The sequence below is a fragment of the Gossypium arboreum genome, chromosome 1 (assembly GCF_025698485.1).
Source record: "Gossypium arboreum isolate Shixiya-1 chromosome 1, ASM2569848v2, whole genome shotgun sequence".
In the NCBI taxonomy this organism is placed as follows: Eukaryota; Viridiplantae; Streptophyta; class Magnoliopsida; order Malvales; family Malvaceae; genus Gossypium; species Gossypium arboreum.
In genome coordinates, this window is record NC_069070.1 from 53181869 (window position 1) to 53253957 (window position 72089).

At 34.6% G+C, this 72089-nt stretch overlaps 4 protein-coding genes across 6 annotated transcripts in view; 2 read left to right on the forward strand and 2 right to left on the reverse strand.

Moving 5' to 3' along the window:
• LOC108463842 (protein NAP1) overlaps window positions 1-4107 on the forward strand; it is a 13355-nt gene extending 9248 nt beyond the window's left edge. For all 3 annotated transcript variants that reach the window (XM_017763789.2, XM_053028752.1, XM_017763788.2), the window contains 8 exons: window positions 309-390; window positions 473-583; window positions 840-965; window positions 1048-1187; window positions 1270-1366; window positions 1600-2591; window positions 2982-3194; window positions 3409-4107. In XM_017763789.2, the coding sequence (XP_017619278.1) occupies window positions 309-390; window positions 473-583; window positions 840-965; window positions 1048-1187; window positions 1270-1366; window positions 1600-2591; window positions 2982-3194; window positions 3409-3901 (2254 nt within the window). In that variant the 3' untranslated portion in view covers window positions 3902-4107. The remainder of the gene's footprint in view (window positions 1-308; window positions 391-472; window positions 584-839; window positions 966-1047; window positions 1188-1269; window positions 1367-1599; window positions 2592-2981; window positions 3195-3408) is intronic.
• A 12704-nt stretch (window positions 4108-16811) lies between these two features.
• On the reverse strand, window positions 16812-21371 carry LOC108464441 (coatomer subunit delta-like). The gene is made up of 12 exons (XM_017764743.2): window positions 21188-21371; window positions 20711-20773; window positions 20414-20453; window positions 20088-20311; window positions 19506-19748; window positions 19255-19420; window positions 18772-19076; window positions 18037-18235; window positions 17793-17946; window positions 17479-17541; window positions 17283-17379; window positions 16812-17071 (listed from the first exon to the last, which is right to left on the reverse strand). Exons 2-12 carry the CDS (start codon window positions 20711-20713, stop codon window positions 16976-16978), a joined length of 1590 nt encoding a protein of 529 aa, XP_017620232.2. The 5' UTR covers window positions 20714-20773; window positions 21188-21371; the 3' UTR covers window positions 16812-16975.
• Window positions 21372-22114: 743 nt separating this feature from the next.
• On the forward strand, window positions 22115-27472 carry LOC108461371 (protein FAR-RED IMPAIRED RESPONSE 1-like). The gene is made up of 9 exons (XM_017761204.2): window positions 22115-23291; window positions 23550-25709; window positions 25802-25858; window positions 25957-26025; window positions 26130-26192; window positions 26389-26457; window positions 26654-26722; window positions 26803-26908; window positions 27132-27472. Exons 1-8 carry the CDS (start codon window positions 23106-23108, stop codon window positions 26878-26880), a joined length of 2751 nt encoding a protein of 916 aa, XP_017616693.2. The 5' UTR covers window positions 22115-23105; the 3' UTR covers window positions 26881-26908; window positions 27132-27472.
• Window positions 27473-39007: 11535 nt separating this feature from the next.
• Window positions 39008-41281, reverse strand: LOC108461915 (organelle RRM domain-containing protein 1, chloroplastic). Its single transcript, XM_017761899.2, has 4 exons — window positions 41061-41281; window positions 39833-39901; window positions 39619-39725; window positions 39008-39353 (listed from the first exon to the last, which is right to left on the reverse strand). Exons 1-4 carry the CDS (start codon window positions 41206-41208, stop codon window positions 39213-39215), a joined length of 465 nt encoding a protein of 154 aa, XP_017617388.1. The 5' UTR covers window positions 41209-41281; the 3' UTR covers window positions 39008-39212.
• Window positions 41282-72089: the final 30808 nt, after the last annotated feature.

The window sequence follows — 72089 nt, forward strand, 5'->3', positions numbered from 1 at the left end:
GTGGGCTGACTTTGATTCACTTGATTTTTGAGGCTTAGCTTATATTTGATTGCTCAACCAAGTACATTAACTGCAATCAATATGTTTTGTGATATAAGCAAGTAAACATTCATTTCATTTCTTGAGAACAATTTGACTTTGAAAAGTGGAATTATGTATGTCCTGTTTATAAGCTATTATTCATATTTTTCTTTCAGAATTGAATACCTATCAATCTATTATATAACACCTGATAAACAAACTCATAGAGTTGTATTTTATTGTGTAAAAAACTTAGTGATCGTATATATGAATCTGTTTCAATGCAGATGCGTTGATGAACTAGAGTCCCAATTATCAAAGCATGGTAGTCTCAGAAAGCTATACTTCTATCACCAACACCTTACAGCAGTATGCTTTGATACTCTTATCATGTTCTTTATTTTGAAATACCCTGCATGCAGTACTGACTTCTGTATACCTGTCGTAATAGGTCTTTAGAAACACTATGTTTGGACCAGAAGGGCGTCCACAGCATTGCTGTGCATGGCTTGGTGTTGCTAGTAGTTTTCCAGAGTGTGCATCTCCAATTGTTCCAGAGGAGGTAATGACATGCCTTATGGTTAAACCCGCAGCATGGAATACCCCCACATTGCATAATCTTTATCCGCTATTGTTCTAGTGGTTAAATAAACTCTACATGTTGGTGTACTTATCATTCTGATAAGTTATGACTACCCCCATCTTGTTTGGAGTAGTAATGCTTAATCTCTATCATCGGCCTTTTTTTCCCCCTCATTAGAAGGAAATGTTAAAAGTTGGGAAGTTGATGGCTGCTTTATATTTACCATAATTGTCAGGTGACAAAAATTGGGCGAGATGCAGTCCTATATGTTGAGTCTCTCATTGAATCAATTATGGGAGGATTGGAAGGTCTAATTAACATCCTTGATTCTGAAGGTGGATTTGGGGCTTTGGAGATGCAGGTTGCCGTTTAATTCTTGTTCCAATGTAAATTAATTGAAGATGATAAACAGTTTAGAAACCTAACTTTTCAAGTAATCTCAGCTTCTTCCAGAGCAAGCAGCATTTTATTTGAATAATGCATCTAGAGTCTCAATTCCTTCAGCAAAATCACCAAAAGGAGCAGTTGCTTATCCTTTGCCAGGCCATGAGAGTTATCCAGAGAATAACAATTCAATCAAAATGTAAGGCACTTGCCTTTTCTTTCCTTTGCCGTGATCATCTAAATCAATAAGCTGAAAGTCTCATAACTTCTGTTTGTACTAGGTTGGAGGCTGCAATGCAGAGGCTCACAAATTTGTGTTCAGTTTTGAATGATATGGAGCCGATATGCGTTCTGAACCATGTCTTTGTTTTGAGGGAGGTGAGTCATGCTGAATCTGCCAAAGGCCCTTTACTTAGATGTGAGCCTGTTTTGTTGATTTCCTGGATTAGGTTTCTATTGATATGTTCCAAGTTGGCTATTTGTATCCTGCTAACTTGCTTGGTAAATTCGTGTTTAACATACTAGATGATGTTTCCACTGAGGTCAAATATTCCCAGCAGGCCATTAGGTATTCATGTATTTTAATTATAATATTCTCATTATACGTGCAGTACATGAGAGAATGCATCCTTGGCAACTTCAGAAGGAGATTACTTTCAGTGCTGAAAACTGATAATGATCTTCAAAGGCCTTCTATCCTAGAATCACTAATCCGCAGACACATGAATATAATCCATCTAGCTGAACAGCATATTAGCATGGATCTAACACAAGGAATCCGAGAAGTCTTACTCTTGGAGACCTTCTCTGGACCAGTGTCTTCCCTGCATTTATTTGACAGACCAGCTGAGCAACATACTGGATCAGCCACTGAAGTTGTCTGCAACTGGTACATAGAAAACATTGTGAAGGATATGTCCGGTGCTGGAATTCTCTTTACACCCATGCACAAATGCTTCAAAAGCACAAGGCCAGTTGGTGGATATTTTGCGGAGTCAGTTACTGATCTTGGAGAACTGCAGGCATTTGTTCGGATTTTTGGCGGTTATGGGGTTGACAGGCTAGATACAATGATGAAAGAACACACTGCTGCCCTATTGAATTGTATAGACACATCATTACGGTCAAATCGTGAGTTGTTAGAAGCAGTTGCTGGCAGCATGCATTCTGGTGACAGAATAGAAAGAGAAGCTTGTTTGAAGCAAATTGTGGATTTGGAGACAATAATTGGTTTTTGTATCGAGGCGGGACAGGCTTTGGCTTTTGATAAACTTTTGGCTGAAGCTGCTGGAGCAGTGCTTGAAGAAGGTGCACCCTTAATCTATTCATTGCTTGCTGGGGTAGTTAAGCACATACCTGAAGAAATACCTGAAAAGAGGGAAGTACGAAGAATGAGGGGGGTTGCAAACGCTGTTGCTCTTGCTGGTGATCATGACTCAGAGTGGGTTAGATCTATATTGGAAGAAGTTGGAGGTGCTAATGACGGGTCCTGGAGCTTGTTGCCTTATCTATTTGCCACTTTCATGACATCAAATATCTGGAACACGACTGGCTTCAATGTTGACACAGGGGGTTTCAACAACAATATTCATTGTTTGGCAAGGTGGGTGCCCTGTCTGGTTTTCTTTTCTTAGGAAAAAAGAAGTGTTGACTATGAGTTCTAGAGACCGAGGGGACATTACAAACTGAATGCCTTGTAGCTTGCATGTCTAACCATACAAATATGACTGGTTAGTTTGTCATTTAATATTTCGAAGCCTCTCTTAGAATTTTAAAGTGAGAGAGTTGAGGAGCCTTATTTATATTGCATGCAATTCATCCTGACCTGCATACAAGCTTTGAAGTTGTTTTTGTCAAAATTGTGGCCTCTTGATGAAGTAATTGAGGAGACAACTTTTCAACTTTCTAGTTCACATTATCCTTACTGCTCAAGCTTTGCTTGTGTGTTGTAAAAGTAGGGGATTGTGCTAATTATCTTGCCTTAACCTGGCAGGTGTATTAATGCTGTTATAGCTGGAAGTGAATATGTTAGATTGGCACGGGAACATCACCAGAGACAGTTGCTTTCAAACGGCCATGTTGGTAATGCTGACAGTTTGGACCCTGATATGCGTGTTTCAGCAGAAGCTAGTATAAAATCTGCAATGCAGCTGTTTATTAAATTTTCGGCAGGAATTGTACTAGATTCATTCCATGAATCTAACAGGTAAAGATATTGACGTTCTGTTTATTTTATAAAATTTTACAAGCTATATTACGCGTGGGGCTCATAATAAAACTCACGAGAAGTCAAATTTGACCTCTCATCAGTACGTGTATCTTGTTATTATAATACTAATTCAAAGTGCTGATGGTTATTTGTACCCCCCAAAAAAAATGTGTTGATGGTTATCCTTTTTACTTTTCTGAAATATTTGCAGATCTCATCTCGTTGCCAAGCTTGTATTTCTGGACCAACTCTGTGACATTTCACCATACCTTCCAAGAAGCTCTCTTGAGGCCCATGTTCCTTACACTATTCTCCGTTCAATATATAGCCAGTACTACGCGAACTCTCCTTTGATGCCAATGGCATTATTAAGTGCTTCACCACGCCATTCACCTGCTGTATCATTGGCCCATGCGTCCCCTATAATGAGGCAACCCCGTGGAGATTCGACTCCACAGTACAGTGCTAATGATTCAGGTTATTTTAAGGGTTCATCATCACACAGCCAAGAGCAGCTTTATGATGCTGAAAGTGCAAATCTACGAGGCGTTGAAAACAAACATAGAAATGTTCGCCGCTCCGGGCCTCTGGATTACAGTTCAAGCCGTAAAGTCAAGTATGAAGGATCGTCATCAGGAGGTACAGGTCCCAGTCCGCTGCCGAGGTTTGCAGTATCGAGGTCTGGTCCCATATCATACAAGTAGGATGAATTGATGGTACACTTCAACAAGGAATATTACTACTAATTATCTCATATTCTTCTGCTCAATGATAATGTTTCAATTATTAGGTTATATATAATATAAGGTTTAGGATTTAGCTGACACAAATTTTGCCAAAAAATGTATATGTGAATTTACTTTACTGCTTTTTTTTAAAAAAAAAAAAAGATTTACTGCTTTTATTTAAACTGCATTCTTTTCTTTTACTGTAAATTAAACAAATTTTACTTCCAAAATTTAAGTAGTCCTGATTCTCTTATTTACGTTTATGTTATTTGGGTTTTTTTTCTTTTCTTTTTTTGAATATAATATGGCGGGGCTATTATTCAGTGCAAAAGCAAACACCTCTTTCCCCGTACACAAGCTCATAGGGAAATGAGATCAACAAATAGAGTAATAACACTCTGAGAATAATAAATGAACCCAATAACCAAAAGCCAAAGATCCCAGAAAACAAAACCCACTTTCCTTTCTTTCTTTTCATCTGGGAGACGATTCATTTTTACCTCAATGATATTTGAGGTTTTTATTTGTTAATTTTAATTCCTTTTTTTGAAGTTATGTCTAATACGTACTTAAGCATCGATAAAAAGGCATATTGTTTCAAATATAAGAAAAATTGTTTTGTTTTTGTTTTTCATATTTGACTATCAAAATATTCAGTAATAACCCATATTTCATTGCTCGTTAACAGATTTTACAAAAAAAAAAAATGTATGTGAATATAGTTTTATGTTTTTCATATTTGAAGGAAACTAGTGGTAAGGCGGAAGGACTTGAGAAGGGATTGAGATACGAGGGCTGGTAGGATGAACTTGAAGATTCAAGTGGTGGATTGTCTGTGTTAGAGATCAACTCGTATAAACAACAAAATAGAAAAGGTAGAGAGACCAAAATAAATTTTACGTGAAAAACGTTCAACTAAGAGGATAAAAAATCTCGAGCAACGGAGACTTCACTAATGAGAAAGAAATCTGAAAAGTACAAGATGGAGATAATAAGAATAAACCCTAAACCCCGAATACAAAACCCTATAACTAAAACATAAAATTCTCTTAAAGCTCTGTTAAAGCTATTTCTTAATTGTGTTATGTTGTATTTTTCATCAACCTTTCTAGAGTTATTGAGACCCTTTTATATGCTAAATTTGGAGGTCAGATATGAGAAAAACGTCCTAAATAAATCAGAGTTCGATAGGGGAAAAGATAATCAGAGTTTAACTAGGAGAAAAAACCCAGTTAAGTAGGGAACATGTCGCCACATCGTGACGTCATCGATCGCGTGGTCAGGATGTCGTGTGTCGTATCGCATCATCGGGATGTCGACTCTTCCTTGTGGGGACATTGACCTTGTTTTGTCCAAAATACAAGACACATTCCGCAAATCTCCACCTTGACTCGCATTTCTGTAACGCCTTCTTTGCCGAGCCCTGTCAGGGGCCTAACTCGAATTTTACAAGATACTGACCAAATCTAAACAATGTTTGAACTTCAAAACTGGAAGGCTTTTGGTCACCATATTGGCTGAATTACTTTCTATGTCGATTTTATGAATCTAAACCTCTCCTTGAGCGACCACCTCTCGAACAAAGTGATACCGTATGTCTATGTGCTTTTTTCTTTCGTGACGCATCTGATCCTTAGTAAAATGTATATGTAACACCCCTAACCCTATTCATCGTTGGAACAGGATTTCAGAGCGTTACTAGAACTTTCAGCACATTTTACAGATAAATTAAGTCAATCACTGTTCATTTTCTGAGATTATTCAAAACGTCCCTTAAATGGACCCTCGAGGCCCAATATCAGCATTAAAATCGAATCGGGACTTAATCAGAAACTCTAAGAATTTTTCACGACATTTCAAAATTTTTCCAAGGTGCAAGGCTCACACGCCTATGTGGTCCAAGGGACACGCCTGTAACATCCTAAATTAGGGCCTAGTTGGAAGAGTAGTTTCGGGACCACAAATTCGATGCTAAAATAATTATTTTATGATCATTATGAGGTCTAGGATATGAGAATAAGCATGTGTTAAAGTTTCATGAAGAAATTCTATGTGCAAGGTGTCCAATTGGAAATCAGGGACCAATTTGAATAAATTGCAAAACTTGGGTTCTAGAAGAAATTCTAAGGGTCTCCATAGCTAGGGTTTTTCAACATTTCAAGCTTGATAGTAAGTCAATCCTAGCCCCGTTTTTAATGTTCTTCGTATTTTTGAGATCCTTGTAACATGCTCTCTCTATTTCTACCCATATTTCAAGCTAGGGTTCATGTTTAGAAAATTACCCGTGCATGAGATGTTTGTATTTTGATGATTTATGAAGGAATATGTGAGTTTAAAGGATGGTAAACAATTTTTACTAAGTGGTTTTTTTATGGAAATGACTTAAAGGACTAAATTGTAAAAGTTGTGAAAATGGGTAGAAAAATATAGAAAGAAGGAAAAACATGGGCTGCTATAAGTGTGAATAACATTCGGCTAGGCTTGGGTAGCCAATGAATTGCATGCATTTCATTATACGAGCCTTAGGACTAAATTGTAAATATTGTGAAAGGTTAGGGGCAAAATGGTCATTTTGCTCGGGGGTGAGTTTTAATCCTAAAATGAAAAATGTAATGTATTAATAGTCTAATTTTATTGATATAGACCCCAAGGAACCAATTCTGAAGGTCGACCGTGGAAAACAAAAGGTTTCGAAATAACCGAGACACGAATTCGAAACGACTACCAGGTAAGTTCGTATAACCGAAGTAAACTCTTAATATACTTAAAAATGCATGTTCTTGAATGTATGATAATTAGATATTCATTGCATGATAATCCATAAGACATGCTAGTGTAAATGAAAAGATGATAAATGTCCCGGTTGAAATAAAAAGGGAAATCCGATGGTTAAATTATGGCTTACATGACTTGAGATCCTACATGTGTTGTAGAGAAGGATTTAGCCCGGACGGGTAATCCACTGATCTCAATATAGAAAGGATCTAGCCCAGATGGGTGTTCCTTGAGTGATCGAGCCTTCCGAAGAATCTGGGAGCAATAAGGATTTAGCCCAGACGGGTAATCTGTTCGAGGACTGAATTTAGCCTGGACTTGCAATTCAGATCCAAGTATATGAGAGTAATTTTCGTTGAAAGAGATTTAGCCTGGACTGGTAATCCTGGCAATGTTCTATGAGTTGATACTACGGGGGATTTAGCTTGGACTGGTAATCCCATCGTAAGATGTAAGGTTCGCAGGAGTGCGTACTTGAAATGATCACTTGTATAACTTGACGGTAATTGGGCTATCCATCGAAATTTTTGAGAAATTTAATGGGCTTAGCATGAGAAATAAAGAATGGAAATATTAAGTTGATGAGCTCGTCTAAGACTAATGACATGATGTTTTGATATGAGACTTACTTGATGAATGAGTTCATGTGACAGGGAAACTATTTCATACTTGTTGGAATTATTGCCTAATATGGTTGTAATATCCTGATTTTGGGCCTAGTCGGAATAGTGGTTTCGTGACCACAAAATCCGAGATATAAATAATTATTTTATGATTATTTTGAGGTCTATGATATGATTGCATGATTATGTGAAAATTTCTTGAAGGAATTTTATGCATAAAGTGCTTAAATTGAAATTAGGGACTAAATCGAATAATTTGCAAAACTTGCATTCTAGAAGTTTCTAGTATGAAATTGTTTTGCAATATTAATTAGGAGGTCTTAAATAGAAATTTTACCAATTTCTAAGTCTATGGACAAAAATTGGACATGGATGGAATTTTTGGAAAGTTTAGTAGTAAGGGCATTTTGGTCATTTAGGGGCAAAATGAATTAAAATACAAAATTAAAAGCCAATTTTGCTCATCTTCAACCCCATGGCCGAATATAGCAAGGAGAAACCATGGCTAGGGTTTTTCAAGCTTCCAAGCTCAATTGTAAGTTTGTTTTAGCCTCGTTTTTAATGATTTTTACGTTTTTGGAGTCCTAGTAGCTCGATTAAGCTTATGCTAGCAATAATTTAACCTAGGGTTTATATTTGGAAAAATACCCATAGGTGAAATTTGTGTATTTTGGTGTTTTATGATAGAATATGAGGTTTTAAATTATGTTAGACAACTTGTGCTACTCGGTTTTAAGCGAAAACGAGCAAAAGGGCTTAATCGGTAAAAATACCTAATAGTCATAAGTACATGTTAGAGTGAGAATTTGATGTTGCCATAGAAGGGAAAAATGATCAGCATGTCATAAAACATAATAAAATAGGCTAAAGTTTAATTTACGAGCTTTGGGGAAAAAGTGTAAATATGCAAAAGTTTAGGGGCAAAATTGTAATTTTGCCAAAATATGATTTTGGGTCAATTTGAATAATGTGAGTCCTAATTAGACTATATTTTATATGATAGAGCAAGGAAAACTGAAATTCAGACTAAAATGGGGAAAATACTAAGTTGTGGACGAAATGGTAAAAGTAGCCATTTTTGCATACGAGGTAAGTTCATATGTAAATGTTGGTAACATAGTTATTATTTTAAATGTTTTTATGTTATTTAAATGATATGATAATTATTATGAAATATTATACTTGTGATAATTGTTTGATAATATGTCAAATTATGTGATATACTTGGAAAATGTGAAATACTACCGAGTATCGGTATCGGCATTCCGTAGAAGATGGTTGAGACACATGATTGGGAAAAAGGTCCCGTTGAACCTTAGGAATGGATTAGGATACAAGTGACATGTCACTAGGATGGTTGAGCATCCGAACTCGTTGAGTTGAGTCCGAGTTCACTTATGGATGCAAATGTCCGAACTCGTTGAGTTGAGTCCGAGTTCGTGAATGTAACTAGGCATCCGAACTCGTTGAGTTGAGTCCGAGTTCACTCATGGATGCGAACGCCCGAGCTCGTTGAGTTGAGTCCGAGTTCGCTTATGGGCGGGTTACATAGTAGCTTGGCTACATATGTGGCACTTATGTGCAAACTTTCCATGTATCCGAATTATATTCCGATGTGTTTAACGGGTAAAGTTCTACTCAAATGGAGGAATACTCAAGATGAAAGGGACGTATTGGTAAGTGTTGTGAAATGGATACTTTGAACAGGTATGTACTTAACCCTCGGGTTGAAAACTCGATATAACAACAATATGGTAAGATGATAAATGAAAATGTGATATGAATGTCTTGGTGATGATTATGCAAATGATGTTTTATGTTTGCTTATATGGTTATGTTACTTGCTATTTGCATGTGAACTTATTAAGCATTTATGCTTACTCCCTCCTTTTCATTCCTTGTAGTTTTGACAAGCCAGCTCGGAAATCGGGAACGGTCGGAGGCTCGCTCACACTATCCGTATACCATCTTGGCATAATGGCTTGTATATTTTGAATATGGCATGTATAGCATTATAATCATTTTGTATATATGGTCTTATGATATGGTTATTGAGTGGTATGGAAATGCTTGGTAATGATTAGCCATTGGAATGGCTAATCATGATCATATTTGGTGTTATGTATGTCAAATTGCTAGCTAATCCATGGAAACCATGAAATAGGTAAAATTTACCATAAAATAGATTCAGACAGCAGTAGTGACGTGAATTTGAAAAATCACTAAAAATATTAGAAATGGAATTAAACAATTAATAAGTTATGTAATCGAATCTTGATGAGTCTATTTTCATATGGAAGAAGCAAAACAGGTATATGAGCTATATTTTATGAGATGTTTAAATTTTTGTGAAACAGGGCCAGAGCAATTTCTGGATCCCCTGTTCTGACTTTGGAAATTCACCATAAATTTTAAAAAGATAATTAGAAGTCATGCTTTATATGTACAGATTCCTTATTGAGTCTAGTTTTATTATAGACAAACGGTATAGTCATTGAAGCTCTGTACAGGGAGATATCTGATTCGTAATACACAGAGGTCAGAGTAGTCGAACCCTGAAACAGGGGAGACTTTAACTAATAAACTGTACTAATTGGCCATACCAAAAATTCTAGAAAAAAATTAGTAAATAGATATATGAGTCTAGTTTTAGGGAAAATTTACGGAATTGGATTTCGAGTTTCTTAACTCGAGATATGAATTTTTAAGCCACTGTGACACAGATTGTTAGCTTGACTGAAAATTTTAAAAATAAATTGTTTGAGCTGTTTAAGTAATGAATTAAGTCTGTTAACACGTCGTGTTCGACTCCGGCGACGGTCTCGAGTACGGGGTGTTACAATGGTTGTATGCTAAATAACCGGTAAGTTTACTTTCCAGTTATCTGGACTTATTAAGCATGTAAATGCTTACCCCTCTTTCTTTTCCTTTGTTTTTCAGAGCTCGAGGACTCGCGAAGGTTGGAAAATTGCCGAAGCTTTGTCAACGCTATCAACTTGTCTTATTCTGGTATATAGAAACTTTTATTTTGTTATAATGACATGTATAGGATTCTTGGTTATTTTGTTATATATGTCACTGGGCTAGCCAATGTAAGGGCTTGAATAATATACTTATTCATTTTGTATATGGCCATAGGATATGACTCATTTTGATGAATGTTGTAAACCCACTAATTGTGCATGTCATGCTTGAATGTTTCATAAGATGATTAATGTGATATACCGTGGATAGATATGTGTAATGTGGTCGAATCACTTGGAGATGGTTAGGTCATAATTGGCAATGAGTTATAAAATGAGCCAAGTATAAAATGTGAACATCGGAGTGGTAATCCTTAATACAAAAAGGATAACCTAGCATGTGCTAAACCAATGACATGAGGTTAACATGCAAAAGACTATGCCAAGGTAGGGTATGGACATATTTCGGCCATGTTAAATACCATTAAAGTTTATAAATGTGTATGGATGTTGAGGATGACCCTTGGCTTGGAAAATGGCCACTAAAAAGGTCCACACAGGCATGTGTCTAGGACGTGTGTGATACACAGTCAGCCCAATGGGTGTGTTGTACAGCCGTGTGTCCCCTACACTTAAAATTTAGGCTAGTACGCATGGTAGTAAACACACGGGTAGAGCCTCAGTCGTGCGTCCCAACCGTGTGGTGGACACGGCTTAGTACACCGGCGTGTGCCTCTAGATGGATGATGATGTCATAAATAGAATGTCCAGGTTTTTGGAAACAGGCTGTAACATCCCAAAATAGGGCCTAGTCGAAATAGTGATTTCGAAACCACAAATCTAACGCTAAAATATTTATTTTATGATTATTATGAGGTCTAGAATATGAGTATATGCATGTGTTAAAGTTTCATGAAGAAATTCTATGAGTAAGGTGTCCAATTGGAAATTAAGTACCAAATTGAATAAAGTGCAAAACTTGGATTCTAAAAGCAATTTGTATGAAATTGCTTTAGATTATTAATTAGAAGTCCTTAAAGAGCAATTTTCCCAATTTCTAAGTTTTTGGACAAAAATGGGCATTGTATGGATAAAATTTGAAAGAAAGGGCTTAAGGGCATTTTGGTTATTTGGCTAATTAATGAAATAAAATGGGAAAATAAGCCAAAACTCAGCTCATCTTCTCCACCTTGCTGCCGAAATTTGAGAGCCACGATAGTTGTCACTTCCTCTTCCTTGTTAGATGATGATAATACTAAACTGTGGCATATGCGCCTAGGGCATACGAATGAGAATGGCATGGTAGAATTGAGCAAAAGAGGACTTCTTGATGGGCAAGGAAGTTGCAAACTAAATTTCTATGAGCATTGCGTTTCTGAGAAGCAAAAGAGAGTTCGATTCACTAGAGGAATACATAACACGAAGGAAATATTGAAGTATATTCATTCTGATCTATGGGGCCCATCCAGAATGCCTTCGAGAGGTGGAGCTAATTATATGCTAATTTTTATTGATGATTTTTCTAGAAAAGTTTGGGCGTTCTTCCTAAAGCAGAAAAGGGATGTGTTTTCCGCAATTAAGTCTTGGAAAACTATGATTGGAAAACAAACAAGAAAACAAATAAAATACATCCGCACAAACAACGGCTTAGAGTTTTGTTCTGATGAGTTTAATAAACTGTGCAAGTCAGAAGGGATCGTGAGACACTTGACAGTTCGTTATACTCCACAACAAAACGGCTTTGTAGAATGAATGAACAGAACGATCATGGAGAATGTCCGATGTATGTTGTCAAATGCTAACTTACCAAAGTCATTTTGGGCCGAAACAGCCTCTACTACATGTTTTTTGATCAACCGATCTCCATTTGTTGCCATTGACAAAAAGACTCCACAAGAGGCATGGTCTGGTAATCCTGCTGACTATACTGATTTAAAGATCTTTGGGTGTCTTACATATGCTCATGTTGATAATGAAAAATTAGAACTGAGATCCATTAAATATGTATTTCTTGGTCATAAAGCTGGTGTAAAAGAGTATAAGTTATGGTGTCCTGAGAAAAGTTGTGATTAGCAGAGATATTGTTTTTGATGAAATTGCTATGCTACCTAACCTATCTCTTAACTACCTAACCTATCTCTTAAAGACTCTTCCAATAAAGAAAATCAAAAGTAGATGGAGCATCAGATTAATCCAGAAGCTACAACAGCGTCGACTCCTCAAGCCAGTACAAAAATTTAGAATAGAGTTGCTTCTTCACCACAATACTCTATCGCCAAAAATAGAACTAGAAGAGAAATTAAACCTCTAAAGAAGTATGCCGAGGCTGATCTAGTTGCTTATGATTTAAATGTGGCCGAAGATATAGATGCAAACCAAGAGCCATCTAATTATTCTGAGGTAGTTAGCTGTAAAGACTTAGAAAAATAGATGTTTGCTATACAAGAGGAGATGAAATCACTCCACAAAAATAGAACATGGGATCTTGTGAAACCTCCTAAAGTTAAAAAGGGTGTTCGTTGTAAATGGGTGTTTAAAAAGAAAGAAATTACTTTAGGAGTTGAAGAACCTAGATATAAAGCAAGGCTTGTTGCAAAGGGTTACAGTCAAATTCCAGGAGTAGACTTCACAGATGTGTTTTCCCGAGTTGTGAAGCATAGTTCAATTCGAGCTTTGCTTGCTATTGTGACCATGCATGATTTGGAGCTTGAGTAGTTACATGAAAAAATTACATTTTTGCATGGAAAACTTGAGGAGGAAATTTACATGCAACAACCAGAGGGTTTTACAGTTTTAGAAAAAGAGGACTATGTTTGCTTGCTGAAAAAGTCCCTTTACGGTTTGAAACAGTTACCAAGACAGTGGTATAAAAGGTTTGATTACTTTATGCCTTCACATGATTTCAAAAGAAGTAGTTTTGATAGTTGTGTTTACTTTAAGAAAAACAGTGATAGTTCTTTTGTGTATCTACTTATTTATGTTGATGACATGTTGATAGCAGCGAAAGATAAAGGAGAGATAAGAAAGGTCAAAGCCCAACTAAGTGAACAATTTGAGGTGAAAGATTTGGGACCAGCAAAGAAGATACTTGGTATAGAGTCTCTCAGAGATAGAAAAGCAAGTAAACTGTACCTAAGTTAGAAGGGGTACATTGAGAAAGTTCTTTGCAGGTTCCATATGCAGAGTGTTAAACCTATTAGTACTCCATTAACAGCCCATTCTAGACTTGCATCAGTTTTGTCTCCATAATCAGATGATGAGATTGAGTACATGTCACATGTTCTATATTCTAGTGCAGTGGGATCTCTCATGTATGCTATGGTTTGTTCACGTCTAAATTTATCATATGCAGCCAGTGCAGTTAACAGATACATGGTGGATCCCGGTAAAGAACACTAGAAAGCAATTCAGTGGATTTTAATATACTTACGAGGTACTAGTGATGTTTGCTTACAGTTTGGAAGAACTAGAGATGGACTCATTGGGTATGTTGATGCTGATTTTGCTGGTGACATTGATTAAAGAAGATCTCTTACAGGTTATGTCTTTACAATTGGAGGTTGTGCAATCAATTGGAAAGCCACTTTGCAAACAATAATCGTTTTGTCTACCACTAAAATCGAGTACATAGCGATTACTCAGGCTTGTAAAAAAGCCATTTGGTTGAAGGGACTCTTTAGTAAACTCAATGAAGACCTTCAAATCAGTACATTATTTTGTGACAGACAGAGTGCCATCTTCCTTACAAAAGATCAAATGTTTCATGAGAGAACAAAACACATTGATGTTCAGTATCATTTTGTTCGTGATATTATTGCTCGTAGTGATATTATTGTGAGCAAAATTAGTACTCATGAAAATCATGCAAATATGATGGCTAAGTCACTTCCTATAACCAAGTTTGAGCATTGCTTAGACTTGGTTGGTGTTCATTGTTGAAATTAAACCCTTAAATGGTTTTATGGAAGAGGTGCAGAACCTGTTCGTTTAATGTTCGCGATGAAGAACTTGTTCATTAAGAATTCGTATCAAGGTGGAGATTGTTAAAATTGAGTGACCCAAATCCTTATTTAAATAAAATACAATAGTAAAATAAAATAAAAACAAAATCAATATAGAACTACACTTCTTTTATTTTATTTTATTTTAGAACAAGGTTTTTGAAACCTTATTAAACTCTATCTATTTGATATTGATTAGAATAAGGTGTTTCAATCTTACTACGCTCCTATTAGAATATGGTTTTACAAGCCTAAAAATAGATATAGTCTACTTCTCTTGTAATCATTTGAATTCGACATAGTGAATTTTCTTCTCCTCTACCCGTGGTTTTTTTTCGAAAGGGTTTCCACATAAAAATCTGTGTGTTCTTTATTTTTATTTCTCTTTTCTTTTGCGATATATTGTCATTACTGACCTTCTATTTGTTTTTTACAATAGGGATAAAAAGCTCTTAAAAGATTTAAATTTAATTTTAATTGGATAAAGTTTGAAGGGTGTGAACAGACTATCAATGAGAGTTGGGAAGTGGATTCTAGGAAAGGTAAGTGAAGAATTTAATTTTAAAGTTAAAAATATGTAAAGTGAAATTTAAAGATTGGTCAAGAATGTGAAGAATAACAAGATTCTTATAGAGGAGTTTAAGAAAGAGATTTTTTTTATTTTTTATTTTTGCAAACTTTAGTAAAGGGATGTTGATATATTAAGGTTAACAAGTTAAAGGAGGAAGTTGGAAGTGCTTGGGAAATGAAAGAAACTTTTTTATATCAAAGGGTTAGAAGGAATTGGTTATAACTAGAAAATAAAAATACTAGATATTCTCATCAAGCTACTACCTAGAGGAGAGTTTGGGATTACCGTTGGATGCTAAAGTTGACGATCGAATCAAAAAGTATCCAATTAGAGCATGAAAGACAAAACTATATGTTGAGTATAACTCAATGATATTTCTATAGTCCGAACATTAAAACATAATATAATACATTCAAATGCATGAGTTAAAAATAATAAATGATATACAATTTAATAAGTAAACTTTTGCCACTTCATAGCTTCATTATCCAAATCTAACAAAGGCGCTAATATGAAGCATTACACTTTCATTTCTTATCTATTGAAATATCAAGCATTAATATCTCATTCCATCTAAATTTCCATTTTATGCATTCAAAGAACATAATATCTTTACTCTATTTCGATTCTCATTTTTATTTCTTCATTAACATGACTCGAACTTGAACGGATACGCGGATCCAACCAACACATCAATTTGGCACCTAGTGTCTGTCAGATAAATAGGAAATAATAAGTTGCACCTTGCACTGGCTGGTAAAAACTGACAAATAGATATGCCCAACACTGGTCGGTATAACTGACAAATGGGGTGCCTAGCCCTCCCCGACACGTAGTCGTATAACCCTGAACTCTTCATTTCTTATGACATGCCAATTATACTAAACCCTACCAACAGTTAATAGGACAACAATTTTTCACATTCATTTTTAACCAATTCTTCATTTCAATATTATCATCTCAATGAACCAATCCATAATTCCCTTATATAACAGCATAGTTCATCACAACATTAGCACAATTTCACATTTCAATTAATATTTAATATTTTTAAATCTATTCAATTCAATCCTTAATACAAATAATCAATTCAATCACATCATTCATAATTAGTAGAATTTAATGGCAAGTATCAAGCCATTCCACTAGCTCATTTTAATTATGGTTAAATAGGACTTGCTAAATCTTTCACCTAGTTCCCTCTAATCTAATTATTTCACATTTTAGTCTTTATACTATACTCGCTTTCTACCTTGATAATTTACTCAATAATTCTCCTCTCAATTCTCATTCTTATCCTAAAAATCTCGCAAATTATTTTTTCGAAACGTCTCGATTTAAAAATTTTGGTCTCAAAATTAAAAATTTCCAGTCATTACACTAAACTTGGGATAAGAACATGAAGGAAAAGAAATTCCCACGAAATGAATTGTGATGAAATGATCATGTACGATTAATGATAGTAAATTTGGGGTTTTTTGGGTAATAACTAGCGGAAATTTTGGGAACAGTCGCATGTCAAAGGAGAAAAAGCCGACAGTGGGATGTCAGTGACGGAAAGGAACCAGACACCATACTTGATTTATATGTGAAGTATATAATAAAATAGTAATTTTCAGACTAATAGATTTAATACGTACACCGATTAGTGATTTAACATATAATCAACACCTTTTTCCTGTAATGTTGAACTTAATCAATTGGCCTTAGATAAAATCATGTTGTTAAGAGTTCAATATACTTTCCTGACACAGGAAGATTGACTAAGAGCAAAATATACTGATCATAAATCATTAATTACATGGTTAACGAGGTTTATTACGGAATCTTATCTTAGAATAAGTTCAAGCACAACCAGTAGAAATAACCAAAACTGATAATAGAATTTTTTTTTATAAAAATATATATATTTCAATTAAGTGGATCTGAAGAAGACACCAACAAAATATATAATGACGAAAAACGACTGATAAAATTGCAAGTCTAGCAAATCACTTATGTAAAATATTTTATGAAGATGCAAAAAGAAAGGTGCAGCTGTTGTTTGAATCATAGATTGAAGTGTACTCGCTGTGTAACTGCAGTAGAAACTTGTCACCTATTATTACAGTCGTTCATCACACAACTTGATAATTCTCTGTAATCAAATTTGTTCGCTGGGAGAACTTCGGGGGAGGAGCTCCACCGCCTCTCAGGGGAATGATGTTCACAACCTACACCAATAATTCTCTTCGATGAGTGAAATCTGTGGCATTTATTTATAAGTTGAAGAACAACTTTTTCTCTTCTGCACTTAAAAGAAGTGCCCAAATTGACCAAGTTCCTACTCAGCAATTTCCTTGATAACAGGCATGAGACACTGGAAACCCCAGCAGCAATTATCCCAAGTTAAAATAAATAAATAAATAAATACGCATATTGAACCTTCAGGTCACTGTATGTACTCGTTGCTGAAAAACGGACAGAAATGGGGAAGAACACAGATGAATCTGCTGGAGGCACAACAAACTCCATTGATCCACTGCCAATATGTCACAAGCAAGAAAGTACTTACAAACTAATAGCATCTTAAAAATATCTAACACAATAACAAGTTTTATAGGTTAACAAATGTACTGACCTGCGGTTAGAGCTATCAATGAGAAGTATGGACCATTCTAAGACAGAATTTCTGGAGTCATATCTGCAAGACAAACAAGAAAATGAAAATCATTTAGCGTGCTGTTCGCAAATTTTACCATTTATATAATACACAACATCCTGGTACTTTCACTAACACCCAAAGTCAGAAACACCTTATGAAGATAGGCCCTAATAGTTCTCGATTAAAGCTCACAGCTTAGTTGAATTCAGTTTATTACTCTCACGGAGCTAAAGATTGACAATTTTGCTTCCTTCCATGAAAAGTAGAATTTCAAAATGATCTTAATTTACCTCCATTCACCATCAATCTGCCTAACATTTGGGGCCTCCCGAAGAGCTGGGAGAGGTACATAAATCACAACGTTTCGCAGATCAAACATGGCAGAAGCTTCATATTCAATGCTAACATAAGTTTCATTTCCAGAAACCGAAGGCCAACAGTTGACTGCAATAAACCAAAAAAATAAAACTCAACAACCATCAAAGCATACAATTGCAATGACAAGAATAAGCAGGCATTAGATTTGAGACCCACTGGTCAATGGAACCATTGACTCATCTGCACTTTGCATTCTCCATTTCAAGAGACCAACACCAGCTGCATCCCCAGCAGAACCAGTGGGGAAAGGCCTATTAGGGTCCTTCAACCCTAGAATGTTCTCATTGGAAAATAACTCCTTGTTCATGTTGGGATGCGTCTTGAAAAGAATGCCAGGATTACCCCCAGTTTCAATCTGAAAGTAAAGGATGGAAATTGGTAATTCGATGCTGGAAAGGTATTGTGACAAAGAAAAAAATTAAAAGAAAGCATGCAAGAAAAATTTGTAAACTCAATGCAGCAAAGGTGCTACAAGAAATACATGTTGCATACAGGACATATTTATTGTTATGGGATTGAGTAAATATGATGAACTGGAATGTATTTTGACGGCAAGTAATACCATCATGCATTATGGTAACTGCACCAGGGATTTGAGATGCATTAGCCAAGAGAAAGACAACATAACAATAAAAGGAAGCAAATGCAAGAAAGTTACTGGTCTTCAAAAAGGTGGAAAATAGCAGATTCGGAAGACATACTTTCTTGTCCCTTCAAAGCACAGTCTTCAATAAGGAAAACTACTTTAAGGATGCCAAATGGGCTACTTCCTCTCACCAAGATTTGCACCAAATAAACTTCATGCTGATCACCAGCATCAAAGCATAATTTTTAAAGTAAAAATCTTTGAAGATTACGAATACTCACAAAAGGACAAACCCAAACCATTACCTGAACTTGGATGAGGGCATCTTCCTGGTTAAGAATTTGAAGAGACAAAGTTCCTTGAACATCAAAGTTACTTATCCCACCATCTCTTTTCAAAGTGACATTGAGTTTCTCCTCAGCAGTCAAAGTGATGGGATCAGTAGGTGCAGCTGCAGCCACTCTGGCCTGGCCTGCCCTTGGCTGCACATCTTCAACTATCAGTTCACCTTCTGCTTTCAGAGATTCCAAGAACTGGTTTGTTTTTTGTGATTTACCAAGCTGCATGCCAAGACCTTTAGGAGGGGCGGTTGCAGATGACAGTTGGCGGCCTACCAATATGAACATGTGTCAGAAAATGTTCTGAAACAAGTTTGATATTAAACATGCTTAGGAGAGTGAGAAACATATAGGATATCTCACGGAATAACAATGAAGCATTATAGTCAATTTTTTAAAAACATGCCAATCAAAATCCAGTGCATGTGATGGAGTACTCATTTGACAAACCTTTAGACTTGGTAGAGAAGGAATCAACTTCAGTTGTTAATCCCAACCCAGAACTACTTCCAAAGCCACTTCCACTGCTAGAAATGCTCATATCACTAAAGCTACTTTCAATTCTTCCAGAGCCCATTGACATGAACCCTCCTTTATCACCTTTATTCTTATCAATCTGCAGAATAGACAACATGAATCAATAGAGCATGTAACAGAAGAGATTAATTAGTATATTGCCAAGAACATTGCAAAACATATACCTTGCTCTTATCAATCTCACTAGCTTTACGCTTCATGACATCCTTAGTTTCATTAATCTTGCTCTGCAATACCAGCTTGTGCAATTTCTCTTCATGACTCTCCATCTCACAGTATTGCTTAACTTGTGCAACTGTAACGTTTTCCTTGTGCCCAAGACAAATGACTTCATCAAAAGCAAAGATCAATTCAAAAGCAGTCTTGCAAATTCCCTCCTCATCTAAAGAGTAACAATATTCAGGTACCTAAGAAAAAATAAAATAAAATAAAATAAAATAAGTACTCTGCTCTAGTCGAGACAGAATATTATTACAAAGGCTTAAAAATTGAAAATGCCCCAGGTAGCAGCAAAACTTCATGAGATAGAGAAGTGACAGGGAATTAGCAGCTGAAAACACATACAGATAAATAATGAAACTGAGATTATATTTGCACTGGTGTGTATTCAAAACAGAATAAAAGTAAAATTGCAACTACTGAAGGTAGATTGAAGAAATAAAGAATCAAATGTCTTCCTTTTATTCAATGTATTATGTTCAAAGATTTTAAAAGATAGAAGAAATCAGAGAGCTGCCGAATCAAACCAGCTTGGAAAGCAGTCTCAGAGTCTCCAAATCTTCAAGAATATTGCTCTGTTTATTGGTTACAAGTAGCAAATAAAGAGCTTCTATTGGTTGATAAACATATCGAACATTCTCAGTCTCAACATATGTGTGTTGCTTCCCCGTGCCCACCAACTTGGGAAAAGCTGCAAGAAGACCTTCAATTCTTATGCGAGTCATGTCCACAAATTGCCTAGAGACAAGCACTGAAATAAAAGACAGAATGTCAATGTAACAACCACATGTTGCTCTTCAAATATTCAATTATCATGACAGAATAACAACTACAGCAAGCGAAATGAACTCACCTTTGCCAGACTTGCTTAAAACAGAAGCCGCAAGTACAACCTAAATCACAAAAGTAAAAATAGGTCAAATCAGAAGCTGGCAATGAAGTGGAAAGGCAACTATTGTATCATTGCAGATAACATGAACCTTGTAAGTTGTAATGAACAGTTCTGTATTTAAGTTCAATTTCTCCTAAAACGTGACACAGTTCAATTGGTGCATATACAACATAAAATAACTTAAATGAGGATCCATCCAAAGCGACAACTCAACTAAAAGGAACAACGAAATGATAAAATAAAGGACAAGTTGTATACCATATTGAATTTTGGAGAAGCAAGTACCAAGCCAATATCAAATTGAAGACCTTATCAGAGAACCTAGGAGACAACAAAAATTAAGTTAGGATTAAAGGAAACAAATGAAATTTTAATATCTGGAATCAAGATATAGTAAATAAAGAGGGAACAAATTTAAAAAGATCTACAACCTAGAATCAATGTGAAAAAAACGAATGAAAGATCAAGAAAGCAAATGGATCGAGCACCTCAGATCTATAGAGCAACGTGTATATAAAAGAAAATATCAAAATTCAAACTGAAGCGTTTGGAAAGCCAGGGAAATGAGATAATGCTTTCTACAAAAACAAAACTAGGCTAATCGGGGAAAAACAACAGTAGGACAGAATATAGGCTGCACCAATTTTTAAAATATTCGAAAAGTAGAGGTTGTTTAAAATCTGGAGATTGTATCTTCTAAAGTAACAATTGAAGTGGCGGATCTGAGAAGGTTACCTCGATCTAATTTGCTTATACTTATGAGTATATTCTTCCCTCTGGAGATCGGTTCGCTGAGATCGAGGGCGAGTCCGCGAAGAGAAACCGTAGGAGGACTTATATTTCTCCCATTACAATATTGGCGTTTTGGACCATTTTTGGGTTGTCCAGCCCACTCATATTGTCTTTTGGATTTTACTTTCAGATACACTAGTTTCCATCCAATATCTCATTTATGAATTTAAGTTTTGAAATAATTTATTGCATAATATAATTTTACTTCATTCTTGAATTACTCGTATATATTAATTAAATTATTTTTAAAACATGGTAAAGAAATTTATACATAATATATCACATATCAAATATTTTAAAATTAATTGAAATATTTTTAATAAATTCCTAAATTTAATTATGAACATTATATATTTAAGGTAAATTAACACCGTAATAGTAAAATATTAAAATATCTAAAGTGTAATAGATTTTATAATTCAAATAATTTATTTAGTATTTTTAAACAATAGTGCCTATATTAATTTAATATAAAATATGGTGATGTGTCAAGCAATAAAACTATCCACTTGTCAAAAAATAGCTATGACATGTCATAAAAATTATTAAAAATATGTAAATTTATAAATTTATTTATTAAAATATTAAAATGTGTCTTCAGATATTTTATTTATTATCCTATAAATTACAATATTTGATTTATTTAAATGATAGTTATAATATTAAAACATCTCAATTGTTAATTACTTATTATTCTATAAATTATAATATTTGTTAATTTATTATAATATAAGTATTTATCCAACCTAATTTAGAGGTAAAATTGCTTAGGCTTTTCAACTTTAGAAGAAAAAAAAGGTTGCGTTGAGTGCACTAAAGCAAAAGGAAAAGAAAGTTAAAAAAATAGAAAGGGCCATGGGTAAAATTAGAAGAAAAAAAAGGTTGCGTTAAGTGCACTAAAGCAAAGGTGAGCACCAGGAGGTGCAGCACGAGAATCATTCTCCTGGGCAATTAGAGGTGTTATCTAAGTCAGAGATTTAAATTGCGGTTACGGCCGCGATTCGTTTGTCTCGGTTATGGACATAATAGATATTATTGCGGTCACTGCAAATATCGCGATCCTGAAATTTTTTTTTTAAATTTACACAACTTATTATAAAACATAATAGCGATTTTGGCTGTAATAATTTTGGACGGTGCCGCTACCCACTATATAGAGACCACTATAGTAATATCAGACCGCTATTTAAATCCCTAATCCAAACACTTCATTAATGAGATTTAACACAAAAACTGATTCAAACACATTGAAATGGGCTAACTGTTCATCTAAAAGAGGCCAGCTGAGTTGAAACGATGTGTTGTGGGAAACATTGCATAAAAGTCGAGGTTAAGATTGAATAGAACGGAGCGGTGCCAACTATTAGGAACACCAGTTTTGGAGTGACTGGAAGACGGAGATCGAAGATGGTGAGAGATTTGCCTAACCTAAGAAAATTCAATGAACTGATGAAGGAGAAAAATGGAGGATTTGATTTAGGGATTTTGATTTGGGGTTTGAATGAAATAATGAAGAAGAATAATGGAGAGTTTAATTTAGGGCTTTTTGAAGAAGAAGAATGTATTTGGGAGTTTGAATGAGCTCATGATTGATGAAGAACTAAAGTAAAGAAAAACGGATGCGATTGATTTGGTGTAGGGGGAATTGGGAAAATGGTGGAGCTAGTTGGGGCGGATGAGCTTTTGGGGAAAATGGGGTGAAGTAAAAGCCTAAAAAGTTTCAAATATTTCAAAATTAATTTTTTTTAAAATTTTTTAAGAACCATTTAAATTTATAGTTTTATATCGATTTGCGGATTTTGGTAGGGAAGAAAATAAAAGCAAACTTTGGACTTATAGTTTTACCGATTTGCGGATTTTGATGGGCCTTTGGTTGAAGGCTTTGTTTTTTTTCTTATGTACATGTATTTGTGCCCTTTTCCTTTTATCTTTGGGCTCACGAAGATGGGGAGGCAGGAAGGACAGGACGACTATTTCTATCTATTTCCTACATACACTCTTACCCGCCTGCCTGCCTCTGCTTACTCATCCCATCCTCCATCCTCAGGTAAATTCTCTTCCTCACCCCTCATTCTGTGTCTTTTTATTTTATTTTTTATTATATGATTACCTAAATTCCCAGCAAAACAATCTCCCTCCGCTCTTAACTTACTGATCCACTATCCTACATTCTGTTTGCCTCCATATATTTTTAATTAATTAAACTTAAAACCCACTTCTCTCTCCGAGTTTTACTATCAGAAATGTTGGATTTAACAACAATTATTGAACCTTACTTCCAATACTTGATCTTTGCAATTCTCAGTGGGTGGATTACTTTGCGTTTATGAAAAGACTAATTAATGCTTCCCACGCTTTTCCTCACACACAATCATCACAAGGAAGTGAACAACTAACTAATATGGTTGATAGTAGTAGTGATGACAGAGTCAGATCCTCATCTGTTGACGCTGCTAGATTTCACAAGGAATATGGACTTGATGGATTGGAATTTGATTCCAAAGAGGAAGCATTTTCGTTTTACAAACAATATGCCAAATCTTCAGGCTTTTCTTCCATAATAAAAGCTAGCCGTCGTTCAAGAATATCTGGTAAGTTCATCGATGCAAAATTTGTATGTACTAGATATGGAAATGACCCAGAGTCTCCTCTACCTGCATTTGCCACAACCATTCCTGTCAAGAAGAAGAGAGGCAGACTTAACCGATCATGGTCTAAAACAGACTGCAAAGCTGGTATGCATGTTAAGAGAAGGCAAGATGGAAGGTGGATTGTTTGTAGTTTCATAAAGGAGCATAACCATGATACATTCCCGGACCAAGGATATTACTCCAGAGGTCATACACCTTTAGCTCTAGGTAACAGTGATGTCAGTGCTACCGCTGGAAGAGCTAAAAAAATGCATCTTGCCACCTCCACACAATCTGGTGGGCGCAAGAAACTTGATCATCATACAGCTGGTGACTCAAATCGATTTCGTAGCTGTCAGCTATTGGGTCTAGAGGAGGGGGATCTTCAAGTTTTACTTGATCGTTTTAACCATATGCAAGATGAAAATCCCAACTTCTTTTACGCAATGGACCTCAATGAAGAACAGCGCTTGAGAAATGTGTTTTGGATTGATGCCAAAGGGAGGCTTGATTATAGCTATTTTGATGATGTGGTTTTTCTTGACACCACATATATCAAGAATGATTATAAACTACCAGTTGTGCCCTTCATTGGTGTAAATCATCACCTTCAGTTTCTGTTACTTGGTTGTGCATTAGTTGCTGATCAAACAAAATCAACTTATGTCTGGTTAATGCAAGCATGGCTTAGAGCAATGGGTGGAAATGCTCCTAAAGTGATACTAACTGATCACGACAAAGCATTGAAAGCAGCTGTAGTAGAGGCCTTTCCTGATTCCCGCCATTGTTTTTGCTTGTGGCATGTACTTAGCAAGATACCAGAGAAGCTCGGTAATGTCCTGGGGCAACATGAAAATTTCATGGCCAAATTTGATGAATGCATCTCTAAATCCTATATGGATGAACAGTTTGAAAATAAATGGTTGGAATTGGTTGATGCGTTCAACTTAAGAAATAACCTCTGGTTTCAATCGCTATATGAAGATCGTAAAAAGTGGGTGCCAACCTATATGAGAGGCGTTTTTCTTGCAGGGATGTCCACAGTGCAACAATCAGACAGTGTAAGCTCTCTCTTTGACAAATATCTACAAAGGAAAACCATGCTAAAAGAGTTCTTGGACCAGTATAAAACAATTTTGCAAGAGAAGCCTGAAGAGGAAGCTAAGGCTGATTTTGAAACTGGGCATAAACCACCTGGATTGAAATCTCCATCACTTTTTGAGAAACAAATGGCACCTTTGTACACACATGCAATATTTAAAAAATTTCAGGTTGAGGTTTTGGGAGGAATCGCTTGTCATCCAATGAAGGAAAGAGAAGAGAGAGGCACTATGACTTTTAAGGTTCAAGACTTTGAGAAAAATCAAGAATTCATTGTGGTGTGGAATGATACAACATCAGATATATCTTGTTTATGTCGTGGTTTTGAATTTAATGGTTTTCCTTGTCGACATATACTGATTATTTTACAGTTGTCTGGGGTACAAAGCATCCCTTCACAGCTTATATTGAAACGTTGGACAAAGGATGCAAAGCACAGTCAAACTACAGTAAAACAGTCTGATGTTGTTGAGACTAGAATGCGACGTTACTATGATCTTTGCCAACGAGCCTTTAAATTGGGTGATGAAGGATCTCTGTCTCAAGAGAGTTACAATATTATATTCAATGCTCTGGAAGAAGCATTGGGAAAATGCGCGAGTGTCAATTACACAATTCAGAATATTACAGGACCAATGTCAGCAGAAACTCAAGGCCCTCATCACTTTGAAGAAGAGAACCAAAATAGCAGCACTACCAAGGAAGTAAAAAGGACTAAAACGACCCTTAGAGAGGTCAGCGAGTTATTTTTTCTATAATTATTAATAAATCTATCGTTTTCACCAAAGCTCTTTGATCTTCATCATACCTCTTTTGTATCTTTTAGGGATATCCAGAAACAGAGATCTCAAACACTGGGAGATGCTATAGCTGGCAACAACTGGTTAGTTGTGGTTTTTCTTCTCTGTTTTAGCATACTTTTATAATTCCTCATGCTTTTTTATTTTTTTGTAAAGCAATCTTGATTCATAAATTTTGCAGGGTCTATCAAATATACGAGTTCCGAGTCCTGAATGTTCTTATGAGTCGCAAGAGAACAGGCATAGGATGGTATGGTTTAGTCATACAGACTTTGACTATAATATGGAAAGAAGACCTCATTCAAGGTTTACCACATGAATAGTTTTACTAAAATTCTTGGGTTGTTTTTGTAGGAACAACTGCATTCAAGAACTCCAGCTCTCAATAGCTATTTCGGCACCCAACAACTTATGCAGGTGCGGTAAACATTTTCCCTTCCCCTAGAAGAGTGTCCTTATATGATTGTTTGGTTATTGATCAAGGTTCTCACCAATAACCTTATTCAAAAAATAATTTAACTCATTGAATCTCAACTTTATTTGGTTCTTATGGAATTCTAATAATCAACATAGGATATAATTCTTAAACAGTGTTAATTCATTGTTATTGCAGGGACAGTTGAGCTCTACTGGTCCACCACACGATGCTCATTGCATTACTCAACAAAGAATGAATGGGATGGTATGGCTTTTTGTTATGTGATTGCTGAGAACTTTGCCTTTTACATGGATAATGATGATATTGAGGGATTTTCATGCTTCCTAGGCCATACTGCCTGAAGTATGGTTCCTTTGTATTTAGCTATTCTCAGATTATCTTTGTGTTTGAATAAGCTAGTTAAGCTTGTTAAATGATGACCCCTATTGTTCCTTCACAGGGGCAGTTACCCTTCAGACCGCAAAGTATTTCCAGTTGTTATGACATTCAGGATGGTTTACAAGAAATGGTACTCATGTTGCTGTTAGGAATTTCACGGTGTTTTATTTTCTATAGTTTCTTACACAAGAATTTTTGCTCTTATTTCAGGACCAGCCTAATGCAGGATCCTCTCAGTTGCTCGGTATGGCATCAAAAAAGCTGCATTCCAAACACATCTCTAAATAGGTGACACTATAGAGCCAGTCTAACAAAGGTGATTGGAATATTTGGGTTTAGCAGCAATTGATTGTTGCCGTCAATGACCTTGGACTCAATAAGCGTCAAAGGCCGTTTTATACATATATATATTCCTTAGTAATTTTTTTTCAAGCATTTACTATGTTGGAGATGAATTAATTAAGGCTGCGAGACATTTGAATGCAGAGTTTCTGGTTTAAAGTTCAATGTAGTTGATTTATGTATTTGTTATTATGCAGGTAGGGTTGAGTGTTGAGAGAATTTACAACAGAGGCTGCTTGATATACCAACTTGAAGATGCTAACAAACACACACACATATATATGTATGTATGTATATAATTTCTTTTACTATTAGTGTATTTTTCATGATTAATTCTAGTGTCTCGGTGAGGCTGCCGTAGTAGCACCTATGCAAATGATATTTTAGCGCTTGGCTTGGTTTGGCTTTAGCTTTTTGGGAATGATTTATGGCTGTCGAACTCTTTTTGAAAGAGGCTTGCCATTTGTAAATTATACAAATACTGTATTCTTTTGTTGTACTGATAATAAGTTATATGTTTCTGAAGTTACTGTTAGAATCTTCTATAGTTTTTTTTTATTGTCATAACATGCAATTTGATACATGAATTTTAATTTGATATAATTAAACACGTAAAACTTTAATTATGGTTCAAATATATATATGACATTTTATTTTGATTCAGTCATACCTATTTAAAGAAATAAATATATTATTTTATTTTTATATTGGATAAATATAAGGGTTAAATATAAAATTGGTGCCCGAACTTGTCATTTCTCTCAGATTGGTACTTACAATTTTTTTTTATCCTAGATTGGTACTTGAATTTTTTTTCCATCAACTAAATCAGTACTTGAACCTAACGCCGTTAAGTTCAGGATAGGTGGCGGAAAATGATGTCATGATGATGTCATAATTTAAAAAAATATTAAAAATTAATAAAAATATTTTTAAAACTATTTTTTTTCGTTTATTTTTCCCAGTGACCTTTCTTTGTCCCAATTTCATTTTCTCTTTTTTTCTCTGCTAAACACATTTGCTTTCGATGGCTGACTTCAATTCCTCTCCTTCACCTCTTTATTCGACGTAGAAGGTACTGGATTTGATTCTTGGGCATAGAGGAAGCAGGTTCAAATTCGGGTTACGAAGATTTGGATTACCTAATAAACCCGAAATGAAGAACTCGTTATTAAAACCCGACAGTTAATAAAGATTCTAGGTAGTTGGATTTTTCTATTTGTTTTCTAAGAAAATATGACAACAAAAAAATGGTTTTTTTTTTTTTAGATTGCCTTCTTTTTAGCTTCTAGGTTTTGGATTTATCTCTGTTTTATATTTCAAAGTCTTGGATTCATCTTCTTTTTTGGATTTTCACATTCAATTTATTTCTCTTCTTTCAGATTATGGGTAGTTAGATTTTTTTTTTCTGTTTGCTTCCTGAGAAAATATGAGAAAGAACAAAAAACAGTAGAGGCAGGTAGCTCCATTGGATTTTTATCTTCTTACTTTATAAGTTTCTAAGGATTTAAAGCTTTTTTCGAAGAATTTAATGTTTTTTTCGCATTAAAATTCCAATTTCTAGCTTTATAAGAAATAACTATAATAAAAAAGCCTAAATGTCAGGCTTTAAAGAAACATCAAAGGATTTTTTATTGCTCATACTTCATAGTAGTTAGAAGATAATAAAAATCTAGTAATCACATAAAAAAAAATTGTCATTTTTGGTCGGAGAGCTCACCTGAGGAGGCCAGTGGTGGCCTAGCAGCAGTGTGGAAGCAGGGCGACTAAGGTAGGAAAAAGAAAAAAGAAAAGAAAAATAAGAAGAAAATAAGGGAAAATGGAAAAAAAAAAGTTGCAAATAGCAGTTCACGTGGTGGCGCGCTAATGGCGAACAAAAAAAGTAACGGTGTTAGGCTCAGATACCAATATAGTGGACACAAAAAATTCAGGTATCAATCTGGGACAAAAATAACCATAAGTACCAATTTTGAGAGAAGTGAACAAATTCAGGTACCAATTTTATATTTAACCTTAAATATAATTATACATGTGTGCAATATATAGACATTAAATGATGTTATATTAATGATTGTTTTAATAATTTATGAGAATTGGTTCAAATCAAAACTTCATGTATAAATTTGCACATTAAACCAAATTTTATATAGTTTTGAGATTTATCCCTTTTTTATTTTTACTAGAAAATTTATCACATATGCATGTGGAGACAACGATTTAGAATATAGAGGTTTCGTTAAAATAACATATAATAAATAATGAAATATAGGTTTGAAACTAATTAGTAATAATATATGAAATATGTACAATGTTAAAATGAAAACAACAGATTAAATTGTGAGTAAAATGAAACTTATACACATAAATACATCAGATTAAGAATACTAAATAAATACAATTGTTTATTATGATGTTGCCATCAATCCTAAATTAGTGTCGAGTTAATATATGACACAAACTCAATTAAAATCATTATTAATAAAAAATTCTAGTCAACACAATAAAAATGCAACACCCTCAACCTGATCTGATTCATCGAATCCGGATCTTGAGTGCTGCCATACATAACACTTAATCTATGTAACACCTCTTACTTGTACTCGATGCCGAAATAGGGTACGAGGCATTACTGTACTTGAATGCAATCAAACACACAAAACTGGACCATAAAATTTCGTTCCAATTAAGGTCCTTCAAACATATATTTAACGTCCCTTAAACAGGCCTACGAGGCCCAAAACGTGCATCAGGAAAAATTTGAAACTAAACCGGGAACTTTCGAAACTTTTACAACACTTAGAAAATTTTTCATATTTTGGAGAGTCACACGCCCGTGTGGCTTGGGACACGCCCGTGTCTTCAACCCGTATAACTCTCTAACTATGATGTCATCAACCAAATAAGGCCACACGCCGGTGTCCTTAGGCCGTGTAGTGAATTAAATTCTAAAATCAGGTGCAAACTTCACATAGCCTGGGAACACGCCCATGTTTTGAGGCAGTGTCTCTCACACGACTGAGACACATGGCTGAGACACACGACCGTGTCTCTACCCGTGTGTTTACTACTGGGCATTCTGTTTTGATTAATTAGGGTGTAAGGGACACATGGCCGGATTACACGCCCATGGGGCAATCCGTGTGTCCTACACGGTCTATACACACGCCCGTGTGTCTACTCGTGTGGGCAACTTTAAGGCTTTCAAACCAATTCCCACCCTTATTTGTACAAACACATACATGGCTTCAATGATACCTTAACACTCATAAACATAGCTTAAGCATGACAACTTCCCATCATATTATACTCGTGTAAGACTCCATAATATGACAAATCAAATCTTACCAACACGCATATACGTATAAGCAATATTTTTTAGACTTGCATGCATGCATTTTCATACCATCTTATACATACATGACATTCATCAACATTCAATCATCAATAACCATAGGCCATATCATAATAGAATTGCCACATACATACATGGATGAATAGGTTTAAAACCCAATAATCATTATGAGCTATATCTCATGGCCATACACAAAATGGATCAACTGTCATTATAAGCCAACACATTTGGCTAGACCAATATGACATATAACAAAAAGATTAGGTCCCTAAACATGCCATACTCAAAATGTTGAGACTAACTATACCCAAAAGATCTAATTGATAGTGTGAACGAGCCTCCAACGCCCTTTGATCCCCGAGCTAACTTGGCGATACTACAAGGAAATGAAAGAGAGAGGGGGTAAGCATAAAGCTTAGTAAGCTTGCATGTAATTAATAAGTAATAAGAATATGCATTTCTATACACATACATAACATAACTTGACTCCTCTCATTCTCAATAATCATTGTAGTCATACCCTATCTCATTCAATTTGTGTAATATTCAATAAAACTCAATATCATAATTTTTTTATTCTCCTCTTACCGAAGTTTTATCATTTCGTAATTTTAATACTACGAGCTTGACGTACATACCTGCACCCTTTCAACATGATCATACCTTTCCATTTCTCTGACACATCCTCGGTCTGCCCGTTAAACCATTTGGAATACTAACGGATACATCGGGAAACCCTGTTCACATAATAAGATGCCAACGCCATATCCTAGATATGGTCTTACATGGGATCACCACACGATGCCAATACCATGTCCCAGACATGGTCTTACATGGGATCTCATATGTCAATGCCAATGCCATGTCCCAGACATGGTCTTACATGATAACATACCGATGTCGATGCCATATCCCAGATATAGTCTTATACGAGATCTCATCAACCCCAAATATCGTGATATTTGTACCTTAAGTATTCCTAAGGTTCAATCAACTTTCATCACCTCGATTCTTTATCGAATAATATCAATAATACTCACAAAGACAGATATACAATTCATGCAACATTAAATGTTAAATACATAATAGGATGCTATGCCAATTACACACAAACTTACCTCGGTACAAAATATAGACAACTAATTTGATCTAGTCCAAGATGTTACTCTTTCCCCTATCTAGGCCCGGACTCTATTTTTCTTGATCTATAATAGCAAATTTCACTTGTTTAATTACCACATTATTCAAAACAGCCCATAAATCATATTTTGGCAAATTTACAATTTTCTCCTAAACTTTCACATAATTATAATTTAGCCCTTAGGCTTGTAAAGTGAAATGTGTCCATTTTCTTGGTTACCCAAGCCTAGCCGATTCATATTCCCTCCTATAGCAGCCCACATTTTTCATCAAATCACATAACACCTATTTTTACATGTTTTACAAACAAGTCCTTTTAGGTGTTTTCAATAAAATCACCTAAAAAAGATGTTCATCTAACACCAAACTTCCATATTCCTTCATTAATCATCAAAATACATGCATGACACATATGGGTAAATTTTTGAACATAAACCTTAGCTCAAAATAATGGTAGAAATAGCTATACCATGCTTCAAGGATCTTAAAAACATTAACAACTAACATCAAAATGACTTACATACAAAGGAAATGGCTTGAATTTTTTTTTTCTCTTCTCCAAGTGTGAGAATCGACTATGGCATGAAGGAGGAAGAAGATGATAGCTTTTTTGGCCTTTCTTTTTCTTTTTCTTTTATTATAATAGGCTTTTGTCATCAAAATACCAACTTCACCAACGTTGACTTTTCATTTATTTCACTCCATGTACATCAATCATCTCCCTAAATGGTTTAATTACTCAATAAGGACCTCAACTTTTAAGTTCCATAGCTAACCAACACATTTAGCTAATAGAACACAACTTTAGCACTTTATGCAATTTGGTTTTTTTTCACAAATTAAGCATACAAACGGTAAAAATTCTTAACAAAAATTTTACACAATCCTATTATCATGTTGTAGACTTCAAAATAATACTAAAATAAATTTTATGACCTTGAATTTATGATCTCGAAACTACTGTTCCGACTAGGTCCAAAATCAGGATGTTACAATCTATATCACTAAACTTTAGTGAACAACTCCATATTACAAACATATCCTAGTTTAAATTATATTCCAGGAAAAAATTTCAACAAAAAAATAAAGTATTTAAATAAACGTTATTATATAGAATGAATCGTTCTTAACTCAACTAATTGACGAATACACCTTCTTACAATAACACTATATGCATAATATTCCATTACACCCCTTCCTTGGCGTAATCCTAGCATCATCCCTACAGGCGAGTATCCAACAACTATACCTAAAACATAAAGTCAACATAAGTAAGTTCAAAGAACTTAGTGAGGATTGAAGAAAGATACCTTGACGAATATTTAAATAACTGAAATATCATCTGTACAATCGACTCAATTGCTTCGTTCATTTGCTCTGGCTAATTCTTTCACAGAATTAAAATTATGCTTATACGCCAATTACTACACTTTTCTTCTTATCAACTTTTAAACTTCTGAATTGAATCATAATCTTTTTTCCTTTATCTTCGAATCTTCCCTTACCTATTACTCTAATAAGGGTCTTTTTATAGTCCAATACATACAGAACATATCCTCTCACATATACTTCTTTCAGAATGTCTATTTACAGACACGAAACTTTGACGACTACTTTCTCAACTCTATAACTTATAAACCATAAATTCTTAATCTATTACTGTTTAAATTAAGTTGCAATACTTGATATTATTAGATGAAACATTTTCCAATTTAAAATATGGATATGTACCGAAGGATGAGAACTACTTAGATTCTATAATTCCAAGGTTATACCTAGTTTATTCAGATATGATGAATACTCTTTTAACACATACGAATTCTCATTATTGTTTATAAACATCTTCTTTTATCTTGTACAAGTACTTTCAGATCCATTTCTCCTAGTCAACTTCAACTTTCCTCATTTGATCAAATTTATATTGTACTTACCATACTACAATTCATCATTTACTCCATACTTATGGAACAGAGCACAAAAAGGATTCAAACAGATTATATTCTCAGGCTATACTTAAAATACTCTTTAGATGCAAATATACGAATTACAGAATACGCCATAAAACCTTCATTCAGAATACACCACACAGGAAATCATATAGAATACGCCATTAAGGCGATCCATTCAGAGTACACCACAAATGGCGATCCATTCAAAGTACACTATAAAGGTGATCTATTCAGAGTATGTCATGGCCATGGACTTTTTCTTCAGAATTTTATATCATAATTCATGTTTATTGTCCCAACAGACTTCATCAATTATCATGCGGTGACTCGACTCACTTTACAAACTCCTCAAACACAGACACATCCCAGACCTCACATTTCATATCATTCATCATACTTCCAATGAAACTCATATTCAAGTAGACTAATTTATCTCTTAGCCTAATCATAATTTCAATACACAATTCTTCACGTATTTGGACTCATAAGATCTCATATCGAACACACATACCAATATCATCAATCATTCATATACTCAATCAATTTTAGCATAACTTCATTCCTATAGTCGTATAAGTATCATATTCATACTACACTATCCATGATTTCATTCATAGTTTGATCACTCTCATATAGATGTACTTCAGTATGAATAGTACACATGCAAGTGTCAGAGTAGAAACTCATCTAACATTCACCTATAGAAGCTTGAACTTTAGATCTCAACATCCCTCGTGAAACAACGACGACCACCACACTGCTTACAGAACATAAGGACACCATTAAAACTTATTCATATAACTCTTATCATTGTTTCAAGCACTGACAATTCCCATGCAAAGTCTTAAACTTACATCTTACTGTTCGTGGACCTCTTGCAGACTTACTCTTTCAGAATTTAACATGCAGAATGATAATACTTACCCAAAGATGAAGTAACCACTGATTAAATCCAGATTCTGAGCTTTCAATTTACGGAGGAAGAATTGGCATTGAATCATAGTAGAGAAACCAGAGAACAATATATTTAGGAGAAAGGAAAACTCCTCTCAATAACTTTTCCACCTACATATATAGCCTTAACTCATTGAAGTTCGACAAATGTCACTTAAATTCAGAGTTTGTCCCACATAATGGTCTACAGATTTTTGAGAGAAACATAAATAAAAATCCAATATAATAAATATTAGACTAGTTCATCCAATTGATCCCCAACCAAAATCACTCAACAACTCAGGAAAACAAGGCGTAATATACCTTTGACGCTAACTCAAGTCATAATTACCTTTTTTTTTTATTCTTCCTCTTCATATAGCAAGGTATTCCAAAATAAATCTTTACTTCCAAACTAGACAATTTCTATACGCCCAATTTATACACCAGAAGAGACAATCGGGTAGATAACGCTTCATCGAACAATTAATTTTCTGATTACTCACCAAACCTTCAAACCTGCCAAAACTGGGGTGTTATAGAAAAATAAAAGCTTATATGTGTCAAAAGCGCTTAAGGAAATGAAAAAAAAAATCAATTAAGCTCCAGAATTAAATTCGCACCTAATTAAGCTCCTGTCGTTAACTAGAATAATCAATTAAGCCCCTCCGGTAACGGTTTCTATCAATGACTACATTGACCATTAAAATAAATCAACGGGCTAATCAGATGGTGACACGTGGTGGCTTTTGATTTAATCTAATATTTTCCCATAAAAATGATTAAAAATCATAAAAAATAAAAAAGTAGAAAAAATATATTAAATATTAAAAATAAAAATATTAAAATTATATAACCTTATTAAAATTATAAAAATTATAAAATATAAAATATTATAAAAATATAAAAATTCAAATAAGTTCTAAAAATTATAAAAAATAATGAAATTAATAAAACTTATTTTAAATATTTAAAAACGTATTAGAATTCTTAAAAAAATAAAATGGTAAAAACTTATAAAAATATTAAAATTGATATAAACTTATAAAAATTATAAAAAAATCATAAAAACTTGAATTAGATTGATTATCTCAAAATCGAAAAAAGTATCAATTCGAGGAAAGCCACTAGACCGGTTGACCTGAGAACTGAGTGATTGAACTGATTTTTTTTTAAATATTTTTATCACATCAAAATTTCATTATCCAACTATTAGCATATGTCAGAATGAAACATTCTAACCAAGGTTTTCAAAACTAGACTAGTGGTCAAACCGATCATGCCACCAATTTGCTAGTTCGACTGATCCATCCATTTCAATTAAATAAAACATTAAAAATTATATTCAACCATTTGGTTCCTAGGTCAATCGATCTAATGGTTTTCTCTGAATCGATACCCTTGTGGCCTTGTCGATTTCAGTCTAATTGGTCCAATAGACTAATCCGTCAAATTCAAGTTTTATGATTTTTTAATAGTTTTTATAAGTTTATATCAATTTTAATACTTTTAATGCTTTTTACAATCTTTTTATAATTTTTATTTTTTATAGAATTTTAGTATGTTTTTTATAAAATTCTAAATATTCTAAATATTTTTTATTGATTTTATAATTCATTATAATTTTATAATTTTTTATATTTTATAATATTTATAAATTTTATAAGTTTATATCAATTTTATTTTTCATATTTAATAATTTTTATGATTTTTATTTTTAAAATATTTTTAATCATTTTATGAAAAATATTAAATTAAACCAAATCTTGTCACATGTCACCATCTGATTAACCGGTCAAGTTAATTTAATGGTCAACTTAGTCAATGATGGAAACCATTAACGGAGGGGCTTAATTGATTATTTTAGTTAACAACATGAGCTAAATTGGGTGCAAATTTATTACAAAGCCTTAAGTGTTTTTTTTTTTTTTTGCATTTCTTAAGGGTTTTTTTGGAATATAAGCCAAAAATAAAAAAATAAAAGTTATTCAAATTTCTAATGGGCCACATGTTAGTCAGCTGCCTTTATTAAATAACGGGTAAATTACACCAACAATCATTCAACTTTGATGCAGCTAACAAAACAGTTACTCAGGTTTCAATTTAGTCACTCAACTTTTGAAAAATGACAAATCAGTCACTAACGTTATCGAAAAGTGACAAATTAGTGACTCACTAACATTTTTCATTACAGACCTAACGGGACAGGTGACGTGGCCTTAACTAGCCATGTTGGATATGTCCACGGTAGAAGAAATTAAAAAAAAAACCTTAATAACAAAAGAGACTGTAAAATCGTTAAGATTTTTTTTCCCTACATTCTTCTTCTTCTTCCCTTAGTTGATGTTATTGTAGATAAATTTCAATCTCTCTCTACACTTCATCCCTCAAGACTCGCGCAGCCAAATATATACTTCACTAAATTTTCCAAGGTTGAACTTTATCCCATAGAGAAACTTCTTTTTGAAATACTAAATCACCCAAAAAAAAAAAAAACCTTTTCTGCCTAATTTTGGTCAATAACAATACATAAGTAACTAGGGTCGTGGGTTAGAAATCAATTTTAGGGTTCAAAATTGGTTAAAGGTTAAAAAATAGATTCGAAAATCGATTAACAGGGTTAAGGGTTAGAAATCAATTGATATTTTTCATTTGCAATTTGCATTTCACTTTGTTGTGAGATTTCCCACTTTAAGATTTCATCTTTTCCTCTTTTTATTTCTGGGTTTTATTCAAAAATAAGAAATTATTTGTCCTTTCATGATGAAGATCTAATTTTTTTTCTTCATTTCCTGTAAAACCCAATATTGAAATGACATCTTTTTTGTCCTTAAACCCCTCTTCGCTATTTGGAATGCTAAAATCTACTGAACCTGTAGATGGGTCTGATACAGGTTTATTCAATATCTGTACTTTTTTCTTATTTTGGCCATACCTAGCAAACCCCATTTATCATCCCTCCAATGTGATTCTCGTGACGAGGTCACTTAGATACTTGACAAGTATTCTAATGCTTGTTGCATTGACTGCAACTTTAAGCTGTTGGATTACCGATCCCCACCGCGGTGTCCTTACTATTTCAGCTGAGTTGGAGTCAACTTGGGTCCTAATCCAACCCCCACAACCCACATTTTTAACTCCACTCTGCTCAAGTTTTCATCTATTGATATAAGTGGAGAAAAATCCAAGCTTGAAAAAAAGCAACTGTTGGAAAGGGACTCTCCTAGTCAAGAAAGGCAAAGGAACTTTAAAACTTCGAGGAGCTTCAGTCATCATTGTGCCAAATCCAGAAATTCTAATGGATTACTGGTATTACTCAGGTCCCCAAACTGGTGCAACTTTCCATTTTTTCTCTTCTTCTTTTTCTTTTATTTTTCTATTGCCTAAACCTTTTTTTTTTGATAAAATGTTGCCTAAACCTTAAACTGGTAATAGAATGGGCTATTTAAATTGGTACTTAATGTCTAGCTGGCCGATTAATGATAGCTAGGAATCCATCAACTGCCATGTCACTTTTTGGTTATGTTTGGAACAGAAAATGGTTAAAAGTATTGTTTTGTCATTTTCTAAAAGTTGAGTGACTGGATTGAAACATAAGTGACTATTTTGTCAGCTGCATCGAAGTTGAGTGATTATTGGTATAATTTACCCTTAAATAAAAAGTGAAAGTTTAACCCAATGTACTTAGGCCTTGATCCAACTAGACTTGTAAAATATTGATAATATTGTCTTTTTATTCAAGCTCAATTTTACTTTTTTCATTCTTATTATGCAATTGCTTCGAACTCCTTGAAACAGGCTTTTGAACAAAATTTTGAATTCAATCCTAAAGTTGTTTGGATCTTGATTTGTGATCGACTCGCTTGGAAAACTCAAATCCTTCCTGTTTTTTTAGTCTTTCTAGTTGTCCAAGCTTGTGATGCTTGTACTATTACATGAAGATGAGAGGTGAAGAGTTATGATTTTAGTGAGCCATACTTGTTGGTCAATCTGGAAAGAAAGGTGTAACATGGTGTTTCATCAGCAACAACCACAACTTAATAATGTTGTTCAAAGGGCTCTGCATGGTTTTTTTTGGAAGTTTAAAGATTCTTGAGATGAATAAAGATGAGTAGCAGTCTAAGGAAAGAGTTGAATGTGAGTATTAAGAAAAGTCAAACGGGGAGTGGTTGAAAGTTAACCGTGATGGGGCTTTTGATGTAAAATCCAAGTTGGTATACGGGCGGTAATAAAGGACTGTGAGGGTAAACTCATTGATGGTGTTGGGAAAAGTGTTGGTTTTCAAGGTCCTTTGGAAGTTGAAGCTATGGTAGTGGCTGAAGAGGTTTCTTTAGGGGTTAAAAGAGATTGTAAAAAGCTTGTGGTTGAGACTGAGAATGAGTTGGTATATGATAGGATTCTAGGATAAAACAACGGAGTAATGAGGCTATGGCTTGTGATATTGAGATGATGAGAAGTAAGTTTCAAGACCTTTGCTTTAGAAAGGTTAGTAGAAAAGCCAATTGGCTTGCAGATTGAGTGGCTACTCAATACAAGGAGATGCGTCTAACAAATTTGGGTGAATCAATCCTATCTCTTTTTGCAAACATTCTCATTAAAGATGGCCTCCCTGCTTCTCCAATTTGATGTTGGTTTGATGCTTTAAAATACCGAGTTTAAATAATAATAATTAAATTCTACTTATACAATATATGTTAAGTTGTAGATTTAATTCACGCTCTTCAATTTGATTCTCAATTGTTTTTTTTTACAAAAAGAAAGCAAAGTCTTAACAATAACGCAACTAGCGCGACTTTACACCTGGGGCAATGAAAACCCTAACCATCAGGCTAACACACAATACTTAGTACAAGGACTAAAAGCATAATTTGACCTATATTTTCATTTGTTTGAGATGGATGCGACTAGTACCAGCAATCTGCCACATCATTCGATTGTTGTAACTGCTGCTTAGTAGTTGGAGGTCCTGATGTTTTAGGATATCCTCTGAACCTGTCTTTCCCAGGTTTTGCTATTTCGACGTATATCATCCTGCCATCAAATACCTGATAAACATATAGAATCCACATTAAAACCCATGTAGAAATATTGCCTGCATACCAAAGTTGAAAAGATTGAATTCCACCAGAGTTCTCAAGCTCGGTTGATAAAAGTAACTTCGACGAAATAAAAGTTGTAAACAGTGGAATTCTGCTTCACTCAATGGGATGAAAGAAGCAACGCTAAGTTTAATATACAAATATTGGGTCATATTTCACTACTACAATATAGGAGTAAGTTGGAAGTAAAGAAAGAAAGGCAATATAGAACCTGTTGATCCATGTTCTCTACAGCCAGCAAGGCATCATTCTGAGAAGTATATTGAATAAATGCATATCCTTTTGATCTTTTTGTGAAGTCATCCTTGGCAATCTTAACTGTTATAGATAAGAGATATAGTTACTAGACTTTGAAGCTTACATATCATTTAAGATGAAACATATCATCCATTCACTTCTTTTGTTACAAAAGATGTCCCAATCACCTTCAGCTATTTGGCCAAAATTTTCAAATTCCTTCTGCAAACTACTTTCTTTGGAAGAATATGGCAAATCTGCACCAAAATACACCCAAAAGATGCCAAGATAAAAATGAGGGAAAGAAAAAGGAAAAGAACACAGCTCTAAAATACTAGATCAAAGATTATCTGATGGAGAAATTCATATATGTTATCTTGCTTGTTATAGCATCGAATCAATCTAATTTGACCGAAATGAAGCTAGGAGTAAAACACAAATTTTAAGACTATTGATGGTTTTGCTTCAATTTCCCTTCTCAATAATGCATTGCATCACTATAAATAAATCCAAACTAAGTTCTTTAGGGATATGATTGTTCTACATGTTTTGAACATGGGGTAAAAAATCAGCTTCCCAATTTTGGCCTACTTTAAATTAATAGAAAAACTCCTTCAGTCTCTTTAAATTAATGGATAGAAAACGAAACTTTTTTCCTTTAAAATATGAGGCAGCCGAAATAGTAAACACAGTTACAACTTGGTCTGCATACTTGTCAACAGTGTTTCTTAAATTTGTTATGGCGTTGAACCTATCATGGCCCCATAGGTTACGGTATCAATAGAACTCACATACTAAAGGAACCTCTTCTAGTCAAAGCATGGAGGTTGATGCATATGACTACCAAAACACAAAGCAAGACATGCTTTCCAAGATTATATCAATGCTATTTCATTTTAATATATATATTCTACGGCAGTCATCAATACAGGACCGGCCATCCTTCACTGTTCATGTATATCTCTTAAAGACAGTGATCTATGAGTGATACAAAGTAGTAAGCAAGAACAAAATCACAAGGGTTTTCCCTGCTGAACCACTTTTATTCCTAACCATTTTGCACAGATTTCATCATCAGAGGAAGAAATAAAATCAATACGTTGCAGTGCATTTCTCAAATTGCAAAATTCCAAAAAACAAGAATCGATTTATCTCTGAGCACAAGGAGAACTTAACAAATGAAGTTACTTTATAGCTTTTTCAAGCATGCCAATAGCAGTCTCTCGAGTCTAAACCGTTAGAACACTGTCAACTGTAGTAAAATTAACGATCAGGGAAAGTGTTTTCGAAGACTAAAGAGGTCTATTCCCGATGGCATATAAATTGAAAAGAAAACCCATTTGAAGAGATAGTTATTAATATGAAAATTACAAGTAAAAACAGTGATAGTAAACAAAGAGAGAGAGGGGAGTTTACTTCTTACGAAGATTCTGCTTGCAAGAGGATAGTTAAAGAGCGAGGCTCTTAGGCTGAGGTTGAAGCTTTTATGGAATCGATCTTTTAGGGAGATGGATGAAGGGTAAGAAAGTGTTACGGTTGTCGGCCACATGGAACTGCACTTCATCAAATCCACAGACTAAAACCCTCTCATTTTCATTGCAAACGCAGTGCTTATGAGTTTCAACTCTCAAGCGTCACAATCCGACAAACTAAAACGCTGCGTTCCATACAACTCTTCATCTAATCCTAATTAATATTTAATAGTTTTTAGTGTTTTTTTTTTAAGGATGATTGATTCTAACTTGTACTCTAATCCATCTTTTAACCATCGTTTTTTTAATAAAACGATAAAATTATCTTTATTAGTTAGTAAATTAGTTATTATTCTTTTTATTTGTTATCTTCAATCTTTATATTTAATAAATTTTAATTAATTAAAATAATAAAAGTTTAATTGATTATAAAAGTTTAATTTATTAGTTGAGTTTGCTCTCGAACGACTCGAACCAAACACAAAAAGGAAAAATGTAATTATTTTTAATAGGAAAATAATCTCTCTCAATAAAAGTCGACAAATATCATAATTTCCAAAAATAAAATTTATTCTTAAATAATAAATTCTCAAAATTTTTGATAGAATAACAATATATCAAACTTATGATTTTAGCTCAATCATTGCTATTTATCTATAGAAAGATGTACAAGAGTCATGGTCGAACAAATCCTTATAAATAATACTATTTAAAAAGAAAACACTATCTAGATTATCTAGGGGGGATGACAAACCCTTTTAATTTCCCCTTAGGCTTATCACCCCTCACATGCTATGTAAGGTAGATTGAGTCGCTCATGTATTGAGTCAATTATATATGAATCTTAAACTTTGATCCAACACTTTATAATTTAATTTAATCCAATATTTATTTTTATTTTTTAAAATAAATATTATTTATTCAATTAACTAATTAACTAATTAATTTCTCAACAAAGTTCTACTTCCGTTAAAGTCATAATAACTTTATAGTAAAAGAATCTATGAGAAGATATATTTAATTTTCTTATTTAATAGATTCATAACGAAAAATTAATTTAATTTCATTTTGAAGTTGAATTACTTAATTATAATTAATTAAATAATAATTCAAAACTTTAAATTAATTTTAAGTCATTTTTGTACTAGGTGAGAAAACACATTCATTTGTGAATGCGATCCATTTATTTTACTTCATCATTTCATTCATTTCTATTAAATTGGTTCTACATGCAATTTATTTCTAATTTCAATGAGCTAGTGGAGGAACCGATTGGACATATATAATTAGAGCTTAAATAATCTATAACTATATTCCAACTTTTTGACTATTAATTATAAACTTATTTAGTTATGAAGTCATTCCACTACAATATCATGACTGAGTTCTCCTTAATTACATACCATTATGAAAACTACTTAATAAGTGCTCATCCAATAACCTTGTCATAAGTGTTACCCTTATAGGATATCCTTAATCTCTTTGGGATAAATTCATTCTCCCAGTATAATCCTATTTTCCCTCATGGTTGTAACACCCCATACCCAAACCGATTATCGTGTCCGAACTCTGAGATGTTACATTCGTTGGCGGGGTAACTACAAATAATTACCATTCCATTTAACCTTTCGTTCGTACTGTTAAAATTATTACACACTCCTCTTATCTGAGTTTCATAAGAGCTTACGAAAGCTCTTTTACTAACCTAAAGTCGAATAAAGATTAAATTATAAAGTTTTAAAACTTTCGGCTTGACGTCACGAATTTGGATTCTAGGTCACGACGTCACTCACTGTCTAATTCTCGTTGCGATGTGAAGGAGCCGATGTTGCGATATGAAGATTCTATTTTCAAATATATCAAACTCAAATATTAAACAACTAGACACTTTCTTTACTACTTCATTAATTCACCTATGTACATGCCATACTCTATACCGTAAACTTTGTTTCATACCTTTTTTTTTTCTTCCAAACTTTGATGATGTGATAAGACGTGTTGAGGTTACCACTTTGTACGAAAACTTCAATTTGATCTTTCACCTATGCATTGAAAAATAATGTGTTAAGCTTGTGAAAGTTTAGTAAGTACTCATGAATTTAAATCTTACCATTTCTTTATTTTAATTAATAGTAACAATATTACTAATAGAATTTCATGAACATATCATTTATATTAAGAGATAATTCAATATATTTAACAAATTTACTAATACTTTGATTTACCATATTATCACTTCATGCTTTAACATAGATTGTTATTGGAATTCACTTACCATATATCTTTCTTTAACACTTATTTCATTAATCACCTATCTCTCTTTCTCAAAATTCTTTAATCACTTACCAATCATTTTTCTTATGAGTTAATAACAATACTACTAATTGCAATGCATCGAAGTGCAAAATCACTAAAATGCTCCGAAGAGTCATTATCATTTGCACCAAAGTGCCACTATCATTTGTGCGCATAATAATTTCCTGATGGCATGTGATCTATATCCAACATGTTCATATCTTACTTGGGCTTTATATTATCATTTTCATCTCTATCACTTATCATTTAATGGCATGTAAAACTTTACACTCTTAAAATTTATTCCTTATTTTCATAAAAATTAATATTCATTAAATTAACACTTTAATATCACTTAGAAATAAATTTACTATCATAAGTACTTCATTAAAATTCCCCATAAATACTTTATTACATATATCAAATTTTGGTCACTTTTCTATCTAGTTTTCTTTGCATAAACTTCACTTCACTTACTTTACAATCTTTTTAATTTAGTCCCTACTAGCATAGATTTTCATTAATCACCATCCTCTCACTTAGTATTCACTTCACTTTTGTATATCATTACACTTGAATATGTTATTTCAAAATCTTAATACATTCAGTCACATTTGTATATTTTATGATTTGGTCCTTTCCACTATGAAATTCAAGTATCACTAGAAATTTACTTAAATATCACTTTGTAATTAATTCACTAATTTAAGCTCTTTATCATAATATTTTATTTCACACTTAAACTTTTGTATATTTTCCAATTTAGTTTCTATTGCCATGAATTTATTTTTCACTACATAATCACTTTAAATCAATTCCCTTCCATGTAACACTTCACTTGAATAATTCTTTCAACGTTTTAGTTATTGTTGTCATTTCTAAGTATCTTTCAATCTCGTTCTTAACATTATGAAAATTCAATAATTATTATAATATCCTTCAAACTTCACCTTTCACTCAAATTCACTATCACATAACACTTTAATCAAATAATTCATTATAATGTCTTATTTCAAATATCAAATTTTATGCATTTCACTTCTCTTGTTTCAATTACATCTTTCACAAAATTTACAATTTAGTCCTTAGCATCATGAAAATTCATTATTTAAGATAATTTCACTTTAACATAACTTTATATTTAATTCACTACTATTTCACGCTTCAATTAAGCTTTCTATCATGATATTTTATTTCACATATTAAAATTATTTTACACTTTATTTTACTAAATTACCATAAATTTCATAAAGTTTACATTTTTCCTTTAAGTAATAAGAAATTTAAGGATACTTACCTCTCTTCAACCTTTAATCACTTGTTTTTCTCTTTTCTTTGTCACTTGAATCACTTCCTCTCTCTCTCTCTTCAATATTATGTCAAAACCATAAAAGTTTTCACGAGAATTCTCTACTTTAACATAACTTCCTTACTTTTCTAACATGATTAAACTTAAAAACATGATGGAACCTTGAAATTCATAACTTGTTCTCTTTTTTTTTTAAGCCTTAGCTTGATTTTCTCTCCCCTCCAATTCTTTCTTAAATCTAAATTGATATTCATGTTCACCATTGTCTTCTTATCATTTTCCCTCGTGGTGGCTATGAAAATTCTTTTGATTTCTAGGTGAAAATGGTGAGTTTGATGGAAAGGACTAAATTGCAAAGAAAGCCGAACTTTCTTTTTTTTCAAGAATGGTAGGTGTGACTTGAATGAATGATAGAGAAATTTCCATCATCTTTTCTTTTTATTTTTTTAACCATTAAGAAAATTAACAAAATATTTTATATTAAAATAATAAAATTATATTTAAATAATCTTAACCAATTAAAATCTAACACCAATATTCATAATCATCATGATGCTTCATGATACTTATCCTAATTGAGAAATGGCTATTTTACCCTCCAACATTATCTACAATTTCTTCCTTGAATCATCACTTAAATTGGTAAAATCGTGATTTAGTCCCTCATATTTCTTCACTTATTCAATTTGGTTCCTACTTACAAATTTCGTATCACAAGAAATTGAGTTATTTTCATGTTTGGTCCTTCAACTTCACATTTAACATTTCAAGCCTTCAAATTTTGAATAATTGTACTTAAGCCCTAAAACTTCACATCTTATCAATTTAGTCAGCACATTTTTGTCTCTATCTTTTGGGATTCGTCTGCTCTGATGCTCAAGACAAAGCACCTCCCCAATTGTACTTGATAGACGACATATTCGTCTTTAAATCGATTTGCTCATTTTTATTAGACTAACGACATGTTTAAGTTTATCTACTAATACAAGTTGTCTTTTCGTATTATGATTCGACCATGTAATACCACATAGTATTAGTTAAACATTAGATAATAAGTGAGCCAATATTTGTTTCCGTCTATTTTGCTTTACGTACAAAAACTATTGAGGATAATGTAAAAAGAATATTAATGTAATCAATAGATATTGTATTAAAACAATTTTTTTAAAAATACAAATATACATAGACCAATTATGTGGCCAAATTATAATACGAAAAGACAACTTGTATTAGTAGATAATCCAAACAAGCCCTTGGTCTAATCAGAAACGAGAAAATGATTGAAAGACTAATATGTCATCTATCAAGTCCAATTGGGGAGATGCTTTGTCTTGAACATCGAAGCTTATGACTCTAAGAAGATATAATATGTCATCTATCAAGTCCAATTGGGGAGATGCTTTGTCTTGAACATCGAAGCTTATGACTCTGAGAAGATAGAGACATAGATGTGGTGGATTGGACTAACAGTACATCAGATAGGACTCCAAGTAGAATAAATCCTAGATTCGCTTATGGATTAATTCACTTGTGACATTCATAGTGTGACATACTTTAATTCTGAGTGGATGATAGACTATATATGTATGACTCGTATACTTTAAAGTAAGTAAAAACTTGAGTTCAAACAAATAAGGAACCAAAAGCTAGTATGTTGGGTATATGACTTCTGTAGTATGTAGCATTATTCATAATAGTGGAATTCATAGCCAAACTAAAAGGGTAAATGATATCCTCTCATCAGCATTACATGATAGATGAAAAGTAAATGTGGCCATGGGTCATTTGTCTTTGTGATAGATGACTTGATTACTATTTGATAGTAATTGAATTTTCATGAAGGAAGAAGTAATGGTCACCGTGGGATAAAATAGGATCATATTGGGTGAACAAATTTATCCTAAAGAGATTAAGGATATCCTATAAAGGTAATACACCTATGACAAGTTCATTGGGCGAACACTTACTAAGTAACTTTTGTAATGGTATGTAAGTAAAGAGAGCTCAGTCATGATACTATAGTGAAATTAATTTGTGAAATAAGTTTATTATTAATAGGTAAAAAGCTGGAACTTGATTAAAAATTATTTGAACTCTAATTATATATGTCCAACTGATCCCTCTATTAGCTCGTTCAAACCAGAAATGAATTGCATGTAGAATCAAAAGGATAGAAATAAGTGGAAATGATAAAGTGAGAGTAATAGGTCACATTCACAAATGAATGTATTTTCTTGCTAATTATAGAAATGACTTGGGAATTTATTTAAGGTTTTTGATTATTATTTAATTAATTATAATTAAATAATTGAAGTTAAAAATAAAATAAAATAAATTAGTTATTATGAATCATTGAATAAGGAAATTAAATATATTTTTGATAGATTCATTTATGGTAAAATTGGCATGGCTTTAACGCAATTAGAATTGGGTTCGAAAATTATTTAAGCGAGAAATGAATTTAGTTAAATTGATTAATTAAATTAATTGAATAGATAATATTTATTTTACAAAAATTAAAAATAAATATTAGGTTGGATTAAATTATAAAGTGTTGGGTTAAAAGTCTAGTAAGCACATATAATTGGACCCAATACATGAGAGGCCCAAACCCCTTTATATGATAAGTGAGGGGCGGCAACCTTAGTATATTTACTAGGATGTGCCACTCATTCTAGTTAGAGTAGGAGTATATTTTCTATTTAAAATTTACAAGGGCTTGTTCAACCATGACTCTTGTATCTTTCCTTATAAATAGAAGGCACCAGTTGGCTTAAAATCATAACTTTGATACATAGTTATTCTACAAGAAAATAGCTAAATGTTATTATCTAAGAATAAATTATATTTTCTGGAATTACGATATTCATCGGTTTCCATTGAGAAAGATTACTTTCCCATTAAAAGTAATTACATTGTTTCTTTGTTGTGTTTGGTTCATGTTGCTCAAACCTACACTCGGCATAATTCATGAAACGAGGATAGTGTAGATGGATGTCCGGTTGAAAGCCAGGATTGACTTGATTCCATTTCGCACAAAGCACAAATACTATTCAATTAGAGTTTATTGCTATAAATATCACAAATTGACTTGGTTTTGAAAATTTTAATTTTCTATTGCAACTATAAAATCACTTTCTTAACCGAAAATTTCCAATAATTGGTATTAGATCTAGTTTGTGTTATGTTTATAATATAAATTGATATCGAATTTTTTTGTTCATCATGTGTGGTTAATTTCGATAAGATGTGACATTCTTTTAATTATATGCATGTTTTGGGTTATATATGTGAATGAATGTATTTAATTATTTAATTATATATGATAAAGTAATTTTGTCAAAATTATGATTCTTAGAAATTAGTTTGAGTGTAATTTTAGTTTTTAATAAATTTTGAGATATGTAATTAGATCGTGGACTATCATCTCCACTTTAGTTTTATTTTATTTTTTTTAGAATAATTCATGTGAGTTAGAAACAAACTTAGGGTTTTTGTAACTTAATTTTTCAGCAAAACCCAGAGAATGGAGACATATCCAAAATCAATCAAGACGATGCAAACCTGACCCAACCAACTGGGCTGTGGGACAATTGAAAGTGGGTTGATTAACAGTGGCTAGTGGTGGTCAACGACAACGAAAATGATGGTGGCATTGGCAGCAGCGACAACGATGACCTGTGGTGGTGACATGGTTTGACAATAAATCCTTTGGTGGACATTTTTATATTTCGGGTTTTGAAAAACCCAAAACCAGGATGTTTGGCTTTCACCTAGAAGACCAAAAGAATGCTTTGGGATAATAAATATAAATTCAATTGTTATTTATTTTTCTAGGATAGAATCATGAAAACTTTGGCTGGTTAGAGTCAATTTATTTTATGCTTTTATGCGATAGCATGATGGTATTTAAATTGATTGAAAAGTACATTCATGCATATGTATGATAACCATGCCATATAATTTAGGAAAAGAATGCTAGATGTACTTGTTATGACATTTTAATCATTCATGATTGAAATAAAAAATAAAAACCGTGTATGTTTTTTAAAAGACTGAGTGGGAGAAGGTCCCTAACCAAGACCTATGGCCTCCATCAATGGCCTCTTGTGATGTCATGACAATTTGTCAGCCCTAAGGTAGGTATTGTCATGTGGGTTTTACTAAGGAAATTTCCTTAAAAGAGATAACTATCTTGTGATGACACATGATAATTTGTCATGTGAATTCATTAAGGAAGTTTTCTTTGACAGAGGACAACTAGTCATACATGTTACTTGTTAAGATTGTCCTACGATGGCTCATTCGTAGTACATTTCATGTTAGATGTTAAGTTGATGGTTATACACTCAAGATCATTCTAGTTAAGTAACTTCCCACGAAGCTCTACTTAAGTTAAAATGACGGTAAAATGTGAAAAAATATTTTTTTAATGTGAATGCCTAAGGAATTAGATAAACATATTAATTTGATGGAAATTCATGTTTTTACTAGTTCATTAAGATTGCCCTAAGGTGACTTAATTCAATAGGTGTAGGAATTATTGTTGAAATGACTTACAATTTTTTTTTTGAAGTTTAATGTTAGACGTATGCATTATCTTAATGCATGTTTTATGTTGCAATTTTTTTCCAATATTTTCTTAATACAAAGATATTAATGAATGGATTGTAACAGTCCGGTTTTGACCCTAGACGGAATAGTAGTTTCGGGACCACAAATTCAAGTCCAAAAAATATTTTAATATTATTTTCTGTATCTGTGATATGTGAATTTATTTCTATGAAATTTCTGTGATTTAATTTGTCTGTTTCTGTGCTTAATTATGAAAAAGGATTAAATCGCATAAAGTATAAAAGTTGAGTGCTAAATGTTAAAGCACCTAATTGGCTTGGCTTTTAAAATAAAGGTCCTTGCATGTCAAATATATCATTTGTTTTAATGGTGGACAAATATGGACATTAGTAGGTGAATTTTTACATGTAAATAATAAGGGTAAAGTTGGTATATGGCTCATAATGTGTAATAAAATAAAACAAACATAAAATGGCCATGCATTTTCACCTTTTTCAACCGAAAATTAGAGAAAGAAGAAGCCATTGAAGCATTTTGATGTTCGGCTAGTGCATGTCTTAATAGGTGAGCTTATTTTGCTCGGTTTTTGATAATTTCTACGTTTCTGTGATCGTTGCTTAGTGTTCTTCAAAGCCCATGTCTGAATTTTTGTTTCTGTTAAAGATTACATGAAATGCCATTGTTGATATCATGAGTTTTGTGATGTTTTTCAATGAATTATGAAGGCTTAGTAGATGGTTCATAAGTTTTGTCTTTGAGTTTTTGATGAAATTGAGCTATTTGGGCTAAATTGTGAAAATAATGTTTGGGGACTAAATTGTGAATTGAACAAGTTGTATTGGCTTAAATAGAAGCCATGAAAATTAGGCTAGCCCTTGTTGCAAAGAAATTTTGCATATTTATGATTTTATGAAAAATGGACTAAATTGTCAAAGTGTGAAAATGTTAGGGTTAAAATGCAAAGTGCCCTAAATATGTGTATATGAATTAAATTGAATGAAATGAATTATTGAATGGTTGAATTTGTATTGTATTAGATCAAGAACAAAGAAAATCAGACTTAGATCGAGGAAAGTCTAAAATAGTCGAATAGTCGACTCGTTCCGTACGAAATTCGTCTGAGGTAAGTCAAATTACAATTACGTCTTAATTGAAATAAATTCTGCACATATAAACTGTAATCTGTATTGGATGGCCTTGAGTGCCTGATAAATATCTTTAGAGTAAAGTATGATAATATGTTAATAACTGAAAAGCTCTGTATGTTTCTAAGAGAAGTTGACATCTGTCTGAGACATCGTGTAAGACTGTGTCTGGGACACAGGCCTCGATTGAGAATTACGTATAAGACTATGTCTGGGGCATCGGCATCGTATCTGATTTCGTGACCCTTTTTGAGATAGAGGCATCGATATTGAATTACATGTAAGACCACATCCGGGACGTCGGCATTGTACTTGTTTATGAGCATCTGTATCGTTTCTGATTCGTCTGATGATAGCATATGAAATCTAAAATTGAGTATATAAAATGTATAACCTATGCAGGTATGTTTGTATCGTACTAAATTTCTGAATATGAAAAACTCTGTCTCTGTGAAATATGTATGGAAATGAAGCATGACATATATGCACTCAAAGGAGCATGGTTAAGTTTATGAATTATTCTATGAAATGGTTGTAACACCCCTTACCCGTATCCATCGCCGGAACAGGGTATGAGGTATTAACAAATCATAGTACATACTATTAAATAAAACCGAGACAAAAATATGGCGTGCAATTAGATCATGAATCATTATAACATATGCCTTTAACAATACTAGCCAATTTCAAAGGCTTCGTACAAAATAATCGGTCAGATACTATAATTAATATTTTAAACCTAGGCAATTATAACACGTAACGAAATAACTAAGTCTACTATACATGCCATAATTCAAAATGTTCAGTTCAAATACCCAAAAATATTGATAGTGTAGACAGATCTTCAACGATCCTTGACTCCTGTGCAAGCTGGACGACACTATAAGACAAAAGAGAGAAAAGAAAGTAAGCTTATAGCTTAGTAAGCAAGTATATAAATAATTAATAAAGAATTTAATATGTTTACACAATAACTCAAGCGTATCTACTTTTAATTTCACTATTTACTCCACTTTGGTCAAGCTGTCTCTCCTGCGTCATATTCACTAAATAAATCATAACTCAAGTTAAAAAACTTGAAATTAAAATCTATAAAATTTTCCTGAAACTAGACTCATATTACTTCTTACTAAAATTTTTCTAGAATTTTTGGTCCAGCCAATTAGTACAGTTTATTAGTTAAAGTTTTCCCCTGTTATACAGCTCGACTGATCTGACCTCTATTCAATACGAATTGAATTTCTCCCAGTACACAATTCAAATAGCCATGAAATCTATTTCATTTAAAACTAGATTCAATAAGGAATCTATACATATAAACTATATTTCTTAATTTGTTTTGTACAATTTTTAATGATTTTTCAAAGTTAGAACAGGGGATCCCATAGTCATTCTGAGTGAGTCACACAACAATATAAATATCTCAAAATATAGAGTTCCTTTACTTGCTCTGTTTCTTTTACATGGGAATAGACTCATTAAGATTTAATTTCATATCTCATTCAGCCTCTAATTAAATTCCTACTATTTTTGGTGGTTTTTCAAATTCACGTCACTGCGACTGTCCAAAACAGTATTATTGCTAATTCACTCTTTCACACTTTCTTCTTATTAACCTCATTTTAACATGCATATCACAATTCATTTTCACCACATTTCATACATCACAAGTATAGGTCCATGATTACAATGTCACCATAAAACCATCCCGTTGAATAATTCGGATAAATCCTCGATACTTGATGGTTTCAGCACACAGCCCCACCATCATATTTCATATAATTCGGCTCTCTTGTACACATGGTGAACACTTAGTACCACCCATGTGACCTAGCCAATTTATCTCGTAGCTCTCTTGTCTACATGGTGTCCTTCACTTGGAATCACACATGCGACCTAGCTACATTTATCTCTCCCGTAGCTCTCTTGTCTACATGGGATACATCCCGTATCACACATGTGACCTAGCTACTACATAGTATCTCGTAACTCTCTTGTACACATGATGTGCACTTAGCACCATACATGTGACCTAGCTACACTCCATCTATATTATTCAATCTTTCCAAATGTTCAACCGAGATTTCTCTCTCTATTACTTATTTCCATTCTTCCAATAGTCGATTTATGCTTCAAAATCAGCTAAAATATATATAATAGGCTGAAATATAAAAATGTAAATGAAGTTAATGTATTATTTACATACAAACTTACCTCGGTACAAAATATGGAAATTTTGCAATTTAGTCCAAAACCTTTTCCTTCCACCGTTCGAGGTCGATTCCACGCCTTTCTTGATCTATAACATCACATTTAGCTCATTTAACACTCATACTATTTATTTCAATCCAAAAATCACATTATGGAAAAATTACATTTTTGCCCCTAACTTTTACAAAATTATGATTTTGCCCCTAGGCTCGAAAATTTAATTTTAGCCCTTATTCTTATGTTTTATGACATGCTGATCATTTTTCCCTTCTATGGAAACATCAAATTCTCACTCTAACACATAGTTATGAACAATAGGTATTTTTACCGATTATGCCATTTTGTTCGTTTTCGCTAAAAATCGCTTAGAAAAGATCATTCTCCTAACTTCAAACATTCATATTCTACCATAAAACATCAAAATACATGCATATCATTCATGGGTAAATTTTTAAACATAAACCCTAACTCGAAATAATGGTAGAAATAGGTAGACCGAGCTACGAGGATTTCAAAAATGTAAAGAACATTAAAAACGAGGCTTGAATGCACTTACTATTGAGCTTGAAAGCTTAAAACAAACCCTAGCTATGGAGAACATGCAAGTTTCGGCCAAGCTACATGAAGAGGAACACATTTTTTTTTATTTTTCCCATTTTATTTCTTTTATTATGCAAATAACCAAAATGCCCTTACTACTAAACTTTCTAAAAATTCCATCCATGTCCAAATTTTTGTCCATATAAAGTATAATGGTCTAATTTCCATTTAAGGACCTCTACTTAAAACCCCCATTTCAATCAAGTACTTTATGAACTAGAACACATATTTTTCACCTATTTTAATTAAGTCCTAAACGTCAAATTAAACACCGAATCGATAAAATTTCGCAACGAAATTTTCACACGATTATGCAATCATAATATAAACACTAAAACTTAATCAAAATAAATTTTTTTCAACCTTGGATTCATGGTTTCAAAACCACTGTTCCGTTTTGGCCCTATATCGGGCTGTTACAACTCTCCCCCTTTAGGGATTTTCGTCCCTGAAAATCTTACCGGTAAAGAGATTTGGGTACTGTTTTCTCATGGCTTCCTCCGGTTCCCATGTAGCTTCTTCTACTCCATGTCTTTGCCATAACACTTTCACTAAAGCTATACTTTTCTTTCTCAACTGTTTTACTTCTCGAGCCAAAATCTTAATCTGTTCCTCATCATAGGTCAAGTCCGATCGAATCTCAATTTATGTTGGAGAAATTACATGTGAAGGATCAGAATGATAACGTCGCAACATTTATACATGAAACACGTTATGAATTTTTTCTAACTCTGCCGGTAAGGCCAACCGATATGCTACTACTCCAATCCTCTCAATAATCTCGTACGACCCAATAAAATGCGAACTCAACTTGCCTTTTCGTCTAAATCTCAGAATCTTCTTCCATGGTGACACCTTCAAGAACACTTTATCACCCACCTGGAATTCAATCTCTTTTCTTTTTAAATCTGCATATGACTTTTGTCGATTTGAAGCAGCTTTCAAGCAATTACGAATTACTTTTACTTTCTCTTCGGTTTCTTTAACTAGATCAACTCCGTGAATCTGTTTTTCACTAAGTTCGGTCCAATATAAAGGAGTCCGACACTTGCGACCATACAAGGCTTCGTACGGTGCCATCTCAGATACTTGATGTAAAACTGTTATTATAGGCAAATTCAACCAAAGATAGATATTTCTCCCAACCGCCTTCAAATTCTAAAACACAAGATCTAAGCATATCTTCGAGTACTTGGATTACTCTTTCCGATCGACCATCTGCTTGTGGATGAAACGCGGTACTAAAGTTCAATTTTGTGCCCAAAGCTTCTTGTAACTTTTTCTGAATTCGAGGTAAACCTCGGATCTCTATCCGATATTATAGACATAGGTACCCGTGCAACCTCACAATTTCAAAGAATATATAATTCACTAATTTATCAAGTGAGTAATCAGACGCATCAAAGATAAAGTGAGCCGACTTTGTTAACCTATCAACCACTACCCTGACAAAGATCCTTCTTTTTAGGAGTCGAGGCAAATCGGTTACAAAATCCATGGTAATTCTATCCCATTTCCACTCGTGCACCATTACCGGTTGGAGTAATCCTCAAGGCACTTGATGCTCACTTTTACTTGTTGATGATCAAACACTTGGTTACAAATTCGAAATGTCCTTTTCATGTCCGCCACCAATATAACTTCTTTAAATCATTATACATTTTGTGCTACCGTGGTGAATCGACAAACACCACTATGTGCCTCATGTAATATTTTCGAATCAATTCATCATTTTTCAGATACATATCCTATCTCAAACATCAAATAGTCATCCGTCCAACTCGAAAATCGAGTCGTAACCCGATTTGCACTGGGTTCTCTTGGTTCGCAACTCACTATCGTTCTTTTGAGCATCACAAATCAGCTAGATGAATAACGGTTTAGCCCTCATCTCTGCTAAGATTGACCCATCATCAGACAATGCTAACCCCGTATTCATGGCTCTCAAAGTAAAAAGAGATTTCCTGCTCAAGGCGTCAGCAACTACATTCACTTTTCCCGGATGATAATCAATTATTAGCTCATAATCCTTCAATAATTCAAGCCATCTCCGCTGTCGCAGATTCAAATCCTTTTGATTCATCAAATACTTCAAACTTTTGTGATCAGTAAAAATTCGACATTTTTCACCATACAAATAATGTCGCCAGATCTTCAAGGCAAAGACAATAGCGGCCAATTCTAAATCATGTGTAGGATAGTTCTTCTCATGCGGTTTTAACTATCTCGAGGCATAAGCTACCACTTTACCCTCTTGCATTAACACACATTCAAGGCCTGTTAATGATGTATCACTATAAATTACGAACTCCTTCCCTGGCTCGGGCTGTACTAAAATTGGTGCTTCAGTCAATCATGCTTTCAACTTTTCAAAACTCTACTGACATTTATCAGTCCATTCAAACTTAACATTCTTTTGCAGCAACTTAGTCATAGGAGAGGAAATCATCGAAAATCCCTCTACAAAACGTCTATAATACCCGGCCGAGCCTAAAAAGCTTCTAACCTCGGATACATTCTTTGGTGGTTTTCAATCAACGATCGCGAAAATCTTGCTCAGATCCACCCGAATACCATCACCTGAGACTATATGTCCCAAAAATCTGACTTCACGAAGCCAGAACTCACTTTTACTAAACTTAGCAAACAGTTTCTTTTCTCTCAAGATCCGCAATATGGTTCTCAAGTGTTCGGCGTGCTCAGACTCATCCCGAGAATAAATTAGAATGTCATCTATAAAAACTACTACAAACTTATCTAAATATGGCCGAAAGATTCGGTTCATCAAGTCCATAAATATAGCTGGAGCATTTGTTAAGTCGAAAGGCATCACAAGGAACTCATAATGTCCATACCTTGTCCTAAAGGCGGTTTTTGGCACATCCGGCTCCTTAACTCCCAACTGGTAGTAACCAGACCTCAAATCAATCTTTGAAAACACTGTGGCCCCCTTTAACTGATCGAATAAATCATCAATCCTCGGCAACGGGTACTTGTTCTTTATAGTCACCTTATTGAGCTGACGGTAATCAATGCAAAGCCTTATTGAGCTATCCTTCTTCTTTACGAACCATACAGGAGCACCCCAGGGAGAGAAACTCGGTCTCACAAATCCTTTTTCTGCTAACTCTTGCAACTGAGCCTTCAATTCTTTTAATTCAGTCGGAGCCATTCTATATGGAGCAATCGAGATCGGTGCAGTCCCCGGCAACAAATCAATGGCAAACTCTATCTCTCTGTTCGGAGGCAATCCAGGCAATTCCTCTGGAAATACATCTGGAAATTCACAGACTATCGGTACTAATTCAAGCTTCAATTCAGACAGCTCAGTATTCATTACATAGGCCAGATAAGCTTCACACCCTTTCCTCATGTATTTTTGTGCAGACATGTGCGAAATCGCCATAGGCAATTTATTTGATTCATCTGTTTCAACCCACAGAATTTCACCATTTTCACATTTCAACTCTAGTGTTTTCTGTTTACAATCTACCTTGGCATCATACAATGTCAACCAGTCCATTCCCAAAATAACATCAAACTCATCAAATGGTAACAGCATCAGATTAGCTGAAAAATAGTGACCTTGAATCATTAATGGGCAATTCTTGCAAACCTTATCAACTAGCACATATTGGCCTAAGGGGTTCGACACTTTAATCGTAAATTCAGTAAACTCAACAGGCAACTTCTTATTAGATACTAAATTCATACAAATATACGAATGAGTAGACTTGGGATCAATCAATGCAATAACAATAGCATCATAGAGAGAAAATGTACCAGTAATCACATCGAGAGATGATGCATCCTCTCGAGCACGTATGGCATAAGCTCTAGCAGGCACTCTAGCTTCTGATCTCGCCGCTGAATCTTTCATTACAGTTTTACTGCTAGCTCCACTTCTAGTATTTTTTGGTGGTCTACTTCTGTTAGCGGTAGTACTCTGTCTAGCATTCTGAAATTTTTCTTCTTTAACTTTCTCTGGACAGTCTCTGATAAAATGCTCACGAGAACCGCACCTGAAACAAGCTCGCTCGTTTCCCCAACACTCACCATAATGTTTCCTGTCACATTGCTGACATTCGGGCTTTCTAGATCGCACATTACCCACACTTGCCACTGAAGTAGCTTGAGCTTTAGACCCCGAATATGCCCTACCACGATCTCTGTGTGAATTCCAAGCTGAAACTGTCATTCGAGGGTTTGTCTCTTTGGACCTCTTTGATTGAGATTGAAATGACTTGCTTATCAGCCTCTTTCTGGCATCTCGAGCCTCAATTGCAGCTTTTCTTCTTTCTTTGTTTAATTGTTCGGCTTTAAGAGCTCTGTCAACCAATACTACAAATTCTTTCAGCTCCAAAATTCCCACAAGCACTTTAATGTCCTCATTTAGCCCATCCTCAAACCTTTTGCACATAATGGCCTCGGTGGGCACACATTCCTGAGCATACTTGCTGAGTTTTACAAATTCGCATTCATACTCTGCCACAAACATCTTCCCTGCTTCAATTCAAGGAACTCCTTCCGTTTTTGATCAATAAATCACTGACTTACGTATTTCTTTCTGAATTCTTCCTGGAAGAAATCCCAAGTAACCCTTTCTTTTGGCACCACTGCTACCAAAGTCTTCCACCAATGGTAGGCTGAATCTCTCAAAAGTGATACAACACACTTTAAGCACTCCTCGAGTGTACATGAGAGCTCACCAAATACACGGGTAGAATTTTCAAGCCAGAACTCCGCTTTCTCGGGATCATCATTGATCTTTGCTCTAAACTCTTCGGCCCCTTATTTTCGAATCTTGTCAACCGGAGGCTTGTTCATTCTTACCAAATCTATGCTTTGAGCAGCAACAGGAACCGTCTGAGGTATGGGAGGGGGTGGAGGAGGTTGAGCATTTGGGTTTTCTTGAATAAACTCAGTATACCAATTGTTCATCATTTGGAGAAAGGCATCTCGAGTCTCATCTCCCTGTCTCAATGCTTCAGGTCTACTTTCTATAGGCGCGGTCCCTTGTGTGGGAGTGGCGACATCGGCAAGATCATCACCGCAGCTTAGTCAGATCCATTACTATATTAAAACAAAACACAGTTTAGAATAATCAGGAGTCACCACACTATCACAGTATATTTATGGCATGTATAGCTAGACTTTTACAATCACTTTATTAGTCCGAGAACCGACTAAACCATAGCTCTGATACCATAAATGTAACACCCCTTACCCGTATCCGTCGCCGGAACAGGGTATGAGGTATTAACAAATCATAGTACATACTATTAAATAAAACCGAGACAAAAATATGGCGTGCAATTAGATCATGAATCATTATAACATATGCCTTTAACAATACTAGCCAATTTCAAAGGCTTCGTACAAAATAATCGGTCAGATACTATAATTAATATTTTAAACCTAGGCAATTATGACATGTAACGAAATAACTAAGTCTACTATACATGCCATAATTCAAAATGTTCAGTTCAAATACCCAAAAGTATTGATAGTGTAGACAGATCTTCAACGATCCTTGACTCCTGTGCAAGCTGGACGACACTATAAGACAAAAGAGAGAAAAGAAAGTAAGCTTATAGCTTAGTAAGCAAGCATATAAATAATGAATAAAGAATTTAATATGTTTACACAATAACTCAAGTGTATCTACTTTTAATTTCACTATTTACTCCACTTTGGTCAAGCTGTCTCTCCTGCGTCATATTCACTAAATAAATCATAACTCAAGTTAAAAAACTTGAAATTCAAATCTGTAAAATTTTCCTGAAACTAGACTCATATTACTTCTTACTAAAATTTTTCTAGAATTTTTGGTCCAGCCAATTAGTACAGTTTATTAGTTAAATTTTTCCCCTGTTATACAGCTCGACTGATCTGACCTCTATTCACTACGAATTGAATTTCTCCCAGTACAGAATTCAAATAGCCATGAAATCTATTTCATTTAAAACTAGATTCAATAAGGAATCTATACATATAAACTATATTTCTTAATTTGTTTTGTACAATTTTTAATGATTTTTCAAAGTTAGAACAGGGGATCACATAGTCATTCTGAACGAGTCACACACCAATATAAATATCTCAAAATATAGAGTTCCTTTACTTGCTAAGATTTAATTTCATATCTCATTCAGCCTTTAATTAAATTCCTACTATTTTTGGTGATTTTTCAAATTCACGTCACTATGACTGTCTAAAACAGTATTATTGCTAATTCACTCTTTCACACTTTCTTTGTATTAACCTCATTTTAACATGCATATCACAATTTATTTTCACCACATTTCATACATTACAAGTATAGGTCCATGATTACAATGTCACCATAAAACCATCCCGTTGAATAATTCGGATAAATCCTCGATACTTGATGGTTTCAGCACACAGCCCCACCATCATATTTCATATAATTCGGCTCTCTTGTACACATGGTGAACACTTAGTACCACCCATGTGACCTAGCCAATTTATCTCGTAGCTCTCTTGTCTACATGGTGTCCTTCACTTGGAATCACACATGCGACCTAGCTACATTTATCTCTCCCGTAGCTCTCTTGTCTATATGGGATACATCTCGTATCACACATGTGACCTAGCTACTACATAGTATCTCGTAGCTCTCTTGTACACATGATGTGCACTTAGCACCATACATGTGACCTAGCTACACTCCATCTATATTATTCAATCTTTTCGAATGTTCAACCGAGATTTCTCTCTCTATTACTTATTTCCATTCTTCCAATAGTCGATTTATGCTTCAAAATTAGCTAAAATATATATAATAGGCTGAAATATAAAAATGTAAATGAAGTTACTGTATTATTTACATACAAACTTACCTCGGTACAAAATATGGAAATTTTGGAATTTAGTCCAAAACCTTTTCCTTCCACCGTTCGAGGTTGATTCCATGCCTTTCTTGATCTATAACAACACATTTAGCTCATTTAACACTCATACTATTTATTTCAATCCAAAAATCACATTATGGAAAATTACATTTTTGCCCCTAACTTTTACAAAATTATGATTTTTCCCCTAGGCTCGAAAATTTAATTTTAGCCCTTATTCTTATGTTTTATGACATGCTGATCATTTTTCCCTTCTATGGAAACATCAAATTCTCACTCTAACACATAGTTATGAACAATAGGTATTTTTACCGATTATGCCGTTTTGTTCGTTTTCGCTAAAAATCGCTTAGAAAAGATCATTCTCCTAACTTCAAACATTAATATTCTACCATAAAACATCAAAATACATGCATATCATTCATGGGTAAATTTTTAAACATAAACCCTAACTCGAAATAATGGTAGAAATAGGTAGACCGAGCTACGAGGATTTCAAAAATGTAAAGAACATTAAAAACGAGGCTTGAATGCACTTACTATTGAGCTTGAAAGCTTAAAACAAACCCTAGCTATGGAGAACATGCAAGTTTCGGCCAAGCTACATGAAGAGGAACACATTTTTTTGTTATTTTTCCCATTTTATTTCTTTTATTATGCAAATAACCAAAATGCCCTTACTACTAAACTTTCTAAAAATTCCATCCATGTCCAAATTTTTGTCCATATAAAGTATAATGGTCTAATTTCCATTTAAGGACCTCTACTTAAAACCCCCATTTCAATCAAGTACTTTATGAACTAGAACACACACGTTTTTCACCTATTTCAATTTAGTCCTAAACGTCAAATTAAACACCGAATCGATAAAATTTCACAACGAAATTTTCACACGATTATGCAATCATAATATAAACACTAAAACTTAATCAAAATAAATTTTTTTCAACCTCAGATTTGTGGTTTCGAAACCACTATTCTGTTTTGGCACTAAATCAGGCTGTTACAATGGTTATGAATCTTTATAGTTGAATTGTACTTATATGCTTTAGTAGTTAGACCAATTGTAATTGGCTTACTAAGCTCCTTGTAGCTGACTCTGTGTGGTTTCTGTTTGTTTTACAGTTATTGTAGCTACTAATGGCTCGGGGATAGTCAAGGATCGTCACCACACTATCGAACTCATTTTGGTACTTTTGAATGTGTAAATTTTATAGTATGGCATGTATAGGCTAGAATGTCTAAGTATGTAAGTTTTGAATTGTATATAAGTTAGGCAATGAGAGTTGGCTAACAAATGATAAGTTTGTGCATAGTTTTGGTGTATGTTTGTAATATGCTATGTTTTAATGTGATTTGGCCATTTTGAACATAGAATTGGTTGAAAATTTTGGTATGATTGATGTATATTATTGCTTGTAGGATTGAACCCAAAAAGGAGTCGCAAAATTGGCTTAAACCAAGCCTACTCTATACCACACGGTCAAAGGCCACGAGCGTGCTTTGGCCCATGTTTGTTTGGCAGTAACCTCTTAAAAATCACACAGCTTTGACACACGGGCCTGTCATATGGCCGTGGGCATAAGTCAATAGCTAGCCAAGTATCACACGGCCATAGCACATGGGCGTGTCTATTGGCTGTGGGTGAAAGTCAATATGCTTGCTCTGTTTTGGCACGGCTGGTTCACATGTGTGTGTTTGATGCCCGTGTAAGGCACACGGCCTGGTTGCACGAGCGTGTGACCTTAACAATTTTGAAAGATTTGATTAAGTTCTAAAAATTTTAAATGTATTCGGTTTAGTTCTGACCTTTCTTAAATGTATGTTTCAGGACTTGTAGACCATCTTAATGATTGAATTGTTGATGAATGCCTCTGTATTAATGATAACTACTATCTGTTATTCTGTATTGTTCTGTAATGTTTTTTTCATCCGGTAATACACTTACCTATTCCGATGACGGTTACGGGATAGGGGTGTTACATTTTATTGGTATCAGAGCTATGGTTTAGTCAGTTCTAGGACTACCATAGCGTTTATGAGTCTAGCTATACATTCCATATATTTGAATATGTGATAGTGTGATGACTCCTGACTTTGAAATGTGCTTTTAAATAGCAAATGAATCCTGATAGAGCTGTAGCTAACGATGTAGAAAGAATGCACCTGCTCCCGCGCAAGGGACGGTGCAAGCTAATTTTAGACCAGCTACGAGTAGCCGTGATGGTGAGGCTAAGCAAGCCTTTTATCAGATGATGAATGAATGGTTCACCCAATACATTAGAACCAATTTGACTGTACAACAACCTCCACCCCCGGTTAATCCTTCTCAAACTCCTGATATGCCACGAGTGAATCCGGTACAGTTGAGTAGACCACCGGTTGACAAGATTAGAAAGTACGGGGCTGAAAAATTCTGAGCTACAACGAATGATGATGCTGAAAGAGCCAAATTTTGGTTAGAGAATACAATACAAGTGTAACACCCCGTACCCGAGACCGTCGCCGGGGTCAGACACAAGGGGTTAACAGACTTCGTTCACTTAATTTCACCGTTCATAAAAAAATTTTCTAGACAGCTGGCTAACTGTGTCACTGTCACCTTAAAAATCATATCTTAAGTTCTACAACTCGAAAATCAGTTTTGTGATTTTTCCCTGAAACTAGACTCATATATCCATCTACAAATTTTTTTCTAGAATTTTTGGTCAGGCCAATTAGTACAGTTTATTAGTTAAAGTCTCCCCTGTTCTAGGGTGCGACTACACTGACCTTCATGCATTACGACCTGGATATCTCCCTGTACAGGGCTTCAATACTGATGCTGTTTATTTCTATAGAAACTAGACTCAAAATGGAATCTATACATATATGGCATGACTTCTAAATGTCTCGGGTTAATTTATAATGAATTTCCAAATTTGGAATAGGGAATCCAGAAACCGTTCTGGCCCTGTTTCACGAAAACCTAAATATCTCTTAACATACAACTCATATGACTGTTTCGTTTCTTCCATATGAAAGTAAATTCATCAAGGTTCATTTACATAATTTATTCAATATTTAATTCCATTTCTACTATTTTTAGTGATTTTTCACATCCACATCGCTGCTGCTGTCAGCATCTGCCTTTAAGGTAGACTTTACCTATTTCATAGTTTCCATGATTCAATTAGCCGTTTTTGCATACATAGCACAAAGTATAATCATGATTAACCATTCCAATGGCTAACCGTTTCCAAACATTTCCATACCTCTTAGTGATCAACATACAAACGATTATAATACTATGCTAAAAATGTATATAAGCCATTTTCGCATGGCTATCCAAAGTTTTACATACCAAAGTTCAAACAAACATAATAGCCTATACATGCCGAAATGTTCTCTTAGACCAACTAAGAAGAAGATACCAAAAAGTTGCAAGCTGGTGTGATGACTTCGATGACGGTCCCGAATACGCAAAAAGTCGGGTCCAAGAAACCTAAAATGGGTGACAAGCAAACACCGAATGAGTATATAACTCAGTAAGTCATAAGCATTACACTACCATCCATTAATAAAATTTTCACAAGAGGAAACAACGAAATGAGGCTAAGTACTCCATCCATACCGAACTATGCCATAGTTTCTTAGACCTTACGATTCAATCTCATTCCAAGTCCTACATTGACATTTCATACGCTATTCAATAGGATAATTGAGGCATTTCCATACATCATTTTATTTTCGTTACAATCATACAACTAAACGAACTTTCACCTATTCCACGATGAGCCTTATGTACGTGACTTAAATTATAATCATCACATAGGTTCAAAACTTACCACGCTCAACTCTATATATAAACATAGCACCTATTAGCCATGAACTCAAGGTACTCACCCTTTCCATTGTTCAAATCAATTCGTAAGGTCGCACCCTTAATATAAATAATTGATAGAAAATATATATATATATATATATTTATATAGTGGGTTCGCACACATAGTGCTTAATAATCAACCACGCACACTTAGTGCCATGTACTTTAAACTCGCACACTTAGTGCCATGCATTTCAAGCCCGCACACTTAGTGCCATTCTCTCAACCGTGAACACTTATTGTCCGCACACTTAGTGCCAAAAACCAGCCACTATATACGCTTCACTTCCTTTTTACATTCGACAATTTCATCTCATTAAACACAATTGCATAGGTATTACGATCATTTAAATCAATACCAACTATATGCTTAATGACTTACCTTGTGTTGGGTAAAATAATTCCAAGTCGGCTACTCGATGACCTTCGATTTCCCCTTGTTGGACGCCTCTCCTTTAGGATCTTGAGCTTAAACAAATAAATTAACTCATTCAACCGCTTTGCTACATATATTGGTATTCACATTTTAATGATTTTATGACATACGGAACGGCATGGTAAAATTTTATCTTGCTACCTTATGCTCTTAGCTATTCGGCTAATAACCATATGCTATCGCCCTACTATCAATAATCCAATCACACATGCATATATATATATATATGGTCGAATGTACAAAGCTTAGACTCATCATCACCTATGCTCTTAATTTGATGGCCGAATATGCATACATATATATATATATATATATATATATATATAATATCAACTATACTATCATCTTTAATTCACCTAAACACAAAATTTCATCTCATGAACACTTGACTGAATTTTTCCTAATCTAGCATGGCTTCACATATATTTGTAACATCCTATAAATCCATATATATCACATTTCTACATAAATTTTCTTTTACTTTTCCTCTACTTCCATTCACAACATCAAAAGCACCATACACATGTATCATTACAAAGCTTCACACTTAGCATGCAAATGACATCAACACAAATCCACCTTAGCCGAAACTTAACTCATCTTCATGCCTCATCACCACAACATCAAACATCAAACATCAACCAAGAAGACAACACCCATGGCCGAATATCATCCCCATCTCATAGTAAAGATTTAAACCATGGGCTAGGTAGAACTCAAACTAACAACTAAAAACATGCATGAATCTCATGGACAACATCAAACATACCTTAGTCTAGCAACCTCCCATGGCTGATTTTCTCAAGCTCTCCCCCTTCTTCTTAGAACATTCGGCCAAGCCAACAAAATGTGAAAGGATGGACACTTTTTTTTTCTTTTCTTTGTTTTCATCATATTCCTTTTCATTATTTATTCTTTCTAACATAACCACTAACTAAACATGTTTGCAACATGTTTCCATTCATAGCATGGCCTGCCCATTGTGCTTAAATTTTGGGTAAATTGACATGCAAACCCAAGATTTTCACAACATGCATTTATAGGCCACCTTACATTTGCCTAGCACATTTCTAAATTTTCTCACATAAGTCCTATTTGATAAAATTCACTTACAATTAACAAAATCCAAACCTGAAATTTTCACACATGCATATGTACATATAATGAGTATCAACTATGACGGTTAATTATTTTTATGACTCGGTTTAGTGGTCCCGAAACCACTTTCCGACTAGGGTCAATTTAGGGCTGTCACAACTCTCCCCCACTTAAGAAATTTTCGTCCCCGAAAATCTTACTGGTAAATAGGTTTGGGTATCGTTCTTTCATAGAGTTATCAGGTTCCCAAGTAGCTTCTTCCATTCCGTGTTTGAGCCATAACACTTTCACTAACGGACCCCTTTTGTTTCGCAACTCTTTCACTTCACGAGCTAGGATACGGATCGGTTCTTCTTCATAACTCATATCGGCTTGAATTTCAATCTCGGAGGGGTTTATTACATGCGAAGGATCGGATCGGTAATGTCGAAGCATCGAAACATGAAAAACGTTGTGGATCCTTTCGAGTTCAGGGGGTAAAAGCAACCTATATGCAACTGGGCCAACTCGTTCGGAGATCATATACGGCCCAATGAATCTCAGACTCAATTTGCCCTTACGGCCAAATCTGAGTATCTTTTTCCAAGGTGATACCTTGAGAAACACTTTGTCTCCCACCTGATACTCAATATCTCTTCGTTTTAAATCCGCGTACGACTTCTGGCGATCTGTGGCTGCCTTCAGACTCTCACGGATTACTTTTACTTTCCGTTCAGCATCTTTAATCAAATCAACTCCGAAAATTTTACTTTCACTGAGCTCGGTCCAAAACAATGGTGTACGGCATTTACGTCCGTACAAGGCCTCGTAAGGTGCCATCTTAATACTTGATTGAAAACTATTGTTGTAAGCGAATTCAATCAAAGGTAAATACCGCTCCCACGAACCGCTGAACTCGAGGATGCAACATCTCAACATATCCTCAAGTATCTGAATTATCCGCTCGGATTGACCATCGGTTTGGGGGTGAAAAGCGGTGCTAAAATGCAACTTGGTACCCAAAGCTTCTTGCAATTTCTTCCAAAATCGTGAGGTGAATCTCGGATCTCTATCCGACACAATAGAAATAGGTACCCCGTGTAATCTCACAATCTGAGAAACAAACAATTCAGCTAGTTTATCCAATGAAAAATTCGTATGTACGGGGATAAAATGAGTCGACTTAGTCAGTCTATCAACAACAACCCAAATCGCATCTTTCTTACTTGTCGACAATGGCAACCCAGACACAAAATCCATCGTGACTCGATCCCATTTCTATTCAGGTATCATGATCGGCTGAAGTAAACCCGTAGGCACTTGATGTTCCGCCTTTACTTGCTGACATATTAAACACTTCAAAACAAAATCGGAAATGTCTCGTTTCATACCATGCCACCAAAACTGACATCTCAGATCGTTGTACATTTTCGTACTCCCCGGGTGAATCGACATTTGGCTACAATGAGCCTCGTTCAAAATCATCGAAATGAGTTCTGAATTTCTTGGAACACACAAACGACTTCTGAACCTCAAACAATTGTCATTATCAATTTGAAACTCTGATTCCATATTCGGAACACATTTAGCCCGTCTTGCAACCAACTCATCGTCGACTTTTTGAGCTTCACGAATTTGATGAATCAATAATGGTTTGGCCTTTAATTCGGCTACTAACACATTGTTGGGTAGAATAGACAAGTGTACATTCATTGCTCATAAAGCAAACAGTGATTTCTGGCTTAAGGCGTCCGCAACCACATTAGCCTTTCCCAGGTGATAATCAATGACCAGCTCATAATCTTTCAACAACTCAAGCCAATGTCTTTGTCGCAGATTTAAGTCTCTTTGAGTCATCAAATATTTGAGACTTTTGTGATCCGAAAATACATGGCACTTCTCACCAAATAAGTAATGTCGCCATATTTTCAAGGCGAATATGATGGCAGCTAATTCGAGATCATGGGTCGGATAATTTTTCTCATGTGGCTTTAATTGTCTCGAAGCATAGGCCACAACTCGACCTTCTTGCATCAACACGCAACCTAACCCAAGTAGGGAGGCGTCACTATAGATGACAAACTCTTTGCTTGATTCGGGCTGCACTAAAATTGGGGCTTCAGTCAAATAAGTTTTCAGTTGATCAAAACTTTTCTGACATTTTTTCGTCCATTCGAACTTAATATCTTTTTGAAGTAGCTTCGTCATGGGTGTGGCTATCATCGAGAAACCTTTTACAAACCGTCGGTAGTAACCATGAGTCCCAAAAGCTCGAACCTCGTAATATTTCTCGGAGGCTTCCAGTTAAGTATGGCTGAAATTTTGCTCGGGTCAACTCGAATACCCGATGCAGATACCACATGGCCCAAGAAGCTAACCTCTCTTAACCAGAACTCACACTTACTGAACTTAGCATATAACTGCTTATCCCGTAAAATTTGCAACACTAATCTCAGGTGCTCAGCATGTTCGGTCTCATCTCTTGAATAGACCAAGATGTCGTCAATGAACACAACTACGAACCGGTCCAAATACTGTCTGAAGATCCGATTCATCAAATCCATAAATACCGCAGGGACATTAGTGAGCCCAAACGGCATCACTAAGAATTCATAGTGGCCGTATCTCGTTCTGAAAGCAGTTTTTGGTATATCCGAATCTCGAATCCGCAACTGATAATAACCCTATCTCAAATCTATCTTTGAAAACACTGAGGCTCCCTTTAGTTGATCAAACAAATCATCAATACGCGGTAACGGATATTTATTATTTATTGTCACTTTGTTCAGCTAACGATAGTCGATGCACAACCTCATGGTTCCGTCCTTCTTTTTCACAAACAATACTGGTGCACCCCAAGGTGAGAAACTTGGTCGAGCGAAACCTCTATCCGTCAATTCTTGCAACTGAGCTTTCAACTCTTTTAACTCGGTTGGTACCATACGATACGGAGCTATCGAAATCGGAGTAGTCCCAGGTACAAGCTCAATACCAAACTCTACCTCCCGAACAGGTGGTAAACCCGGTAATTCTTTGGGAAAAACGTCCGGGTATTCACAAACCACCGACACAAATTCGGGTTTCTTTTCTAACTCTTTGTCATCAAGTACATACGCAAGGTATGCTTCGCACCCCTTTCTTACATATTTCTAAGCCAACATTGATGATATTACAGCTGGCAACCCCTTTAAGTCCGTAGACTCAACTCAGATTATCTCGTTATTTGCGCACCTTAAATCAATGGTTTTTCTTTTGCAACTCACCACTGCGTCATATACGGTCAACCAGTCCATACCAAGAATAACATCAAATTCATCAAATGGTAAAAGCATCAAATCGGCCGGAAAACAGGATTCTCGGATCATTAGAGGGCATCTCTTACACACTTTGTCAACAAGCGCATATTGACCCAAAGGATTTGACACTCGAATTACGAACTCAGTAGACTCAATAGGCAGAGTCTTACTGGATGCTAAAGTCTCACATACATAAGAATGAGTAGAGCCAGGGTCGATTAATGCAATTACATTAGTGTCAAAAAGAGTGAAAGTACCAGTGATAACATCAGGGGAGGATGCTTCCTCTCGTGCACGGATGGCATATGCCCTAGCAGGAGTACGGGTCTCAGATCGAACAGCCGTATCCGAGGCCCCTCTCTGACTACCACCCCTACCTCCTGAAATTCTCGGTGGTCTACCTCTAGCTATCATTCCACTAGGTCTTGCACCTTGCATCCTATTCTTCTCATCAAGCTCCGTGCAATCTCTAATGAAGTGGTCCTTGAACCGCATCCGTAGCAGCCTCGTTAGTAGACTTACCCCAACATTCACCTATGTGTCGTCTTCCACATTGGGGGCATTCAGTTTCTCTTGGCGATTATTGCCCACACTAGCTACCAAGTAGCTCTGGAGTCCGTCGATGGTCGTGCTCTAATGGAAATTCCCGATCGTCCTCGATTTAATAGTGTCCTCCCTGCACTTCTTTACAGCCGAGAATGGAGCTTTACCCATCGATCTTTTACGATAGTCTCTAGCTTCAAATTCAGCCTTCTTCTTCTCCTTTCCAAGTTCTTCCGCCTTCTAGGCTCGTTCAACTAGTGTTACGAATTCTTTTATCTCCAAAATACCCACTAGTAGCTTTAAATCTTCATTCAATCCTTCTTCAAATCTCTTGCACATAGCAACCTCATCAGCCACACACTCCCGGGCATACCGACTGAGTCTTACGAACTCATGTTCGTATTCAGATATTGTCATACGGCCTTGCTTGAGTTCCAAGAATTCCTTACGCTTTTGATCGATGAACCGTTGACTAATATATTTCTTTCGAAATTCCGCTTGGAAGAAATCCCAAGTAACTCGTTCGTTTGGGACTATGGAAATCAAGGTCCTCCACCAATAGTAGGCTGAGTCTCGCAACAAGGATATAGCACACTTTAGACATTCATCGGTGCGCATGGCAGTTCATCGAACACCGAATGGTGTTATCAAGCGAACTCGGCCCTTTCGGCATCATCAAGTAACTATGGCCTTGAACTCCTCGGCTCGCGCTTCCTAATCAAGTCTGGTGGTTTACTTAGCCTCACGGGATCGAGAATCGATGGCATTACGGCTCTTGGGGTGGATTATTCAAATTCGGGAATGGTTGGACAGTAGGAATGGTTCGGGAATATTGCGCGACCCACTCATTCATCATGGTGAAGAAGGCTTGTTTTGCCCCCTCATCCTGATTATTTGCAGATGACTGAGGTTCAACAGGCGGTGTCCCTTGCGCAGGAGTAGCCGCTACACTTTCAACGTCATCCGCTAAGGGTCTCTCTACCCTGGGTTCCATTTGCTAATCAAAACAAAAATTTTAACTGTCAAAAGTCATCACATTATTAAGCACTAACATTAAGGCATGTATAGCTAGACTCATACGCGCTATGGTAGTCCTAGAACCGACTAAACCATAGCTCTGATACCAATAAAATTGTAACACCCCGTACCCGAGACCGTCGCCGGGGTCGGACACGAGGGGTTTAACTGACTTCGTTTACTTAATTTCACCGCTCATAAAAAATTTTCCGCACGGTGGCTAACTGTGTCACTGTCACCTTAAAAATCATATCTTGAGTTCTACAACTCGAAAATCAGTTTCGTGATTTTTCCCTGAAACTAGACTCATATATCCATCTACAAATTTTTTTCTAGAATTTTTGGTTGGCCCAATTAGTACAGTTTATTAGTTAAAGTCTCCCCTATTCCAGGGTGCAACTACACTGACCTTCATGCATTACGACCTGGATATCTCCCTGTATAGGGCTTCAATACTGATGTTGTTTATTTCTATAGAAACTAGACTCAAAAAGGAATCTATACATATATGGAATGACTTCTAAATGTCTCGTGTTAATTTATAATGAATTTCCAAAGTTGGAATAGGGAATCCAGAAACCGTTCTGGCCCTATTTCACAAAAACCTAAATATCTCTTAACATACAACTCATATGACCGTTTTGTTTCTTCCATATGAAAGTAGATTCATCAAGGTTCATTTACATAATTTATTCACTATTTAATTCCATTTCTACTATTTTTAGTGATTTTCACATCCACATCGCTACTGCTGTCAAGATCTCGCCTTTAAGGTAGACTTTACCTATTTCATAGTTTCCATGATTCAATTAGCCCTTTTTGCATACATAGCACAAAGTATAATCATGATTAACCATTCCAATGGCTAATCGTTTCCAAACATTTCCATACCTCTTAGTGATCAACATACAAACGATTATAATACTATGCTAAAACATTATATAAGCCATTTTCGCATGGCTATCCAAAGTTTTACATACCAAAGTTCAAACAAACATAATAGCCTATACATGCCGAAATGTTCTCTTAGACCAACTAAGAAGAAGATACCAAAAGTTGCAAGCTGGTGTGATGACTTGATGACGGTCCCGAATACGCAAAAAGTCGGGTCCAAGAAACCTAAAATGGGTGACAAGCAAACACCGAATGAGTATATAACTCAGTAAGTCATAAGCATTACACTACCATCCATTAATAAAATTTTCACAAGAGGAAACAACGAAATGAGGCTAAGTACTCCATCCATACCGAACTATGCCATAGTTTCTTAGACCTTACGATTCAATCTCATTCCAAGTCCTACATTGACATTTCATACGCTATTCAATAGGATAATTGAGGCATTTCCATACATCATTTTATTTTCGTTACAATCATACAACTAAACGAACTTTCACCTATTCCACGATGAGCCTTATGTACGTGACTTAAATTATAATCATCACATAGGTTCAAAACTTACCACGCTCAACTCTATATATAAACATAGCACCTATTAGCCATGAACTCAAGGTACTCACCCTTTCCGCTGTTCGAAATCAATTCGGTAAGGTCGCACCCTTAATATAAATAATTGATAGAAAATATATATATATATATATTTATATAGTGGGTTCGCACACATAGTGCTTAATAATCAACCACGCACACTTAGTGCCATGTACTTTAAACTCGCACACTTAGTGCCATGCATTTCAAGCCCGCACACTTAGTGCCATTCTTTCAACCG

Bases quoted from the DNA above. Each gene is read 5' to 3' on its own strand.
- LOC108464441 (XM_017764743.2), bottom strand. The intron at 19,421-19,505 runs GTATATGTTTTG...TCTATTCTGCAG, and splicing joins GTGAGATTGATAAGAGCAAG to ATTGATAAGAATAAAGGTGA. The intron at 17,947-18,036 runs GTGGGTCTCAAA...GGTTTATTGCAG, and splicing joins GTCAATGGTTCCATTGACCA to TCAACTGTTGGCCTTCGGTT.
- LOC108461371 (XM_017761204.2), top strand. From the start codon at position 23,106: ATGGGCCTTTGGTTGAAGGCTTTGTTTTTTTTCTTATGTACATGTATT. The intron at 23,292-23,549 runs GTAAATTCTCTT...TGCAATTCTCAG, and splicing joins ATCCCATCCTCCATCCTCAG to TGGGTGGATTACTTTGCGTT. The intron at 25,859-25,956 runs GTTAGTTGTGGT...TAAATTTTGCAG, and splicing joins GCTATAGCTGGCAACAACTG to GGTCTATCAAATATACGAGT.
- LOC108461915 (XM_017761899.2), bottom strand. From the start codon at position 41,208: ATGAAGTGCAGTTCCATGTGGCCGACAACCGTAACACTTTCTTACCCT. The intron at 39,726-39,832 runs GTGATTGGGACA...TATCTATAACAG, and splicing joins TTTTGGCCAAATAGCTGAAG to TTAAGATTGCCAAGGATGAC. The intron at 39,354-39,618 runs GTTCTATATTGC...TATGTTTATCAG, and splicing joins TAGAGAACATGGATCAACAG to GTATTTGATGGCAGGATGAT.